Source organism: Bos indicus, chromosome 24, assembly GCF_029378745.1.
Source record: "Bos indicus isolate NIAB-ARS_2022 breed Sahiwal x Tharparkar chromosome 24, NIAB-ARS_B.indTharparkar_mat_pri_1.0, whole genome shotgun sequence".
Classification (NCBI taxonomy): Eukaryota; Metazoa; Chordata; class Mammalia; order Artiodactyla; family Bovidae; genus Bos; species Bos indicus.
Window position 1 is genome coordinate 12,440,865 of NC_091783.1, and position 72,089 is coordinate 12,512,953.

At 39.5% G+C, this 72,089-nt stretch overlaps 1 long non-coding RNA gene across 1 annotated transcript; it reads right to left on the bottom strand.

Annotated features, from left to right (window-relative positions):
• Window positions 1–6,543: 6,543 nt before the first annotated feature.
• On the bottom strand, window positions 6,544–54,354 carry LOC139179338 (uncharacterized). Its single transcript, XR_011563714.1, has 3 exons — window positions 54,163–54,354; window positions 8,504–8,566; window positions 6,544–6,704 (listed from the first exon to the last, which is right to left on the bottom strand). It is a non-coding gene; the product is annotated as an uncharacterized lncRNA (long non-coding RNA).
• Between the last annotated feature and the right edge of the window lie 17,735 nt (window positions 54,355–72,089).

Here is a 72,089-nt window from a genome sequence, read left to right on the forward strand (position 1 = left end):
GAAATATTGCTATTTGAACACAAAAACAATCTGGAAAAAGATGCCTTTCTGCTACGATATATAATAAACCATGGGAACTTTTGTTGACAATATATGACATAAAGGAACTTTCACTACCCCGAATGGAATCTTGCAGCACCTACAGATTCATATGAATATGGGTCCTTTCCCTTAAATTTCAGTTGCAGACAGTTCTGTGGATGTAGTCACAGTCTTCCAGACATCTATTGAGATATATGACATATATTTCATTTCTCTCAAGAAGTGAGACTTGTTCTATTCAAGCTTATTTCCATAATACATTGTGGCTTTCTCCTAATGTTTAAGATATTATGCATCCCACTTATACAGAATTCTGTGGTACCTAAATGTTTGCAGACTTTTGAAATTATCTTTTGCTTTCAGTCATTTCTGTTTTGATTTAGATTAAGTCCTAATTTTGATGCCATATTTTTATGTGAGCTCATTTTGAAAAAAGATCTTCCAGCTAAAGTAGGCGAATTAAAGCAGATAAAAGAAAGGTTTCATTACCGGAAGGTCCCAAGATATGAAACACAGACCATTCTTTTTAATAATCTTTCTGTTTTTTAAAGAAAATTTTCATGGTGTCTGTTGTCTCAGTGCTGACCAGTCAGTCTTGTGTGAAGTGAGGGAAGATAGGTTTTTGGTCCAGAATATCACCAATGGAAAAAAAAAATGCATGCACACTCAATCATGTCTGACTCTTTGTGACCCCATGGACTATAGCCCACCAGGTTTCTGTGTCCCTGAGGTTTCCCAGGCAAGGATACTGGAGTGGGTTTCCATTTCCTTCTCCATCTTCCCAAGCCAGGGACTGAACCTGTGTCTCTTGATGTCTCCTGCATCCTGTGTCTCAGTGGTAGATCCTTTACTACTGAGCCACGTGGGAAACTCTCACCAACGAAAGGACTATTCAAAGATGCACTTAGCACTGAGTCACACTAGTTTCCTTTGCCTGTGCTGAAATATTGTCTGACTTGCTCTCAGGACAGCAAGTGAAATGCTAGCTTCTCAGTGTGGCTAGGTGTAAGGATATAGCACTGACTGAGCCATACCACTGGCACTCTATCTATCAGATCTAGGCCTTTAAATCTATTTCTCACTTCCACTGTATAATCATAAGGGATTGCAGCCATGAAATTAAAAGACGTTTACTCCTTGGAAGAAAAGTTATGACCAACCTAGAGAGCATATTCAAAAGCAGAGATATTACTTTGCCAACAAAGCTTCGTCTAGTCAAGGCTATGGTTTTTCCAGTGGTCATGTATGGATGTGAGAGTTGGACTGTGAAGAAAGCTGAGCTCAAAGAATTGATGCTTTTGAACTGTAGTGTTGGAGAAGACTCTTGAGAGTTCCTCGGACTGCAAGGAGATCCAACCAGTCCATTCTGAAGGAGATCAGTCCTGGGTGTTCTTTGGAAGGAATGATGCTGAAGCTGAAACTCCAGTACTTTGGCCACCTCATGCGAAGAGTTGACTCATTGGAAAAGACTCTGATGCTGGGAGGGATTGGGGGCAGGAGGAGAAGGGGACGACAGAGGATGAGATGGCTGGATGGCATCACTGACTCGATGGACGTGAGTCTGGGTGAACTCTGGGAGTAGGTGATGGACAGGGAAGCCTGGCGTGCTGCGATTCATGGGGTTGCAAAAGGACACGACTGAGTGACTGAACTGAACTGAACTGAACCATACCATAGGACTCTGAGTCATCTTGACCTCCTAACAGTGACAGACAGCTAATCTCAGAAACCTTACTTCTTCCATCTCATCTGTAATAGGCCTCTTCATTTATAGTCTATTATAAAATATCTTGTAGTATATTTCTGAAAGTTAGGGATGTGTGTGTGTGTGTTTGTACATATGGCCATACACATGTAACAAATATCAGAACTATTTAATTACTCAGAAATTCCCTCAGCAGTTTGACCTTTATAGTTCAAATTCAGCAGTATGTGAATTTCCAAGAAACATTAATCCCAGTTTCTTGAGATGTGATCATTTCAACAAGGTCTAACAGACACTTTGTATGTGCTACCTTACAGTTTGATAATGCTCATTTCCATTCATTATCTGGGATTCTCACACTTAATCCAGTGCTACAGATTGAATGTCATGAGCCCCACAAAAATTCACAGATTCAAACCTAATCCCCAATGTGACGATATTGGGAAGGAGGCATTGGGATGGTGAGGAGATTGTAAAGATGGATTAGGGCTTCACAATCTGGATTAGGGCCCTTATAATAGAGACCTTGAAGAACTCCCTGTCACCTTCTGCTCACGGAGGTTGTAGCAAGAAGACCACCGTCTATAAGGAAGGAGAGTCTCATCAAACACTGGAACGGTCAGCACCTGGATCTTGGACTTCACGCCAACGGGAATAAATTTCTGTTGTTTACAAGCAGCTCAGTCTATGATATTCTGTTGTAGCAACCGGAAGAGACTACAGCACCCAGTGAGAGAGCTGTTCTTGTTGTCAGTAGCCCAGGCTGAGAAACAGGCAAAGATGAAGGCCGTGCACAAGTCAAGGCCACTTTTGCAGAGCAGGAAAAGTCACACAGAATGAAGAAGCAGATGCAAGCTGTCTTTGTTTCCTTCTTTTCACCCTCTTCCCCTTGGCTTCTTCACAGAGCACTACTCAGTGATTTCTCCTGCTTTAAAAAGTCCTGGACAAAAAAAAAGATGTACATGTGAGGGACACAGTAGAGTCAGATTTTTAAAACCCATTCACAGAAACATCTTCAATAAGAAATATTTTGTAATTTTGCCATGTCTTTGTGGGAGGTCTATAAAAGCCGTGTGGCATTGGCGCATTTACAATTCTCTTTAGGCAATGAGCCAGAGTGCAAATGTTTTCTGGAGTCTATGTTTAGGTAACATTTAATTATCTAAATGATGAAATTTCAGCTAAGGATTCACCTCTTCATCCATTTGGCTCATATATCACTATTATCATTAGGTGAGAGCTTCTCTTTATTGTACTAAATTCTACTTGATTTATTGCTTCTATCAGTGTCTGAAAGTAAGAGATAATCTGCCTGCACTTCACAAATATCTGTCAGTTCTGTTCCACTCTTACTTTTCCCAATCAGGTCTAAGCCTCACTCAATAAATTTTATAAAATTGACACTTCTCATCCTGGCAAAGCATCTTATTAGAGCTAATAAACAATTATACATCACAGTAAAACTAAGGAACAGAAGCTTAATTGGTACATATGCTATTGACTGTTCTCTGTTTATGAAGTTGAAACTTGATGTAGAATCATAGTCATCCAATAGGGAAATCATTTGCATACTTTGCTAAGGAACCGTGCTATGAATTTCATTAGTATTTATAAAATCTTTTGAAGGCCTCCCTGGAAGAGCTGTTTTGAGGATTAATTGTTGATTCTAAAGCATATATGGTAACACAAAAATGCTAACTAGTAACTCAAAACGGTAGCATAGCAGTAAAAATAATGATGCGTTGACATTCTTTAGCTCCATGGTATAAGGGCAGAAGATTGTGTAACTTCAGACTTCAAACACAATAAATGATAGACATGAAATGATACCAAGAAATTAGAAGACTTTATAATAGAAAACAAGAAAGTTTATCCATCTAAGTGAATGAATTGAAAATGTATCAAAAAAGAATGTTAGAACAGGAAGGGATCTTGCCATGGAAAATTTCCAAACTTTCTTTCTCAACCACTTTTTCAAAAAATTTGAAATGAGTTATTTATTGATTTAGTCATTTATCTAGCATTTGTTGGAGTTACTGTTGTTGTTGTCACAAAGAGTCAGACACAACTGAACACAAACACTAACACACACACAGTTTTTGTTTAGTTATTAATACTAAGTCACGTCTGACTCTGTTGACGCCCCATGGACTATAGCCCTGCAGGCTCCTCTGTCCATGGAACTTTCCAGGCAAGAATACTGGAGGGGTTGTCATTTCCTTCTCCAGGGGATTTTCCTGACACAGGGATCGAAACTGCGTCTCCTGCATCGCAGGTAGATTCTTTACCACTGAGCCACTTGGGAAGCCATCGGAGTTCCTAGTCACAGTTTTAAGATTAGCTGGTCCACCACATATGTGAAGATGGGACTCTTTTTCATCAGCATCTCTGACTTTTATTGCTTTATTTCCCCCAGTGAATTATTTTTATGATAGGGTCATGATGTCTTTGGTTACCAGTTAGGGCAATCATCGGAGAAGGCAATGGCACCCCACTCCAGTACTCTCGCCTGGAAAATCCCATGGACAGAGGAGCCTGGTAGGCTGCAGTTCATGGGGTCGCTAGGAGTCGGACACAACTGAGAGACTTCATTTTCACTTTTCACTTTCCTGCATTGGAGAAGGAAATGGCAACCCACTCCAGTGTTCTTGCCTGGAGAATCCCAGGGGCGGGGGAGCCTGGTGAGCTGCTGTCTGTGGGGTCGCACAGAGTTGGACACAACTGAAGTGACTTAGTAGTAGTAGTAGGGCAATCATATAAACTGGAAGTATTTGGAAAATTTTGGATCTCAGCAAAACCAGATTTTTTTCTTAGAACAACAAAAATGCAATAGCAGAGACTCTCTTTGGTATCGTATCACTTCAGGCTCCTTGAGTTGGTTATATTTACTTCATCTCTTTGACATCAAAGTAGTCTAGAAGTATCCATGATAAATCTGAAAGCCCTCTCCAGGTCATGAGATTTATGGAACCAATGTGGAAACTCATGTTAAATGCCAGACTTTTAGAATCTTAATCAATCCTTGCTGCAAATAGGCTGCAGTCCCTGAGTGCTGGCTCTAGCAACATGGCAGGGGGGAGAAGAAAAACTCTACATTCTGCTTTCTCCGTCTTACATTTTTGTTTAAAGCTAATTGAAACTACCCTTTGATATTGCCTTTCATGGAATTTAAATGTGAAATTAAAGCATGAGTACATGAAGAGAGAGAAAGAAAGAGAAAACAGGACATTTCCTTGTTTTATTTTATCCTTAGATTGAAATGTCACTTAATTTATTCATTTTGGGATCCATTCAACAAAGAGTAAGTGCCAGTTTTCACCAGGTACCACCTCGGGTACAGCCATGAACCAGCGAGCCTGATCTCATAGAATTTACATTCTCCTGAGGGGGAAGAAATAATGAACCCATGGAAAAACAGTTTAAAAAAAAAAAGTTTTTTAAAGCAGGGCAAGGTCATTGAGTGTCACGAGACTCCTTTGGAATGGGTGGTCTTAAGATTTCTCAGAGGAGGAGACATTTAAACCTGGCTAATAGAAAGGATCTCACCAAGTAAATATGCAAAAGGCATTTCAGCAATGGAAAGAACTAGGGCAAATTCCATGAAGGAGGAATGAGATTGATGTGTGTGAAGGACATTAAGAAGGCAAGTATATCTGGAAAGTAATAAAAAGGATGCCTGATACAAGATGAAGTCCAAGAGAGAGTCTAGGCTGGGATCCAGTAAAGCCTTGTAAGCCACGGAGAGGATTTGAATTAAATTCAAGGTGATGGGAAGCTGTGGAAGAATGTCAAGCAGGGGACTACCTTTTCATCATATCTTTTTCATTATTCCTGCAGAACCAAGGGCACTGAAGATGTTTGGTCTGTAAATTGCCCCAAAAGTATCAACCCATCTTTAGTTTTTCTACCACAGATAGTTTGACTCTCAAGGTAGAATTTGTAAACTACATGATGTTATACTGTGATCTGGGGTAAAGGAAATATCTCAGTGTATCAATTTCAAGTGCCTGGATATGAGAAGAAAACCTAATGTACTCTAGCTGGAAAGATTACAGTGCCTTTTGTAAATAGTTTTCCAGTGTATAATTCCCTACGTGGATGAGATTTTACCTTGAATCAAACCTCAGTCCATTATAATGAAAGGAAGATGGAACACAGATTAAAAATTCCCTTAAAAATAAAGGAAAAATGCTATTCTTCAATAAATGCAGAAATCTGTGCTCTATCATTCTTCCTTCATCCAGAGATCATTGTGGAATGACATCTTTGCTAACAGGGCATTTCTTGGTAAGACCATGGTCTGCTGAAATAGAGCTGTTAGGAAAACAGGTGATTCTCTTTAGCATCTTGGCATGAAGGAAGGTTTTATGCAGCTATATTATGCCATGGCCTCCACTGATATATAGGGACTCTTTCAAAGTGTTTTAAAGACAAACTGGTGGCAGAAGTTGTCATTCACTTACACTATTAGAGATCAACTGGAATCATCAACTATCATCTACCTCATACTCTCATTTTTCAAGCATCAGTAATTGATATTTTGATGCATCTCTATTCATTGAATCATTTATCTCATTAAGTTTGTTTTATCACTTCAAGGCAATGGCAACCCACTCCAATACTCTTGCCTGGAGCGTCCCATGGATGGAGGAGCCTGGAGGGCTGCAGTCCATGGGGTCGCAAAGAGTTGGACACAACTGAGTGACTTCCCTTTCAATTTTCACTTTCCTGCATTGGAGAAGGAAATGGCAACCCACTCCAGTGTTCTTGCCTGGATAATCCCAGGGACGGTGGAGCTTGGTGGGCTGCCATCTATGGTGTCGCACAGAGTCGGACACAACTGAAGCAACTTAGCAGCAGCAGCAGCAGCAGCAGCAGCATCTCATATAACTGTGATTCCGAGACTTTTATGTTTTAGATCACCGTTACTTAGTAGACAAATGAGGTCCAGCATACACTGTAATAAAGGAAAAAATAATCTCTCAGGCACTACTAAGATTTACTCTAAAATCATCACATTAGAATGACTATTTTTAGATGAAAGATATATTCAGAATGATCTGCCTTCATGACTGGGAAATTTTAGAGAGAAGGAGAGCAATTAGTTACAATAGAGGCTAGGATTTATGAAATGGACCAGAAATAATCGGGTGAACTGAAGCACACAGATTACTGTGACCAGCATACATTCTCTTTATTCACACCTTCAATCAAGGCCACATTCCAGGAGTGTGGACAGGAGTAAGGACAGATCAAGATGTTCATAGCATTTAATCCAAGTATGGTTGGTCTACACCTGCAAAGCTCCTCATAGGATATTAGTAAACGTTACATGGATGTGGCAGCTGTTTATATTGGAAAACTATTAAAAAAATCAAGCAAACCAAAGCCAGATTTTCTAATTCAGAAATTCTCATGATGGAGTTCAGGAGTATATCCTTCAGAACACTCTCCAGGTGATTTTAAATCCATCTTTTTCCAGTCATATCTCCTTTAAAAACAAACTAAGAACCTACAGTATGGGTATAAGGAACTCTGCCCAGTACTCTGCAGTGACCTATGTGGGGAAGAATCTAAAAAAAGAAACGATATACATGTATGTATAATTGATTCACTTTGCTCCATACTTGAAACACAATACTGTAAACCTTGGTTTACAGCAATAAAAATTAAGAAACAAAGAAACAAAATGCACCCTCAATGCATGCTTGTCAAACAGATTTTTATTCTTTTTCTGATATTTTGTTGTCATCAATGCTTTGTTCTTTGTATAAAATACTCTATTTTAGATTTCCTAAAATCCAAGTCTTTTTGGTATTCCTATATTCTCAAGATTAATCTTTCTTGCAGTGGCAATTTCCTAGTGATGATTTTCCTCAGTCCCTTAGAGATAAAGCAAATTGAAAAATAAGGAAAATAATGGGAAACAAAAGCATATAGACTGTCAGCTATGAAATGTGCCCAGCCTTTTGCTTGCTGCTGTTCTGTCTTTCTTATTTACATTTTGTACCCAGAAGACTAAAATATATTTCTTAATCTAGGCCCTAAAATTTAGCTGTAATGAATGCAGACATTTTCTTCTTCTCCAAGCATCTCAAAACATAATAGCGTATGCGTCACTCAGCCTCTAAATTGCTGTCTTCTTTTTTTGGAGGTTTTGAAATGGTCCTCTAGGCTAACTCACTGCTGAACAGGGTTGTAGCGATCTCACCACAAGCTTGTGGCAAGCCTTCACCCTTCTGCATGCTGGTGACCCAGAAACTTTCCAACTGGGTTCATTCAAACACAGCAACACAACCAACCACACAAACCCATTTCCACTTGACAGCCAGAAATACATACAATTTTGCACAGTTAATTTTAGAATGTAATTCATGGGGTTCTTTCCCAGACCCCTCAGCGCAGCATCTGTTCGGAGTCGGTCCATATGACACAGTCTGACAGCTTTTATTGCTTTCCCCAAGAGGATCGCTTAATGATACCAACTCCTCAGTTCTTTCTTGAACAGATAAGTGTTGTCTCTGATGTGAAACCTTGGACCTGCTGGATCTGTATCACAAATATCTATCACCAATTATATGTTGTAAGACATCCATTCAACAAATGTTTACGTAGGGTCTAGCACTTACCTGGCACTGTGTTCATGACTAGGAATCAAGAAATGGAAAAAAAAAAAAAGCGGTCTCTATCCCCAAGGAACATCATAGGAGTTGGAATCAGAATCGAAAAAATGGAGGACGGGACCCTGAAGCTCACCATCTCCATCTTTGGCTTCACACAAGGAGGAGGCCCTCAGGTCCAAAGAGGTCTGGTGCTCTCCTAAAGGCAAACAATAATCCAGGGACAGAAAGGAGATTAGAACCCACGCATCTCCATTTTCACAGTGCTGCACTTTCTGCTCTGCCACCAACAGTAAAATGTATTCAGCTACCATTTAAAGTTTTTTTATACTTTCATCCTTTATTTCAGACATCTTTCAACACCCAGAGACATGATACTTGCAAATAAAAAAAAAAAAGGGCATTTAAAAGGAGATATGTACTTTTTTATGAGCCAGAAAGCTTAGCTACATAGAAGGAAATTGCAATCGCACCTGTCCTCCGAGGAGCTCACCATATTTTACAGTGTTCAATTATTTCTGGCAATATTCCTATGATACATCGTTATGAGATTACTTGTATTATGTACAGCACCTTTCCTCCTCGGACCTTGAAGGTGCCTTTTACAGAATCTGACATAAAAGAAGGTAATTCTCAAAGTGCTCCAGGGAGATGGAAAAAAATATATTAAAAACCATGGAAAGACCAAATTACTATTGGTGGCTAGGGAAATAAGAGTCACTGAGAGTAAAGGGGCTACACAAAAACTTTGGGGAGAGAAAATTCTTTGTTCTTGATTTTTAAAGCAACAGTTCCTCCTACCACATATATATGCACACCTGTATGCAGGGAACACAACAGAACATTCAAGGGAAGAAGTAGTTGTGAAAAGAGAAACCCGTATTGATCTTCAAGTGTCAGGTCAAATAGAGGAAGTGGGAATACTCTGTTGCTCTCACCTGTTCATTTATTAGTTCAGTCACCTTGTGAATACTTTCGGTGTATCCAGCTAGAAAAAGAGGACGTCAGCAGTGAGAACGACGGTTCTGGAAGGCCTTCATATCTGCAAGTCCATGTTCTTCAGTAACAATGAAAGCCAAGACAGAGCATGGGAGATCCTTAAAGGCAGTGATGTTTATAGCCGTAGCCTCCATGCCAGACACATTGGAGGCAACTCAAGAAATATTTTTGAATATGTAAGTGAATTCCCTGAAAATGTTTCAAAGGATAGAAAGGTGAATGTAGGCTGTTAAAAGCTGTGTTGGCCTTCCCCAGTTTGACCAAGAGTTCAATTATTAGCAGTTTTCAGTTTGGAGAAGCTGTAATCTGATTGAAAGACACAACACTCACACACATACCTCTCCACACACACACACCTCTCCACACACACGCACACACACACACACACACACCATTTCGTGAACAGAAGAGCTGATTTTAAAATACTTTGCCCAAATTAACATTGGAAGCAGGGGACTTACTGCAACCATGTGTTGACATCCCCCATGCTCTAGAGATTTCTATACTAAGAGGTGACTACAAGTTCAATGTTCTTTTGTCCCATTTGTACTTCTGCCCCTCCCAGAATGGTCAATAAAGCCACGTTTCTTAGTTATCAGAGACCACAGAAGGGTGTTGCTGCAGCTACTGATGCGTGTAGCCCTGCTCTCCCGCAGGTACCCTTGCATCCTCCCAGCCTGCAGAGACAGAATGAGCCATCACATTCCTCTTCCACTGAGCCAGCCTGATTAGTGTCTGAGGGATCGTGGTGATATGTTATGCACTTAAACACTAAGAATTTTCATTTTTTTTCCTGTATGCCATCTCTTTCTTTTTAGTGTACATTTGCTAGAAACCATCTTTTCTTATGTTTTCAGGCATTTTCATAATACGTACTTCTCTGATACCACCATTGGGATTTTTGCAACACATCTCTTCCTCCTGAAACTGCTTTTACTTCTGCGAAGATCAATATTAACCTTCCCATTTCTGACGAAACACAGTGTGACCCTCATATCTGAATTTCAAGATATGTAATATCTGAAGATATTGCCAATCCTAAATATAAGGGAAAATATCCCTGATCACAGGAGCATTAACAGTTGTCTGAGGATCTGTCAAAACCATTGTTCAAAGAGTGCTTACAGTTTAAGGAAATGTCTACGATGTATGTTTTGTATAACAAGCTCTGTTAATTTGCTTTAATTTTTGAGATGTGGGAATAATCTGTGAGGGGGAGAAAAGCAAGCAGATCATACAACCAGTCAAAAGTGATGTATCACCAGGTTCAACTGAAGGCTAAGACAGCAGATATCCACATTGGACAACCTTTCTGTGTATCTGTGGGAGTTTTTCCAGAAGAGCCAAGCATTGTGATTTGTCTATTTGTTTTGGCAGTTGTCGGTTTTTGACATTCTGTTATTGTATGGATAAGGATTTCGAGTTATTATTTTTTTAAGGAAATCATTATTAAATGATTTTCTCTAACCATTGTAAAATCCTTTGCTCTGAATTGACTTTATCTGTAATTTAAAGTAGCCACTCAGCTTCCTTATTTTAGTGTATGTTTTGTTTCTCTGTTTAGTAGTTTAGTAGTTTCTCTGTTTCTATCCTTTTAAACTATTTGTGCCTTTATTAAAAAAAAAAAAATACTTTCTTTACAGTAGCATGTAGCTAGAAGTTGCTTGTTGCTTATGTGATCTGAGAAATTCTGCAAGGTGTGGGAGTATTTAAACAATTTACATTTAATATAATTGTGTATATGGTTGAATTTACATGTACCATCCCTAATATCTTGCTTTTTGTTTTTCACTTGTCCTAATGATTCCTTATTCTCTTTTCATTCAGCCCTTCTTTGATTTAATGATATACTTTTTAACTATTTCTCCTTATAGTTAAACTATCAGTATAATTATTTTTATGTTAATGGTTACTTTCGGGTTTACAATATACATTTTTAACTTATCACAGCCCACCTTCAAGTGATACTATACTAGAATTGTCCCCTAGTATCCACAGGGGATTGGTTCCAGGACCCTCCACAAATACTAAAGTCCAAGAATGCTCAAGTTTGTTATAAAATATGGCATAGAATTTGTGTCTAATGTGCACATATCCTCCCATATACTTTCAACCATTGCTGGATTAATTATAATACCTAATGCAATACAAATGCTAAATGAGTAGTTGTAAATACAATGAAAATGCTATTAAAGAGTTGTAGGCATCTGGTAAATTCAAGTTTCCTTTTTGGAACTTCCCAGAATTATTTTTCCAAAATATTTTTGAATTATGGTGATTGAATCCTCAGATATATAACTCCTGATTACACTTTGTGTATAGTGTAAAGTATAAAAAAGTAATCCCATTTCTTCCCTCCTGGCCCTTGTGTTTTGGGGGTCATACATTTTCCTTTTACATATGATAGCTAGACATAGTTTTAAAAGCTATAAGAAAACATTTTAAAATTTATCCATTTAGTTACAATTTCATTAACCTCCATTCCTTCATGTGTATCTAGATTTCTGTCTTGTTATCAGTTTACTTTTGTTTGAAGAACGTTTTCTAAAAATTCAGAGTGAGATTAATTATTTCAACCGTTGGGTGTCTGAAAAAAAAATTATTTCACCTTCATTTTTAAAAAAGATTTTCACTGAATAGTCAGTTCTGGATTAACAGGATTTTTTGTTTCACTTTCGTTACCTAAAAGTGTTGGTACATTGTCTCCTCACAGGCATTGTTTCCAATGAGAAAACTACTATCAGCCGTGTCTTTGTTTCCCTGGTATTGACTGTTCTCCCTGCCCTCCAGCTGCTTTTAAAATGTTCTCTTTTTGATATTTGGCAAAACTAATACAATTATGTAAAGTTTAAAAATAAAATAAAATTAAAAAAAAATAAAATGTTCTCTTTTTCTCTGGTTTTAACCAAGTTGATTATAATTGGGCATGGATTAGTGGGTTTTAATTTTACTCAGATTTGGAAAATTTCAGATGCTGTTTACTTAATTTTCCTTTCCCTCCTAATTTGGAAAGTCCAATTGCACATATATTGGTCTCTTAAATCTCAATCTGTTCATTGACTCATTAATTATTTTAGTCTGCTTCTCTATGTATTTTCACTCTAGATGGTGTCTGTTATCTCTTAAAAGCTCACTTCTCTTTTGGCCCCTATTCTGATATATCCACCATTAATGCTGTCTGTGTGTTTTTTATCTTTGACATTTCAGTTTTCATCTCTAGAAAAATCTATTTGGGTCTTTTAAAAATTATCCACATCTCTTGTTAAGACGTTCAGTCTTTCCTCTAGCTTCTTGAACATATGAAATACATTCGTAATTACCGTTTACATGCTTTTGTTCTATCATGGGTCATCTCTGGGCCAGTTTTGATTGATGGCTTTTCTCTTTATTAGAGTTAGTGTTTTTCTGCCTCCTTGCATCTGAGTAATTTGCAAGACTTTGTAAATTTTACCAGGTTGGGAGCTTAAATATTTTTGTATTTCTGAAAGAGTTTCTGTACTTTCTTTGTGACATGAGTAAGTTACTTGGAAATAATTTGATCTTTTCAGGTCTTGCCCTTAAGATTTGGTAGGTGGGAATCGAAGCAGCATTTGCTCTAAGGTTTAAATTACCCATTACTGAGACAAGACACTTTTCAGTAGTTTACATAATATCCCTCCCATTTTGAGGTCTTTGGTCTGGCCACTGAGGTAGGCACTGGGTGGGTGCCCCCTCCCCACCCTGCAGTCTAGAAACATCCTGGGCAGTACGCTGGATCAATCAGAGGACTCACTTCATCTGTTTCTCTCAAGGATCACTGTCATTTTTTGCCTGATATGGAATTTTTTTAAAGCCATCAATTCATATATTTTTACCTTGTTTATTGTTTTGAGTAGTAAAATAAATCTGTTCTCTCTTACTCTACCTTGACCAGAACCAGAAACCTGAGACCCAAACTTTTTAATTTTATTTCATTTCACTGATTTTTTTTCCAAGAAAATTATTTATTATTTTTGGCATTTTTGCTTCTATTTGTAAGATGTCCTTCATCATGAACCATGCCACACCATTGTGTTGTGATGCCATGTGCCAAGGGAACATAAAGCATGTAATGAACTGATTATACCCTTCTGGGAGAAGGCACTTGGAGAGGTCAGGAGTGTCTCAATGCAAATAAAGTTTCCTACATTAGCATTCTAAGACTGAAGATGCAGTTCTGAAAGAATGAGCTATAATTTGTTGGAGGACTAAGAATCTTAAAGGGGAAGGATGGACACTCCATCACCTAAGGAAGGTTTTGAGGAGGAGCAGAAACAGGATGAGATGGTTGGACAGCATCACCAACTTGATGGACATGAGTTTGAGCAAGCTCCGGGAGTTGGTGATGGACAGGGAGGCCTGGCGTGCTGCAGTCCATGGGGTTGCAAATAGTTAGACTGAGTGACTGAACTGACTGAGAAACTAAAACGAGCCATGTCTCTGACAATTTCAAAAAGTTTCCATACCAACCCTCAGTTGCCTCTTCCAAGAATTCATTTATGAAATGACAGTTATTTTACTGTTATTTTCATTTTTCTTTTCGGGCAATTGAACCTATTCATGAATGATTCAGAGTACAATGTGAGAAAATGTCAAGGGTCAAAATGCTGAAAAAGTACACACTATATGTGTATCTGTGTATGTGTGTGTTAGTTGCTCAGTCCTGTCTGACTCTTTGCAACCCATAGACTGTAGTCTGCCAGGCTCCTCTGTCCATGGAATTCTCCAGGCAAGAATATTGGAGTGGGTGGCCATTACCTTCTTCCCGACTCAGGATCTTCCCGACCCAGGAACTGAACCTGGGTCTCCCATGCTGCAGGAAGGTTCTTTACCATCTGAGCTACTTGGGAAGCTTACACTGTATGCTGCTGCTAAGTCGCTTCAGTCGTGTCCGACTCTGTGCGACCCCACAGGTGGCAGCCCACCAGGCTCCCCCGTCCCTGGGATTCTCCAGGCAAGAACACTGGAGTGGGTTGCCATTTCCTTCTCCAGTGCATGAAAGTAGAAAAGTGAAAGTGAAGTCACTCAGTCGCGTCTGACTCTTAGCAACCCCATGGACTGCAGCCTACCAGGCTCCTCCGTTTGTGGGATTTTCCAGGCAAGAGTAATGGAGTGGGGTGATACCAAAACCCAATTGAGAGTGTCAGAGCAAAGCCAGGGTATAGCCAGGTTTCCACACGATAGTGAAGAGATTCCAAAGTCTGGGCAGGTCCAGGATCTGAGTTTCTGTTCCTGGAACAGTCTGGAATCAAAGGTACAGTGGAGAGGACCATGAAAATAGGGCAGGAAGCATCTCTGTGACCTGGCCATTCAGGACAAGTGTTCACGAATATTAGTAACAGCTCTGCACCCTCTCTGTAGATGTACAGTTCTGCCTTTATGGCACACTTTAATGTGCTTTATAAATCTTGATTTTCCGAACCCAAAATCTGAAACTCTCATTTTACATAAAATGGAAAAGTAATAAAAGATAACTCCCTTAAAACCACAGTATTCATAGTGGATAAACAGATGAAAAAGGGAAATGGAAAGTTATATGAGGTAAAGTAAATCCGTGTCTATATTTCTAGACTGTAAATAAATGAAAGTGCAAGTATACTGACGTGTGTGTGTGTGTGTGTGTGATAGTCAAAGTGCTGTCAGAGGCATTAAGGAATGGTCAGAAGGGTCAGAAAATAGAAATGGGAAATGAGCAAAACCTCCATGGGAATTGATGCTTTCAAACTCTGTTGCTGGAGAAGACTCTTGAGAGTCCTTTGGACAGCAAGATAATCAAACCAGTCTGTCCTAAAGGGGATCAGTCCTGAATGTTCTTTGAAAGAAATGATGCTTAAGCTGAAGCTCTAACACTTTGGCCACCTGGAGAGCCAACTCATTGGAAAAGACCCTGATGCTGGGAAAAATTGAGAGCATGGGAAGCAGGTGACACAGGATGTGGTGGTTAGATGGCATTATCGACTCAATGGACGTGAATTAGGACAAACTCAGGGAGATAATGAAGGACAGGGAGGCCTAGTGTGCTGCAGTAAATGGGGTCGCAAAGAATCGGACACGACCGAGCGACTGAACAACAACAAGGCCAAGCCCAGGCAGTAACAAGGTAGCTCATTAGCTAATTTGAAGCAGAGGAGTAGAAAGTAGATGTGGAAGGGAGTGAAGGTGATCAGTCAAGGAGGATGGTGAACTGAAAGCATCATCTCAGAAAGGTGGTAATGGGAGTAAAGATACGATGGAAGGAATGGCCTCTTTTAGTGTACCATTTAGACGGTCTTTTTCAAGGTATAGCATCCTTTTATTTCAAGGTCATCCTTACTGTCCAGTAGCTGGAGGAAGCAGCACTGAGCGTTTACCTGCCCTTCCTGTGTGCCTTGCCGGAGGAGTGGGCACCAGAGGACCCGAGATGGTGCCTTCATCCTCAGAAGGTGGGGCTCTGAGGGAGGAGCCAAGATGGCGGAGGAGTAGGACGGGGAGAACACGTTCTCCCCCACAAATTCATCAAAAGAGCATTTAAACGTCGAGTAAATTCCACAAAACAACTTCTGAATGCCGGCAGAGGACATCAGGCACCCAGAAAAACAACCCAACTCTTCGAAAGGAGGTAGGAAAAAATATAAAAGACAAAAAAAGAGACAAAAGAAGGAGGGACGGAGTTCCATCCCGGGAAGGGAGTCTTAAAAAGAGAGAAGTTTCCAAACACCAGGAAACCTTCTCACTGCTGAATCTGTGCCGAGCTTTGGAAGCACAGAGGGCAACATAACAGGGAGAAAAAAAAAAAAAAAACAATTAAAACTCGCAGATTGCGAGCCCTACGGTAACTCCCCCAGCGGAGAAGCAGCGCAGAGGCCTGCACACGCCATTAGCAAGCGGGGGCTGGGCAGGGAGGCGCAGCGCGGGCTGCATCGCTTAGAGTAAGAATCTGGCCTGAATACCCTGAGTGCTATCTGAGCGAAATAATTTGGGCTAGCAAACCAGACTATGGGATATCTACCACGCGAAAAGCCAGCCCCAACCTAAGACACCGCCAGGCCCGCGCACGGAACAAAGAACTGAACAGAGATGGCCGGCTGCAGACCTTCCCCCTCCGGTGACAGGCAGCCAGAGCCGGAAGGGGGCAATCGCAGCCCCAGAGAGACATTATCTATAAAACTGTAAGCAGGCTTCTTTGCTAACTAAAACTGCTTGGGGGTCTGGACGGTCAACATCTGCCTGAGAAGGTGCACCGGTTTTACACCCAGATAACCGAGTGGCGGGGAGGCGATAAGTTGCAGCATTGGTGCTCACCAAACACCTCATCACCTGAGCTGCTCGGACCTGGGAAGAGCACAAAACGCAGGCCCAACTGAGTCTGCGCCTCTGAGGACTACCCGAGTGCCTGAACCTGAGTGGCTTGGACCTGGGAGGTACATGCAGCCCAGGGCCAGCCTTGGATTGTTCCCGGCGGAACAACCTAGAGCCCGAGCAGTGTGGGCAGGGAGGCTACACGCGCCGTGAGCGGGGGCAGACCCAGTGTGGTTGAGGCACTGTGAGCGCACGCCAGTGTTATTTGTTTGCAGCATCCCTCCCTCCCTCCCCACAGTGCGACTGAACAAGTGAGCCTAAAAAAAAAAAAAAAAAGTTTCCTCCACCGTCCCCTTTGTGTCAGGGCGGAAACCAGACACTGAAGAGACCAGCAAACAGAAGAAGTTATAACAGAGGGAAACACCTTGGAAGCTACAGGCAATAGATTAAACCCTGTGGTTACTACAGACTACATAGGAAGGGGCCTATAGATCTTGAGAAATATAAGTCAGACCAAGGAACTAGCCAAAAATGAACTGAACCCACAATACTCACAACAAAACCAGAGAAAGTCCTAAATATATTTTTACGATCATTTTTTCTTTCTTTTTTTTTAATTAAAAAAATTTTTAAGTCCTCTATTGTTCCTTTAATTTTCACTTTTATAACCTATTACTTTGCAAAAAAAAAAAGACCCTATTTTTTTCTTCTTCAGCAAACTTCATATATATATATTTTATAATTTTTTGACCTTGTTTTTTTTTTTTTTCCTTCTTTTCTTTAACATTGTATTTTTGAAATTCCAAACTCTAGTTTTTTAATTTTAGCTTTTTGGTATATGTTATCAATTTTGTACCTACAGTTTTTTTTATAATTTCTGTGACTTTTTTTTTTTTCTGTTTCTTTCTCTTCTTCTTTTATATAACATTGTATATCTGAAATTCCAAACTCTACTCTAGATTTTTAATTTATGCTTTTTGGTATTTGATATCAATTTTGTACCTGTATTTTCTTTATAATTTTTGCAACACTGTTTGTTTTTGTTTGTTTGTCTGTTTTCTCTCTTTATGTTTCTTCTTCCTTTTTTTTAACATTGTATTTTTGAAATTCCAAACTCTATTCTAGATTTTTAATTTTTGCTTTTTGGTATTAGTTATCAATTTTGTACCTGTATTTTCTTTATAATTTTCGTTACCTTGTTTGTTTTTCTTTGTTCGTTTTTTCTCTCTTTCTTTTCCTTCTTCTTTTCTTTAACATCGTATTTTTGAAATTCCAAACTCTACTCTAGATTTTTAAGTTTTGCTTTTATGTATTTATTACCAATTTTGTACCTTTAAGAACCCAATCTTCAGGACCCATTTTACACTAGGGAGCGAGATTACTGGCGTGACTGCTCTCTCTCCCTTTGGACTCTCCTTTTTCTCCACCAGGTCGCCTGTGTCTCCTCCCTAACCCCTCTCTACTCTACCCAACTCTGTGAGTTTATGTGTGTTCCAGATGGTGGAGAACATTTAGGGAACTGATTACTGGATGGATCTGTCTCCCTCCTTGTCATTCCCCCCTTTTATCCCTCTGGCCACCTCTGTCTCCTTCCTCCTTCTTCTCTTCTCTGTATAACTCCATGAACATCTCTGAGTGGTCCAGTTGTGGAGTGCACATAAGGAAGTGACTACTGGCTACCCCACTCTCTCCACTATTGATTCCACCTCATCTCATTCGGGTCACCTCTAACGCCCTCCTCCCTCTTCTCTTCTCCATGTAACGCTGTGAACCTCTCTGACTGACCCTCACAGTAGAGAAACTTTTCATCTTTAACGTAGATGTTTTATCAATGGTGCTGTATAGAAGGAGAAGTTCTGAAACTACTGTAAAAATAAGACCGATAACTGGAAGCAGGAGGCTTAAGTCCAAACCCTGACTCCAGGGAACTCCTGACTCCAAGGAACATTAATTGACAGGAACTCATCAAACGCCTCCATACCGACACTGAAACCAAGCACCACACAAGGGCCGACAAGTTCCAGGGCAAGACATACCCAGCAAATTCTCCAGCAACAAAGGAACACAGCCCTGAGTCTCAAGATACAAGCTGCCCAAAGTCACCCCAAAACCATAGACATCTCATAACTCATTACTGGACATTTCATTGCACTTCAGAGAGAAGAAATACAGCTCCACCCATCAGAACACCGACACAAGCTTCCCTAACCAGGAAACCTTGACAAGCCACCTGTACAAACCCACACACAGCGAGGAAAAGCCACAATAAAGAGAATGCCACAAACTGCCAGAATACAGAAAGGACACCCCAAACTCAGCAATTTAAACAAGATGAAGAGACAGAGGAATACCCAGCAGATAAAGGAACAGGATAAATGCCCACCAATCCAAACAAAAGAGGAAGAGATAGAGAATCTACCTGATAAAGAATTCCGAATAATGATAGTGAAATTGATCCAAAATCTTGAAAATAAAATGGAATAACAGATAAATAGCCTGGAGACAAGGATTGAGAAGATGCAAGAAAGGTTTAACAAGGACCTAGAAGAAATAAAAAAGAGTCAATATATAATGAATAATGCAATAAACGAAATTAAAAACACTCTGGAGGCAACAAATAGTAGAATAACAGAGGCAGAAGATAGGATTAGTGAATTAGAAGATAGAATGGTAGAAATAAATGAATCAGAGAGGATAAAAGAAAAATGAATTAAAAGAAATGAGGACAATCTCAGAGACCTCCAGGACAATATTAAACGCTACAACATTCAAATCATAGGGGTTCCAGAAGAAGAAGACAAAAAGAAAGACCATGAGAAAATACTTGAGGAGATAATCATTGAAAACTTCCCTAAAATGGGGAAGGAAATAATCACCCAAGTCCAAGAAACCCAGAGAGTCCCAAACAGGATAAACCCAAGGTGAAACACCCCAAGACACATATTAATCAAATTAACAAAGATCAAACACAAAGAACAAATATTAAGAGCCACAAGGGAAAAACAACAAATAACACACAAGGGAATTCCCATAAGGATAACAGCTGATCTTTCAATAGAAACTCTTCAAGCCAGGAGGGAATGGCAAGACATACTTAAAATGATGAAAGAAAATAATCTACAGCCCAGATTATTGTACCCAGCAAGGATTTCATTCAAGTATGAAGGAGAAATCAAAAGCTTTTCAGACAAGCAAAAGCTGACAGAATTCTGCACCACCTAACCAGCTCTCCAACAAATACTAAAGGATATTTTCTAGACAGGAAATACAAAAACGGTGTATAAGTTCGAACCCAAAACAATAAAGTAAATGGCAACAGGATCATACTTATCAGTAATTACCTTAAACGTAAATGGGTTGAATGCCCCAACCAAAAGACAAAGACTGGCTGAATGGATACAAAAACAAGACCCCTACATATGTTGTCTACAGGAGACCCACCTCAAAACAGGGGACACATACAGACTGAAAGTGAAGGGCTGGAAAAAGATTTTCCATGCAAATAGGGACCAAAAGAAAGCAGGAGTAGTAATACTCATATCAGATAAAATAGACTTTAAAACAAAGGCTGTGAAAAGAGACAAAGAAGGTCACTACATAAAGATCAAAGGATCAATCCAAGAAGAAGATATAACAATTATAAATATATATGCACCCAACATGGGAGCACTGCAGTATGTAAGACAAATGCTAACAAGTATGAAAGGAGAAATTAACAATAACACAATAATAGTGGGAGACTTTAATACCCCACTCATACCTACGGATAGATCAACTAAACAGAAAATTAACAAGGAAACACAAACTTTAAATGATACAATAGACCAGTTAGACCTAATTGATATCTATAAGACATTTCATCCCAAAACAATGAATTTCACCTTTTTCTCAGGCGCACATGGAACCTTCTCCAGGATAGATCACATCCTGGGCCATAAAGCTAGCCTTGGTAAATTCAAAAAAACAGAAATCATTCCAAGCATCTTTTCTGACCACAATTCAGTAAGATTAGATCTCAATTACAGGAGAAAAACTATTAAAAATTCCAACATATGGAGGCTGAACAACACCCTGCTGAATAACCAACAAATCACAGAAGAAATCAAAAAAGAAATCAAAATTTGCATAGAAACGAATGAAAATGAAAACACAACCACCCAAAACCTCTGGGATACAGTAAAAGCAGTCCTAAGGGGAAAGTTCATAGCGATACAGGCACACCTCAAGAAACAAGAAAAAAGTCAAATAAATAACCTAACTCTACACCTAAAGCAACTAGGAAAGGAAGAAATGAAGAACCCCAGGGTTAGTAGAAGGAAAGAAATCTTAAAAATTAGAGCAGAAATAAATGCAAAAGAAACAAAAGAGACCATAGCAAAAATCAACAAAACCAAAAGCTGGTTCTTTGAAAGGATAAATAAAATTGACAAACCATTAGCCAGACTCATCAAGAAACAAAGGGAGAAAAATCAAATCAATAAAATTAGAAATGAAAATGGAGAGATCACAACAGACAACACAGAAATACAAAGGATCATAAGAGACTACTATCAACAATTATATGCCAATAAAATGGACAACGTGGAAGAAATGGACAGATTCTTAGAAAAGTACAACTTTCCAAAACTCGAAGAAATAGAAAATCTTAACAGACCCATCACAAGCATGGAAATTGAAACTGTAATCAAAAATCTTCCAGCAAACAAAAGCCCAAGTCCAGACGGCTTCACAACTGAATTCTACCAAAAATTTAGAGAAGAGCTAACACCTATCCTGCTCAAACTCTTCCAGAAAATTGCAGAGGAAGGTAAACTTCCAAACTCATTCTATGAGGCCACCATCACCCTAATACCAAAACCTGACAAAGATCCCACAAAAAAAGAAAACTACAGGCCAATATCACTGATGAACATAGATGCAAAAATCCTTAACAAAATTCTAGCAATCAGAATCCAACAACACATTAAAAAGATCATACACCATGACCAAGTGGGCTTTATCCCAGGGATGCAAGGATTCTTCAATATCTGCAAGTCAATCAATGTAATACACCACATTAACAAATTGAAAAATAAAAACCATATGATTATCTCAATAGATGCAGAGAAAGCCTTTGACAAAATTCAACACCCATTTATGACAAAAACTCTCCAGAAAGCAGGAATAGAAGGAACATACCTCAACATAATAAAGGCTATATATGACAAGCCCACAGCAAACATTATCCTCAATGGTGAAAAATTGAAAGCATTTCCTCTAAAGTCAGGAACAAGACAAGGGTACCCACTTTCACCATTATTATTCAACATAGTTTTGGAAGTTTTGGCCACAGCAATCAGAGCAGAAAAAGAAATAAAAGGAATCCAAATTGGAAAAGAAGAAGTAAAACTCACTATTTGCAGATGACATGATCCTCTACATAGAAAACCCTAAAGACTCCACCAGAAAATTACTAGAACTAATCAATGACTATAGTAAAGTTGCAGGATATAAAATCAACACACAGAAATCCCTTGCATTCCTATACACTAATAATGAGAAAATAGAAAGAGAAATTAAGGAAACAATTCTATTCACCATTGCAATGGAAAGAATAAAATACTTAGGAATATATCTATGTAAAGAAACTAAAGACCTATATATAGAAAACTATAAAACACTGGTGAAAGAAATCAAAGAGGACACTAATAGATGGAGAAATATACCATGTTCATGGATTGGAAGAATCAATATAGTGAAAATGAGTATACTACCCAAAGCAATTTATAGATTCAGTGCAATCCCTATCAAGCTACCAACAGTATTCTTCACAGAGCTAGAACAAATAATTTCACAATTTGTATGGAAATACAAAAAACCTCGAATAGCCAAAGCGATCTTGTGAAAGAAGAATGGAACTGGAGGAATCAACCTACCTGACTTCAGGCTCTACTACAAAGCCACAGTTATCAAGACAGTATGGTACTGGCACAAAGACAGAAATATAGATCAATGGAACAAAATAGAAAGCCCAGAGATAAATCCACGCACATATGGACACCTTATCTTTGACAAAGGAGGCAAGAATATACAATGGATTAAAGACAATCTCTTTAACAAGTGGTGCTGGGAAATCTGGTCAACCACTTGTAAAAGAATGAAACTAGAACACTTTCTAACACCATACACAAAAATAAACTCAAAATGGTTTAAAGATCTAAACGTAAGAGCAGAAACTATAAAACTCCTAGAGGAGAACATAGGCAAAACACTCTCCGACATACATCACAGCAGGATCCTCTATGACCCACCTCCCAGAATATTGGAAATAAAAGCAAAAATAAACAAATGGGACCTAATTAAACTTAAAAGCTTCTGCACATCAAAGGAAACTATCAGCAAGGTGAAAAGATAGCCTTCAGAATGGGAGAAAATAATAGCAAATGAAGCAACTGACAAACAACTAATCTCAAAAATATACAAGCAACTCCTACAGCTCAACTCCAGAAAAATAAATGACACAATCAAAAAATGGGCCAAAGAACTAAATAGACATTTCTCCAAAGAAGACATACAGATGGCTAACAAACACATGAAAAGATGCTCAACATCACTCATTATCAGAGAAAGGCAAATCAAAACCACTATGAGGTACCATTTCACACCAGTCAGAATGGCTGCGATCCAAAAGTCTACAAGTAATAAATGCTGGAGAGGGTGTGGAGAAAAGGGAACCCTCTTACACTGTTGGTGGGAATGCGAACCAGTACAGCCACTATGGAGAACAGTGTGGAGATTCTTTAAAAAACTGGAAATAGAACTGCCTTATGATCCAGCAATCCCACTGCTGGGCATACACACTGAGGAAACCAGAAGGGAAAGAGACATGTGTACCCCAATGTTCATCGCAGCACTGTTTATAATAGCCAGGACATGGAAGCAACCTAGATGTCCATCAGCAGATTAATGGATAAGAAAGCGGTGGTACATACACACAATGGAGTATTACTCAGCCATTAAAAAGAATACATTTGAATCAGTCCTAATGAGGTGGATGAAACTGGAGCCTATTATACAGAGTGAAGTAAGCCAGAAGGAAAAACACCAATACAGTATACTAATGCATATATATGGAATTTAGAAAGATGGTAACAATAACCCGGTGTACGAGACAGCAAAAGAGACACTGATGTATAGAACAGTCTTATGGACTCTGTGGGAGAGGGAGAGGGTGGGAAGATTTGGGAGAATGGCATTGAAACATGTAACATATCATGTATGAAATAAGATGCCAGTCCAGGTTCGATGCATGATACTGGATGCTTGGGGCTAGTGCACTGGGACGACCCAGAGGGATGGTATGGGGAGGGAGGAGGGAGGAGGGTTCAGGATGGGGAACACATGTATACCTGTGGCGGATTCATTTTGATATTTGGCAAAACTAATATAATTATGTAAACTTTGAAAGTAAAATAAAATTAAAAAAAAAAAAAAGAAGGTGGGGCTCTGTTTCCTCCAGGGCTCAGATACACCATAAATATGCCTTGTGGTTTTTGTTTGCTTTTCCATTATAACCCCTTGAAAACTGATTCAAGGGAAGTAAGTGGCAGGGGCATATTATTTTTTTAATATAAAAGAAGATACACATTTTTTATGGTTTTGTTTTTCTGGAGTTCTTCAACATCATATCCTTTAATTCTATACCCTTAGAACTTTTAATAGGTAAGGAAACAGCAGAGGCAAAGCTAATGGGGGTGAGACAGGAAACAAGCAAAATATACTGACCACGGAGATCATGCTCCATTTTGCATATTTTCTGAAGCTAATTAAACATCTTAAGCCTGAAAAAGTGGCAACTAAATATGCTGGAGGGAGAAGAGAATGAGAGAGACGTTTGGAGTGAGAGTGAGAGCAAGTGAAAGAGCAGAGAAAGTGCATAGCTTACTGTACAAGGAAAGCACTCAGCAAATTCAACTTTATCAAATTAAAAGGCAAAGGAGAAGGCTGGTCAAGCATTCATTCAGTGGACTTTGATACATTCATGACACAGCTAGACTTTCAGACGATCGAGAAGGTAAATAAGACAAAAGAAGTCACAGAATGTAAATGTAATTTAAAATGTGAGCTTCAAATTATTGGTAAAATGGAAAAGAATTTATAGAGTTTTAATCTGAAAAAGTGGAACATTTAATTGATATAATTTTTCAGGGACTTATGATAATACAACTGATAATTATAATGTATATATTATATGAATTATTGCCTCTGCTGACTCATATAAATAGAATATTCAGAAAGTGTAGAAGTAGAACTGAGAAATATAAGCCCTATATTTAAAAAGCCTTTAAACTTTTCTGGGTCTATAGAAGTTAAGCAAAGAAAGAAATTCCCATAATAACCCACAGTTAAAACTTCTTCAGTAGATAAAAATTATTGCCCTGAGCCATGAAAGCTAGGTTTTATATAATAGAAGAGATTAGCTTTGGAAGTATAGGAGAATACCATATTTTTTCCCTGTGGTGAATTCTACTTTTCACTGACATGATAGAAGAGAAACAAGATTCAAGAAACCAAAAGCCATATGATTACTGTAAATTATTAGCCAGGTGCTAGTCTCATATGTTAATTAAAACATTTACATTTACTTTACTATAAGAATTCACTTTTGCTCCTAAAAGTGCAAATGATGTCTTTTTTTAAAACTATATGAATAAAAGAGCTTAGAATTACATTTAAAAGATTCTATCTTCATAAAACGTATCACTGTGTAGACTAAAGGTGAATTGGAGAAAATTTTGCCTAACATAAAACCACTTTGGCTAATGTTCTTGTTCTATATCTCTTAATAAAACCAGGGACAATATTCTATGGTCCTTCTATACAAGCCTCCTCCTGTGGAATGCTGGTTAAAGCATTAGTTAGTTAATTTACTCGCTAAGTCATGTCAGACTCTTGTGACCCCATGGACTCCTCTGTCCATGGGATTTCCCAGGCTGGAATGCTGGAGTGGATTGCCATTTCCTTCTCAGGTTAAAGCATTAAGTTATTTTAATTCATTTCAAATGATTAAAAGTGTGTTTGAATTACTACCTTCTACGTCCTTAAAATAGTAAATAACAACCAGGCATTGAAAGGGAGGAAAAGTCATGCTTGCCAATGTTCCCATATTAAAGTATCATTATTAGAAGTCTATGAAACAAAACCTGGGTAAGAAAAAAGGTGCTACATCATGTTCTTTCTTTTCCTTGATGAAGGTAAGAATTTTATGAGCTCTGTTCTCCCCCTTTCACCCCGGAGCTCATATGATTTGGAGTTCTCTGTGACATTAGCAAGATCAGTGTTGTGTTCTGCTGAAAGCAAGAGGATTTCATAGCTGGATAAGAGCCCAGAAATTAAAATGTGAGTGAAAAAGGCACCTGAAAATAACTTAAGGGAGCATCTCACTAAAAGAGCCAGGTGAAGAGAAAGTATCTACAAGAAATGATTGAGCAACAGACCATGCTGTAAATATTCTGACCAGATCTGACCCTGCAAGACCTGGTGTCTTCTTCTTGATGTTCCACTTCCAACATAGCTTCACTGGGAACAGAGAAAGTGAAAGTATTCTTTGCTCAGTTGTGTTGGATTCTCTGTAACCCCATGGACTGTGGCCCACTAGGCTCCTCTGCCCAATACATTCTCCAGCCAAGAATTCTGGAGTGGCTAACTACTCCCTTCTCCAGAGAATCTTCCCGACCCAGAATCAAACTCCAGTCTCCTGCTTTGCAGGTAGATTCTTTACCATTTAAGCCAGCATGAACAGTCTCCTTCCTTAACTTGTCTCCTTCCTTAACTTGACTCCTTCCCAACCTTCCACTTTCTGTGTAAGAAGGAAGTTAGAGGGAGGCTCCTTGCTCTACCTCCTTGCATAAGACACCTGAATATCCAAATAGCACCCTCTTTATCCTCCATGCTGAGTATTAATACGTGCATGCGGAGGGTTACATGATCTTCAGTACCGTACTCTTGGGACAAAACTGACATGAGTCAGAAGTGATAAGCCCAAAATCCTAGCGTCCTCTTCAGAGTCATCAACCTCTCAAACACCCACAGGGTCTCCATAAATCTCCCCAGTGTGCTCTGCTTACTGCTATACATGAAGTTGGACGCCAGCCTCACCTTTATTCTCTTTAAAGTCCACACACATATGTTTGTATTTGGTCAATGGAAGTCACCTAAGTTTTCAAAAGCACATACTTAGATTGTCTTAAATTTTCATATGTGTGGTTGTTACTTTGTCTGCCTAAGTCGTCATATTTGCAAATATATCGCATCAGATGCAAACACTGAAGTTGACCTGAATTGTGTAACAGTCTAGTAGACCAGGGTTCAGTCCCTGGGTTAGGAAGAACCCCCTGGAAGAAGGAATGGCAACCCACTCTAGTATTCTTGCTTGGAGAACCCCTGTAGGTAGAGGAGCCTGGTGGGCTACAGTCCACAGTGTCTCAAAGAGTTGCTGCAAAGAGTTGGACATGACTGAAGCAACTTAGTATACACACAGGCAATGATCTTGATACAGTAGCTTTACAGAAGCTGTACTGAGGCTTTATAAAAATATTTTCAAGAATTAAAGAAAGTGTTTATTTTGTAATTGATATAGCCTCTTCCCCTCTTTTCTATGTTTTTTATATAAATAGAATCCAATAATAAAGCAAAGCTACTATACTGATTTACGCAAACAACCAACCACATGTATTAAAATTTTCAGTATATTTAAGCATTAGTTTGAAGCTATATATCTTTCTGATTTATTTAACCTAATCATATGGATTTTATGCACATTTATTGCAAGATTAAATTCACAAGTTGAACATTTTTGTTTAGTTATAAGAAGACATTATTAGAACTTAACCATTTACCATTTTCAACAATAGATGTCAATCCCAAAGCCATCTAAATTAACTCATTGTCTTAACCTAGAGCTCTGATGTGTACTTTTACATATAAATCATAATATATGATGGAAGACATGTTTAAAGGTCCCTAAATTCAAGGAATTTGAAGTAGTGTATATTTTGAAAAAGGTTAGTGTTATGCAAATGAAAGACATGACTATGACCTTCTAAGTGGCTGCTGGGTAGTTATCTCACATTTTCTGTTCTCTCCCTCAGATCTAGCTCTGTAGATATTCACTATCTTATTGAGAAGCACTTTAATCTCCCTGACCTGTTCATTCTTTGTTTGAGGACAACTAAGGGGTGGAAATTGTTTTGATTTTTTTTCTCAAAAAGAAATCTCTGTCCCTGAAGACCTTGATACATCAAATCACATCATTTCTAGACCCAGGTCACATTTGAAGGGCTGTGTGGGCACAGTACAGCGTCAACAGAAATAAGCTGAAGTCCCCCTAAATCCTAGTCACTGTAACTCTGGGTGACAGATTCACGCTGCTACTAATCAATTTCACACCAGGGAGAGGCACATGGTGGAAACATGCAGACTGAGAACAGCAGAGAAGTCGCTTGGAAAATGTCTGAAAACCAGAGCTTTCCAGCCTCACTTCTGTGTGCCAAAATGCAAAAACATATGCTTGCCCCTTATTTTTTGCTTTTTTTTTAAAGTAGAGAAATTAGCTCCTGTCAGACTGTGGCCTGCTCTGAAAGCTACATCACTAGTAATGGTAAAAAGCTTTGCCATTTCTAAGGAAAATTAGAGGGGGGAGAAAATCAGTCTATTTGCCTATTACCAAAAAGCAAATTAGAAACTCAGTTTCCTTTCCTTCTATATTTTTTTTTTAATACAGTTTTTAGGGTCAAAATCAGCTTTTTGAATTACTGCTATTACTGGCATAATCTCATGTTGCTATTTTCAGTTCCTGATAAAGAGATTCAGGAAAGAGGTAAAATCTTATATCTCACCCAATTAGGAAATCTGGAGCTTCGGAATCAGTTTGTGTAAGGGAAGAATTGAGTTTCTTTGTTACCTTCATTTACATTGGGCAAACACTAAGATCTTTGAAACCTATTTGTCAGAAATTAAAGATAGTATTTGATATGAGCTTAAATTTTTTTTTATTATACATGTCATCCAGGACCAGAATATGAAAATGTAAAACTTTCAATAAATGTATCATTATCATAATCAAAAAAATAAAAAATATATACATAAAAAAATAAAGGCAAAAAGGAGGGAGAAAAAATAAAAATAAAAAGTGTTCTTTAATTTAAAAAATTTTTGTTAATTGATCTAATGAGAAGTCTAAGGACATGTGAATCAGTATTTTTCAAGTGACTTCAGTGGTATGGATGAGTGTAGTTGATCAGATTTACTTTTGTGCATAAGGCTGTCTGAAGCTTCATTTTTCAGGATAAGAGAAAGTGAAAAATGAAATTAACTGAATAAACTTCTGGAAAACAAAGAGAAAAAATTGAAATAGCCGCAGCCCAATATTTGTATCCAGATGCAACAATAGAACAGGAAATGTGTACTCAAGTATAAGTTATAATCAAAATCATCTGGCTAAGTTGTCTCACTTTGAAATGTTATGAAATCATAGGCAAAACTCAACTATTGGATTTGATTTTCTTGGACTGTCTCCATCAAATAAATCATCAAAAGTTTAATTATCCAACCTGGGAGAGCATAACAAATATGTACAGACTGCTGACAGTGGTCTGATTAAGAAATATCTTCATGTATGTGTTAAGGAACTACTAGGGACTTAACCGCATAAACTAACAAAGGAGAGATCAATTTCTCCCTCCCTCCATCACACACTATGCATGAGAATGTACACGTGACCTGATACTAAACTAACAGACAGGCTTTGATATAAGGTGGTAGGAATATGTGGGAACATAACCATCTTTCTTCTTCCCATGTATCTTGGCTTGAGGTTACAGTCAACATTTATGTTATGAAGATTTTATTGGCTGTTTTGTGAATCACATCAATTAAGTGAGAGATACATCCTTTTCCCTAGCACTCCCTGAGCCACCATCAGAACACATGAGATCATGTTCCTCTATCACCTGCCTCTGCCTCTCTTTTTGAGGCCCATGCGGTGCTCTAGCTATACAAATCCCTGATTTTTTCATGATATTTTAAAGTCATTCACCCTTCATTGCAGTGCCTTATCTCATTCATCTGATCAGTGGAGTCTCCAAGTACGTCTCTCACAGCTATCAGGCTGAGTTCTTTGTGCTGAAGACCAGAGAGTGTTGGAAATTTAGGAAATGCTGTATTTCCTGACATCAGGAGAATACTCTTTAGATTTTACAGGAGCATCTGGGGTTGGATACTACAAGATAAAGGGCTTCCCCCGTGGTAAAGGATCTACCTGCAATGCGGAAGATGCAGGTTCGATCCCTGGGTAGGGAAGATCCCCTGGAGGAGGGAATGGTTGCACTGACAACCCAGTGCAGTATTCTTGCCTGGGAAATCCCATGGACAGAGGGGCCTGGTGGGGTACAGTCCAAGGGGCCACAAAGAGTTGAACACAACTGAAGTGACTTAGCACACACACACACTGAAATAAATACTCTTTCTGTAACAGTATAAATCACTGGTTTTAAAAATTCTTGGCATTGAATTTAAGGTAGAAGTCAAGTTTGGTTTTGATTTGTATCAATTTAAAATAATGAATCCTTGAGATCAAAAATGGTCTTGGCACACAGACTATGAAACAATTTACTTTAGTAGAAAAAGTAGTATATCTTAAATTCTATTTAAAAAATTTTTTGAAACATTTAATTCAGAAAGCAATATCACCAAAATTGAACATCACCAAATTGAACATTGTATTTCTTACTTAATACAAAAGCAGTTGCATTTCACTTTAATAATTTTGTAAATGCACAAGATGGGACTGCTAGTGTATGCAAAAGACACATACAGACGAATAAGATTTGAGGGCTGCTGCTGACTCACAGTGTATCTGCAAAGACATGAATGACCCAATAAAGGAGTTCCTTTTATTCAGTTAATGTTGTTTTTTAAAAATATTTATTTATTTGGCTCCACAGAATCTTGGCTGCAGCATGCAGGCTTCTCTCTAGTTGTGCTCCACGGGCTCAGTGAATGTGTTTTTTTTAAATTAAAAAAAAACAATTTATTGAACTATAGTTGATTCACAATGTTGTATTACTTTCAAGCATTCAAGAAAGTGATTTAGTTATATATATATATGTGTGTGTGTGTGTGTGTGTGTGTGTGTGTGTGTGTGTGTGTGTATGCATATATATACACACAAATAAACCTGTGTGCGTGTGTGTGTATATATATATATATGCACACATATACCTGTGTCTGTGTATATGTATTATTTTTTAGATTTCTTTCCATTATGGTTGTTATAAGATATTGAGTATAGTTCCCTGTACATTGCTGAAAGACAGAATTTTAAAATAAGGTCCTAGTTCTGGCTTACTTTCGCTTTATTCAAAAAAGTTGTAGGTAACATGGAGGAGCCGACTGTCCTGCTCTCCTTCTGAATTCTTCTGACTGCCAATTACACAGAATGAGGCATTTTGGAGAAAAATCAAATTTATTATGTACACATGGGGAATCCCCATAACCATGAAGAATCCCTCAGACAGCAAGGCAAGGTGTTGTTTTAATTCGTTTAGTTGCTAAGTCGTGTCTGACCCCATTGAGACCCCATGGACTGTACCCTGCCAGGCTCCTCTGTCTGTGGGATTTCCCAGGCAAGAATACTTGAGTGGGTTGCTTTTCTTTCTCCAGAGGATCTTCCTGACTCAGGGGTCAAACTCTAGCCTCCTTCATTGCAGGCATATTCTTTACCACTGAATCACGAAGAAAGCTCCAAGGCAAGGTGCAGTATATATTATTCTGCACTAAGGAGAAGGTGGTAGGGGCCTGGGACTTCAAACAGAAGTAAGGGAATCCACAGAAAGATAAACAGAGCTAATGTTTGGTGAACAAATGATTTCTGGGGCATCCAAAGACAATGGGACACAGAGAGGACTTTGATCAAACTGAGCCTTGCTAGATTCTTCCCTGTCTACCTACCATGCCTAGCTGGTACTTTATCTGGTCATCTGTGGTGATGGAGCCCTAGCTAAGCCTCCTAAGTTAAATTCTTTTAGATGGAAGCACAAAGGTTCTTCCTGGGTCTTGGGAGCCTTGCTTACTTTCAAACTAATCCATGTGCCTCAGGTGTTTTTGATAAAGAACAGGCCTGCCAATGCAGGAGATGTAAGAGACATACGTTCGATCTCTGGGTCAGGAAGATCCCCTGGAGGAGGGCATGGCAACCCACTCCAGTATTCTTGTCTGGAGAGTCCCCATGAACAGAGGAGCCTGGTGGGCCATAGTCCATAGGGTCACAAAGAGTCAGACACATCTGAAGCGATTTAGCATGCACAGCACACATGCCCTGAATCCCACTAGCTGGAAGAAAGATTAGACTGATGGATGAAGTGACTAAAAATTGTTCCTGTGTACACTTTCAGTTCAGTTCAGTTCAGTAGCTCAGTCGTGTCCGACTCCTTGCAACCCCATGAATTGCAGCACACCAGGCCTCTCTGTCCATTACCAACTCCCGGAGTTCACTCAAACACATGTCCATCAAGTTTGTGATGCCTTCCAGCCATCTCATCCTCTGTCGTCCCCTTCTCCTGCCCCCAATCCCTCCCAGCATCAGAGTCTTTTCCAATGTCAACTCTTTGCATGAGGTGACCAAAGTACTGGAGTTTCAGCTTTAGCATCATTCCTTCCAATGAACACGCAGGACTGATCTCCTTTAGAATGGACTGGTTGGATCTCCTTGCAGTCCAAGGGACTCTCAAGAGTCTTCTCCAACACCACAGTTCAAAAGCATCAATTCTTCAGCGCTCAGCTTTCTTCACAGTCCAACTCTCACATCCATACATGACCACAGGAAAAACCATAGCCTTGACTAGACGGACTTTTGTTGGCAAAGTAATGTCTCTGCTTTTTAATATGCTATCTAGGTTGGTCATAACTTTTCTTCCAAGGAGTAAGCGTTTTTTTTTAATTCATGGCTGCAATCACCATCTGCAGTGATTTTGGAGCCCCAAAAAATAAAGTCTGACACTGTTTCCACTGTTTCCCCATCTATTTCCCATAAAGTGATGGGACCAGATGCCATGATCTTAGTGTACAATTTACTTCTCCAAATTACCTGTGAATTCTGCAGGCATTGACTAGTAAGTAAAGAAACTGCATACTGGCCTCTTGAAAGATCTGTATTTTAATTGATTTTGTTTCATTTTATTACTTTGTTCTACTTTATTTCTTTAGGTGTGTCACACTGTCATCTCCAGTTACTCACTGGGAGTTTCTAATAATAAATTATCTGAACATTTATTTATCTAATTTTCACTCCAAATTGTGTGACAGGCAGTTTGATTAAGAAAAACATTGTGGCTATAAAGTGTTAAAACACACAACAAACTTTTGACTTGGGAATGGTATGTTTACGGACATTGATCTTAAGTACTATTAATGGAAGTGCTATCTAAATCTCATTCATGTAATGAAAAGTTCTCCAGCTGTTAAACCACTGAATCTTCTGTCACTTTGATATAGAGGGTAGACAACAAAATGGATTGCCTTGTCTGTCAAAATGCTAGAAAAGAATATCCTAGTCACATTTAGGAGAGGAATGACACTGAAATATGGGGTAAAGGTCATAAGGAATTTGAGAAATTCAGGAAAATACTGATCACTTGTGAAGGAGAGAGAAAAAGGGATATTTGATACTAATGGTGCTGTTAGAAATTTTAAGAGAAAAGTAATGCAATGCCAAGTTTCAGCATACTCACTCCAACATGATTTGTTGAATAAAAGATAGTAACTATAAATTCTTTGGGGTTTCTTTTATTCAATATGCATTTAGAAACAATCAAAGAGTCTAAATTCAGAAACAGATCTGCCTATTTTCCATCATGGATGCCTGTGGGCTTTATTTGAGGTCCTGTTTTATTATCATTTTGGATTTCAACTTCATCATCTAATTCTTGCCAGAGTTTTGTCCTCATGACTGCAAAAAATTGAAAGCAAAAATTTGAAGGACAGTCTTCCTTATAAATGGGCTTCCCAGGGGGATCAGTGGAAAGAATCCACCAGCAATGCAGAATAAGAAAGATCCCCTGGAGAAGGAAATGGCAACCCACTCCAGTATTCTTGCCTGGAAAATCCCATGGACAGAGGAGCCTGGTGGGCTACAGTCCCTGGGGTGGCAAAAGAGCCCGGCAGGACTTAGCAACTAAACAACAGGGTCCTTATAAACACGCAGCTCAGTGTTCCAGGAAACCGAAGGCAGCACTGGGGAAGATCTATTTGTTTATTCCTAATTTTTTGAGAAATATAAAATGCCAATTTTATCAACATGCTGGAGGCTAAACTCATATGTGGATAGCACTGGTGTGATGCATTTAGGAGCCATAGAATACTAAAATAATTCATGAGATCTAGTTCAACTGCTTTTTCTTTTTTTAGTTTAGACAATGTAGTTCCAGAATAAAGTAGGAAATTACCAAACTTACTTAAATAGTAGCACCTATTTAAAGTATGCAAAAAGTAAGCAAAAGCTCCCCATTTTGTGTCATCAGAAAAATACAAATTGAAACAACACAGTATCATTACACACCTATCAGAATGACCAATATCCAAAACCCCGACAACATCAAACGCTGGCGACTCTGTGGAGAAGCAGGACCTCTCATAATTGCCAGTGGAAATGCAAAATGGTACCTCCACTTTGGAAGATAGTTTAGCCATTTCTAACAAAACTAAACATACTCTTATCATATGATCTAGCAATTACAGTCTTTGATATTCACTCTAAATAGCTGAAAACCTGTATTCACACAAAAACCTTCACATGGAAGCTTATAGCAGCTTTATTCATAATTACCAAGGCTTAGAGGCAGCCAAGATGCCCTTCAGGTGAATGCAGAACTAAACTTTGATACATCTAGACAGTGGAATGTTATTCAGTGTTACAGAGAAATGAGGTATCAAACCACAAAAAGACATGTAGGAATCCTAAATGCACATTACTAAGTGAAAGAAGCCAATACCTGCATGCACATCAGATAGCTTCAATCATATCTGACTCTTTTGACCCTGTGGACTATAGCCTGCTGGCTCCTCTGTCCATGGGATTCTCCAGGCAAGAATACTGGAGTGGGCTGCCAGGCCCTCCAGGGGATCTTCCCAACCCAGGGATCAAACCCATATCTGTTATGTCTCCAGCATTGGCAGGTGGGTTCTTTACCACTGGCACACCCTGGGAAACCTGCTTGGTGTCCTTTCCTTACCCAGAATATTAATTATTATGATCATAATGTTTAGGCTCTACTCATCCAGGTCCACTAGATGAGGATTTACAATTCTCATATCCCAGGTGGTTCTGTGTCAGGGTCTTTGCGGCAAACATGGAGATGCCAAGTCAGATCCCCTTTTGAAAAAGGGCTCGTTCCCAGCCCCAGGGTACAGCCCACTGGCAGCCTGCAGCGCTGGGCCCTCCAGGACCCTCCAGGGCCAGCACCCTCCAGACCTGCTGAAATCCACCTTGCCCAGAGTGCACACCTTCTCACGACTGCCCACTAGCGGTAAAAGCAGAAGTGAACCGGTCAGGCCATTTCAAATGGTACAAACGGGTCATATTGGTCCAGAACCCTTGCTGGGTTGGTGAAGACTGTCAGGCTGGCATGACGTGCACCTTCTTCTCTCCAATCCTTCCTTCTTTTTTTGTTACACACTCATCCCCAATAAATATCTCACATTCCAACTCCATCTCCATCTCTGACTTTAGAGCCTCCAACCTGTGTCAGTATGCATTCTTTCATCTCAGCAAAGGACATCTTATGTACATTGGGCCAACTCTTCTTTAGAATTGTACATAGAAATGATCATTGTCTGGGGACTCCTCAACTCTCAAAGAACTGCATTTTTATCTTCCCTGTGGAAACCTACCAGGTGTGTCTAAGAGAAGAAATTCAAGTGACTCTCCCCTGAACATGGTGTGTGTGTCCCAAATGACCTGGTGTTCAGCTATGAAGAGAGTAGCTGTCGTATTTCATTTAATTCTATGTCATCAGATACATCACTAAAAATAAAATGAGTTCAGTCAATGTTGATGGGCAGTCATATAAAAAAAAAAAAATATATATATATATATAGCTTAAAATATACTGCCAAAGAAGTAGATATTCTAACCTAGTCCTCAAAACAAGTGCAGATAAAAATAACCAATTTTTAAAATTTTTTATTTTTTAATTATTTATGTATTATTTGTGGCTGTGTTGGGTCTTTGTTGCTTTGCATGGGCTTCCTCTAGTTTTGCGAGCAGGGGCTACTCGCTACTTGTGGTGCTTGGACTTTTCATTTCTGGACTCAGTAGTTGTGGCTCATAGATTTAGTTGTCCTGAAGCGTGTGGGATCTTCCTGTACCAGGGATCAAACCCACGACCCCTGCATTGACAGGAGGATTCTTAACCACTGGACCACGAGGGAAGTCTGTAATCCTTAAAAATAATTAATTCTTAATGAGTGCTTACTGTATGACATGTTGTTGTTTTCCGGTCACTCAGTTGTGTCCAACTCTTCGCAACCCCATGGACTATAGCATGCAAGTCTTCGCTGTCCTTTGCTATCTCCCAGAGTTTGCTCAGATAACATGTCCTTTGAGTCAATGATGCTATCTCACCATCTCAGTCTCTGCTGTCCCCTTCTCCTCTTGCGTTCAATCTTGCCCAGCATCAGGGTCTTTTCCAATGACTCAGTTCGTCACACCAGGTGGCCAAAGTAATGGAGCTCTAGCATCAGTCCTTCCAGTAAATATTCAGGGTTGATTTCCTTTAGGATTTCCTAGTTTGATCTCCTGCTGTCCAAAGGACTCTCAAAAGTCTTCTCCAGCACCACAGTTCCAAAGTATCAATTCTTCAGTACTCAGCCTTTACCTGCATTGTGACCTCTATTTCTAAAGCAAGGACACAGAAGTGAAGAGACCACTGATTCAGCTAATAAATAGCCCAGCTGGACTTAGTACCTTGGTCTGGCTGAATCCAAAGTTGAATCCCTTAGCCACTTCTCTCTCAGGTTCCTGAAATTTTTACCAGTTTCCTTTTTCTTCTGCTCATCCCTCCCCTCTCCCTTGGGATCTTTAAAATCAATGACATAACAGCAAGAAGGAAATAAAGGAAAACAAAAAGAGCCCAGACATAAGGAAAACCAGCACACTGCAAAAGTATTGTGTTTGGGTAACTAACAGAAATATTTATATTCTTTAAACACAAACACACCTTCTGTCTTAGAGTAAAGCTCACTAACCAGACAGTCCCCTTTTTATATTCTTCTTTTGTCTTGCTTGGAATTTTTTTCCTAAAATGTTATACTGAACCATGAAAGGACCCCTTTACCATGTTGTCAATCCAGTGTACTTCAGAAAAAGACTTTCTCAAAGACAAGCTGTTTGGCTTAAATTAAAGGGTGTCACAGTGGCCAGATGGAGAGCTCAATTTACATTTAATTTTGTTTTCACTGATTTATCAACTATTCCATTGACAAAGAGAGGTGTGACTTCATGGAGTGAGAAAATGCTATTTTCTGCTCATGATTACATTAAAAAATCGAACTGCAGCATGTTCAAAGTTAGCGTTTGACAAAGCTTTTTAATCATAGTTGCCTATCTTCTGAGCACCCCCCAACCTCCAAACTCAGTTCCAGCATTTCACAGAAGTTGAACTCTGCTTGTAATTCATTATGTGACAATCTGCATGAGGAGGGGGAAAAAAAAAAACTCACTCTAGATTTGCTCAGGACAGTGGAAAGACACAGTTCTAAAGTGTGCTTAAATCTATTTAATTGCTTTTCAAATTCTGCATTACTTTGTCTTCCTTCCCCATATTTTCCTAAATTAAGTAGGTTGGAGCAAATCAAAACATATACCATGGGGAGAAAAGGGGGAAATAACTCTAGATAATAAAAAGCAAATAATTCTTTAGGAAAAAGCGTATAATTTGTTACATATCTGAATTGGGTATCTGTACATTTCATGCAATTGAGTACACAAATAAATAAGAAGAGTCCTTAAAAGTTTTTCTCTTTAAAGAGTGTTGGAGATTCTCTGAGCTGTAGAAGGAAGCTAAAACGTATTCAAAATGTGCTGTAGACTAAGAGACAGGCATAGGTGTGTACATTTCACAAATAAGGAAATCTGAACTTAATTTAAAGACATAAACGGAGGACATGCAAGAATTGCTGCAAACAATCCACAAAAGCTTTTACTGGGTGAAGCAGAAACATATGTACTGAGGTAATACGGTATAATGGAAAGAGTGTGGATTTTGAAATCAAAGAAGCTGAAGTTCATATCCTTATGAACCCTACAATTAAATGTGACCCCATGGACTGTAGCCTGCGAGGCTCCTCTGTCCATGGAACTCTCCAGGCAAGAATACTGGAGTGGAATAGCTGTTTCCACTCCTGGGATCAAACCCAGTTCTTTTGCATCATAGGTGGATTCTTTACTGTCTGAGCTACCAGGGAAGACCCCCAAGTAACCCTTACTTTACATAATAATTGCCATCAAGGGCAAGAGTAATGATTCTGGCAATCTGGATATGACAAAGAAAAGCCATAAAGTGCTTCATTTAAGTGAGACGTTGGAAGTTCTTGGACTTAAGAAGGAAAGAGAAAAATCATAAAATGAAGATGCTAAGAACAAATTTTCTTTCAATGAAAACTGAAGAAGGAAAAAGACATTTGTGCCAGTTTTTATGTTGCATATCAAGCTGCAAAAGTTTACGACAAGTGTTTGGTTACAATGCAAAGGTCATCCTATTTGTAGAATCAGACATTTTGAAAGAGAAAGAGACCACAGTCACTAACCTTTTGTTACAGTATATTGTTATAATTGTTCTATTTTCTTATTAATCTCTTAATGTGGTTACTTTTGGAGAGAGGGAAAATGGTGTCTGAAGCAAGTGGCAAGGTTCTATTTTTTGACCTGGATTGGTGGTTACAAAATTGTTCTTGTACAGTTTCACTCAGCTATGAATTTGTTATTGTGCTTTTCTGTAACTGTGTTTTATGTTAACAAAAAGATTTATAAAAGTAACAAAAAATGAAGGTTTTAGAGTAAAATAAATCTGAGTTCAAATCCTGACCTACTATTTATCATCTGTGAGACTGCCAAGTTCATATCTGAGCCTTAGCTTCCTCGTCAATAAAATATGAATAAAAGTAAGTACACCTACCCTTTAGGGCTGTCTAAGAATGAGAGGCAATGATTTATACTGACTGTCTGGCCCAGAGTGGGCAGTTCTGCTGGTATGATCCTTTCCTTCTTTTCCTCTCTACTTCCTATTTCCTTTTGACATTGTTTTCTCTACCAAGGAGTTTCCCAGATGGCTCAGTGGTAAAGAATCTGCCTGCCAATGCAGGAGCCGCAGGAGACGTGGGTTTCATCCTTGGGTAGAGAAGATCCCCTGGAGAAGGAAATGGCAACCCACTCTAGTATGCTTGCCTGAAAAATCTGATGAACAAAGGAGCCTGGTGGGGTACAGTCACAAAGATTCAGACATGACTGAGCAACTGAGCCACTGACTCACTTTCTCTCCCAAATATTGCTGATACTTTTGTTTAATTGGATAATAATTTCAGATATTGGAATATATGGCATGCTTTGAAGGCCTGTTCTAAGTACCAGACTATGTCCTTCCAAACTGCAGGTGAATCCTAGCAGCAATGACTCATGCCCTTGCCAAAGGGGTGATTTTTACTCACACCTCTAAGTCCCAAAGCAAGTCGTTCCACAACAGCACCTCTTATTTCTGTTCAAAAATAATAATGATAACTAATATTTTTCAGGGCAATAGGTAATAATTAAGTTTTTAATGATGGCATGTCATTTATCATAAAACACATGTTCTTTTCATGGAATAGGTACTCAATGCATTTTTTAAATGATTGATTAGGCAGGGTTCACTTTAAGCCTCTTGTACTTGCATGCATACTCAGTCACTTTAGGCATGTCCAACTCTTTGCAACCCTGTGGACTGTACCCCATCTCTCCATGGGATTTTCTAGGCAAGAATATTTGAGTGGGTTGCCATTTCCTCCTCCAAGGATCTTCCCCATCCAGGAATCGAACACATATCTCCTGGGTCACAGGCAGATTCTTTACTGCTGAGTCATCAGAGAAGCAGTCACCTCTCAGGAATGGTGAAAACAAGCTTATGTAGAAAGTGAGGTCAGTAAACTGGAGGAAGTTTTCTGACACAGCTGATTTCAAGTGGGAATGTATAAGAGGATGGTACAGCTCTTTGGTGGGAGCCCCAGTCTGCATTCAGGAAGCCCAGTCAGAGCCTGAGATTTATTTCCAGTAACAGCTGTTGTGGGCTAAGTGTTTCCCATGTACTGAACTGAGTGCTTTCCATGTACTAACTTATTTAATTCTCACAGTGACACTCTGGTTGGCTGTTTCCATTTTATAGATGGAGAAACTGTCTCAGATGTCCAGTACCTACAGGGGAGCTGAGCATTCATTTCCAATTTGACCTGGCTATAAAACACTTACATTTAACTAGGTGATCTCTATTATCCCTCACAGTGCTTCTGTGATTTATGAAATTGCTTCTATGATTTATAAATTTATATAATTGAATATAATTTCAATTAAATGTATAAATTAATATAATTTTATAAATGTACATAACATATACAATATACAGCCTTGACGTACTCCTTTTCCTATTTGGAATCAGTCTTTTGTTCCATGTCTAGTTCTAACTGTTGCTTCCTGACCTGCATACAGGTTTCTCAAGAGGCAGGTCAGGTGGTCTGGTATTCCCATCTCTTTCAGAATTTTCCACAGTTTATTGTGATCCACACAGTCAAAGGCTTTTGCATAGTCAATAAAGCAGAAATAGATGTTTTTCTGGAACTCTTTTGCTTTTTCCATGATCCAGCGGATGTTGGCAATTTTATCTCTGGTTCCTCTGCTTTTCTAAAACCAGCTTGAACACATGGAAGTTCACGGTTCACATATTGCTGAAACCTGGCTTGGAGAATTTTGAGCATTACTTTACTAGCATGTGAGATGAGTGCAATTGTGCAGTAGTTTGAGCATTCTTTGGCATTGCCTTTCTTTGGGATTGGAATGAAAACTGACCTTTTCCAGTCCTGTGGCCACTGCTGAGTTTTCCAAATTTGCTGGCATATTGAGTGCAGCACTTTCACAGCATCATCTTTCAGGATTTGAAATAGCTCCACTGGAATTCCATCACCTCCACTAGCTTTGTTCGTAGTGATGCTTTCTAAGGTCCACTTGACTTCACATTCCAGGATGTCTGGCTCTAGGTGAGTGATCACACCATCGTGATTATCTGGGTCGTGAAGATCTTTTTTGTACAGTTCTTCTATGTATTCTTGCACTTATATGCAGAGTACATCATGAGAAACAATGGGCTGGAAGAAGCACAAGTTGGAATCAAGGTTGCCAGGAGAAATATCAATAACCTCAGACATGCAGATGACACCACCATTATGGCAGAAAGTGAAGAGGAACTAAAAGCCTCTCAATGAAAGTGAAAGAGGAGAGTGAAAAAGTTGGCTTAAAGCTCAACATTCAGAAAACTAAGATCATGGCATCTGCTCCCATCACTTCATGGGAAATACATGGGGAAACAGTGGAAACAGTGTCAGACTTCGTTTTTGGGGGCTCCAAAATCACTGCAGATTGTGATTGCAGCCATGAAATTAAAAGACGCTTTGTCCTTGGAAGGAAAGTTATGACCAACCTAGATAACATATTGAAAAGCAGAGACATTACTTTGCCAACAAAAGTCCATCTAGTCAAGGCTATGGTTTTTCCAGTGGTCATGTATGGATGTGAGTTGGACTGTGAAGAAAGCTGAACAACGAAGAATTGATGCTTTTGAACTGTGGTGTTGGAGAAGGCTCTTAAGAGTCCCTTGGACTTCAAGGAGATCCAACCAGTCCATTCTGAAGGAGATCAGCCCTGGGTGTTCTTTGGAAGGAATGATGCTAAAGCTGCAACTCCAGTACTTTGGCCACCTGATGTGAAGAACTGATTCATTGGAAAAGACTCTGATGCTGGGAGGGATTGGGGGCAGGAGGAGAAGGGGACAACAGAGGATGAGATGGCTGGATGGCATCACTGACTCGATGGACATGAGTTTGAGTGAACTCCGGGAGTTGGTGATGGACAGGGAGGCCTGGCGTGCTGCGATTCATGGGGTTGCAAAGAGTCAGACACGACTGAGCTACTGAACTGAACTGAACTGAATATATACAATAATTTCTGTAACTTTTATATAATGTTCATAAATCCATGTACTTATAAACCTATAAATCTTCTGTGGTTTATGAAATTTCTTCTCCAAATAAATTTCTGGTGATCTGTTAACCCAGCCGTCCCTTTCAGGGACACATATCTTCTTGGTTTGCTTTTTGTCCTTCAGTGATGTAAGGACGAGAAAGCCTCGCTCAGTCTCAGGACAGACCAGGCACAAGGTCTCACCCATGACAGCATGACACATTCATGGGGTATGGGAATTTGAGGATCGCATTGGGCTTCCAGCTAGGGCTCTTTCTTAAGCTCTTTTTGATTTCTAAGAATCAGATTCCTAATATTGAACTTGACTGTAATTCTTTATACTGTTTGCTTTAAGGAAATGAAACACAAACTATGTCTGAGGAAGACAGGACAACAATTACATTTTAAATTAGTCATAGGCTTATCAGCTCCTGCAACTTCTTATAATGGAAAGAAATAACCCAGAGGACACTGTCATGTAATATTAGGATAACAGGCTTTGAGAGGAGTGACATGTTTACGTGGCATGACAGAACTGTTTGATTGCCTTCATTATTTTCTGCTTGGTATTTTTGAACTTACCTAGAATTATTCTCCCTGGTTTACCAGAAGGTCTCGAGTTTCTGCCTTCTTCTAGCTAATAAAAATTCCTTACTTCCCAGGGTCAGGTCCTTATGACCACTTGCCTGACCTTTTAAAATTTCCTAGCTAAAAACCTCCTTCCTGTCTATTTTCTCCCTGAGTCATCCAGCTCATTAGCTGTTAAATTTATCTTCCTGAGGAATGACTCCAATTAAGTCACCTGCCTATGTAAAACATATAGAGTATCTTCTAATTATTAATAAAAATCACCATTATTAGTAGGACCTTCAGATATATCTTTTCTAGCTTCAGACTCTTTTCAACCTGGTTTTCAACTGATCATTTAAAAACAGTTTTTTTTTTTAATTTTATTGGAGTATAGCCAATTAACAAGGTTGTGATAGTTTCAGGTGGACAGGGAAGGGACACTGCCATACACACGTCCCCATTCTCCCCCAAACTCGTCTCTCATCCAGGCTGCCACATAACACTGGGCAGAGTTTCCTATGCTATACAGTAGGCATAGCACTACTATACATAAGGTCCTCATCGGTTATCCATTTAAAATATAGCAGTGTGTGCATGTCCATCCCAAACTCCTTAACCATCCCTTCCCCTCATCTTAACACAATATTGGCCCAGTTGACCCTCTATTTTAAAATACAATGCAGACAGCTGCTATGCTATACAGACCTTTGCACTGGTATTGGTTTTCAAAAGCCAAAACAATATTCATCTTTTGGCTGTTCAGTGGTTCCCAAAGAGCTATGTGTAAGAGACCCTTGAAGATCTTGTTTGACACTGGGCCCAGCAATAAGGGCAGGTAAGAATCATGAGATCAGAAATACATGAAACAGTAGCCAATAAGCAATTTATGCATCACTCGGTTTGTTGCATATAGTCAGCACACAATGCAGATTAGTCGAGGTAGGGAAAAGCAAGCGAGGTCTACTCCAAGAAGTCTGGAAAGGAGGCATCTGGGCACAAAGGCTCCAGTCCAGCAATGGGTCTGACAACAAGTGTGAGAGAAAGTCACCTTCTGCTCCAACAGGGCCTCTGGCAGCATCTTTCTGCTGCATGGATGCAGGTCCTCCAGCAAAGAGACTTTAAGTCACTCAGCTTCATGGTCTTTTTTTAAGGAAGCAGCAGTCACCCCAAGGGAGGGAGTTTTGACTTCATCAGTTGCTCCTTCTGTTCCAGTGATTCACATTAGGCATCAAACCACTCGTGTCAAGTAATATTCTGAGTTTGTCACTCTAAGGCACTCACAGTCCCACAACAGCCCTTCTGAAACAGCTAATATGGAAGTTATTGATTGGCCACTGTGACTTCATTTTAAAGGACTCAACATGACTTAACATAGCTTATAAGTTTCACACAAGATAAGTGGGAATCATAGCACAAAAGAAATCATACCATAATGAATCTTCACCAAAAAAAAGTATTGGTGCCTTAACCCACCACCACATATGGTAAGGTCCTAAACCTGTCATATTTAGAAACACTCTGACTTTGGTAAATTGGTGCCAGACTTCATCCTGGAAGACCTGGGAGTAGTCATGGGCCACAGGAAGCAGGCACAGAGTTAATTAGGCCACGAACCTAAAGAGGGCTGACTGCCGGTTCACAGCATAGGAGATCGTAGTTCCCGGACCAGGGACTGAACCCATGCCCCCTGCAGTGGAAGCCTCGAGTCTTAACTCCTGGACCGCCAGGGAAATCCCTGCCAACTTACTCTTGATTGTAACTAGGAAAGCCCACTGACTTCCCTCATAACTCAGTCAGTAAGGAATCTGTCTGCAATGTAGGAGACCTGGGTTCTATTCCTGGGTCAGGAAGATCCTCTGGAGAAGGAAATGGCAACTCACTCCACTATTCTTGCTGGAGAATCCCATGGACAGAGGAGCCTGGCAGGTTTCAGTCCCCGGTGTTGCAAGAGTTGGACGCAACTTAGTGACTAAAACCCCAGGAGAGTCCACATACAGCAGACAAACTCAATGGAAATTATTCTGTTGACCAACCCTCTTGCCTTAGCCTAGAAAGAAACAAAAAATGACTGAAAACATGAGAATAACAGACCTTTTGTGGAGCATAAACAAGAAAATAAAAAAGAGAATGTGGCTCCTTAAAGCCAGTCAGCAAGTGACTTACAGAATAATAGTAACATTTGAATATTTTTAGATCCAGGGCCTTTGTGTAAATGATCCTTCTAAACTCAGTTTTGAGAAAAACAACTCTCCTTTTTTCATGTCCTACAGTTCATTTTTAAAAATAATTTTCCCTAAGCATCACTGAACACTTGAGAAAACTTGGTGAAAGAAGCATATCCACCAACAAAGCTTTAAGTAGCCGTGGTTGCTTCCTGAGTAAGTTGTGAAGAACAATACAGAAGAGAGCTTGTGTGTGCATCCTTAGAACTCTCTGAGTATTGTTTGGAGCTGGATGGGAAAGAATACTAGTCAGAAGCCCCAAGCATTTTGCATCTTGAACCTAACATAGCTTTAATAATGTATTACAAAAACATGGTATCAGCCCAGGACGAGCTGCAGGGGTGTTTTATTAAATAAGAAAAGAAGATTTATAGATAAGTCACTAAAAAAGAGTTATGGCAAATCATGCGTTTGCTAACAAAAGGTGTCGAGAACAATACTTTTTTTCTCTGCTTTGTCAACATCTAATGCCCATATTTCTCTGTTACAGGATTTATACATAGTCACATCACTCTATAAATTCATCACCATGGATTGTAAAGCATAAGACAAGGTCATGAAGTACACAAATGCATCAGTAATCTGTCCCATGGGGGTTGAGAAATGTTAATGGTGGTGACCTGGTACACAGGGACCCAGCCTCCATTACAAAAAGGACTGACCATCAGTCATCAGCTTTCCCAGGTGGCGCAGTGGTAAAGAATCTGCCTGCCACTGCAGGAGATGCAAGAGACATGGGTCCCATCCCTGGGTTGGGAGGATCCCCTGGAGAAGGAAATGGCAACCCACTATAGTATTCTTGCTTGGAAAATTCCATGGACAGAGGAGCCAGGCAGGCTATAGTCCATGGGATTGCAAACAGGTGGACAGGATTGAGCAACTGAACATGCACGCATTCTGGTGATCATCTCAGTGGGTCATTCTGAGAAATGCCATAAGCCTGGGATTGCTAGAAAAAAACAATGCACAGATCAAGGCTGCCAGGCTACAACACAGATGCATCTGAAACTCTTTGGCTGGAGTGCGTGAGTTCCTATAAGAATCCTTAGACATATTCCCAAGAGAACAGAGACACCAGGGGCATCAAATCAGGAGCCTGCCTGTCCTGTGTACCATGACAGCACCTAAGAGTAAGGAGCACTTGTTTTTGTTTTCTGTAATTGGTATTACAACCTTGAGACATGGTTCCATGCTTATATGTGTTGTCAAAAAGCATTGTATAACCATCTTCCTTTTCAAGATGTTCTGCAAATTCAGCAAAAACCGTTTCAGCACAGGACTCACTTTTAGCTTCCATTTCCAAATACAGTACCTTCAAAACCCATCCCACATTTAGTTCTAAAAACGTATCTTTTCTCTAATTTTTCTTTGGATTTAGGTGTTAGGGATAGTGTATATTTTATAATCTGCTCATCACTTGTCAATGTTCAACTTCAGGCTTTACCTCCATCATATCTGAGTATATAGCACAAGCTCCTCTTTTTCTCTCAGATCTCACATTGCTCCAAATCCTGATCTTGGCCCTCCTGTCCTCATTCTAGACAGAGATAATATGGGGCTTGCTCTGATTTTTAATTTTTATATATATATTTTAAAAAGCTTTATTGAAGACTGAAACTGAAGAGGTAATGAAGAGGAAGAACTTAGTAACAAAGGAGACTGCACTCAGCATAAGGATTGGGTGTTAGCCATCACTGTCCCCAAAGTTCCTCATTTCTCTAGTGTCTCAGAAAGTCCCTTTGCCATCACCTTTCCTCCAGGCCTTGTAGTATAGCTCCTCTTCATAACATGTAAAAATTTGTTTCCAAGGCAAACCATTCAATATCACAGTAATGCCTGACCAGTAATGCTGAAGAAGCTGAAGTTGAACAGTTCCATGAAGAACTACAAGACCTTCTAGAACTAACAAACACCCCAAAAAGATGTTCTTTTCATTGTAGGGGACTGGAATTCAAAAGTAGGAAGTCAAGAGATATGTGGAGTAACAGGCAAATTTGGCCTTGGAGTACAAAATGAAGCAGGTCAAAGGCTAACAGAGTTTTGCCAAGAGAACACACTGGTCATAGTAAACACCCTCTTCCAACAACACAAGAGAAGACTCTACACATGGATGTCACCAGATGGTCAATACTGAAATCAGATTGATTATATATTTTGCAGCCAAAGATGGAGCAGCACTATAGAGTCAGCAAAAACAAGACCAGGAGCTGACTGTGGCTCAGATCATGAACTCCTTATTGCCAAATTCAGACTTAAATTGAAGAAAGTAGGGAAAACCTCTAAACCATTCAGGTATGACCTAAATCAAATCCCTTATGACTATACAGTGAAAGAGACAAATACATTCAAGGGATTAGATCTGATAGACAGATTGCCTGAAGAACTATGGATGGAGGTTTGTGACATTGTACAAAAGGCAGTGAACAAGACCATCCCCAAGAAGTAGAAATGCAAAAAGGCAAAATGGTTGTCTGAGGAGGCCTTGCAAATAGCTGTGAAAAGAAGAGATCCTAAAGGCAAAGGAGAAAAGGAAAGATATACCCATTTGAATGCAGAGTTGCAAAGAATAGCAAGGAGAGAAAAGAAAACCTTCTTCAGTGATCAATGCAAAGAAATAGAGGAAAATAATAGAATGGGAAAGATTAGAGATATCTTCAAAAAAATTAGAGATACCATGGGAACATTTCATGCAAAGATGGGCACAATAAAGGACAAAAATGATATGGACCTAACAGAAGAAGAAGATATTAAGAAGAGGTGGAAAGTATATACAGAAGAACTATACAAAAAAAGATCTTAATGACCCAGATAACTAGGATGGTGTGATCACTCACCTAGAGCCAGACATCCTGGAATGTGAAGTCAAGTGGGTCTTAGGAAGCATCACTATGAACAAAGCGACTGGAGGTGATGGAATTCCAGTTGAGCTATTTCAAATCGTAAAAGATGATGCTGTGAAAGTGCTGCACTCAGTATGCCAGCAGATTTGGAAAACTCAACAGTGGCCACAGGACTAGAAAGGTCAGTTTTCATTCCAATTGCAAAGAAAGGCAATGACAAAGAATGTTCAGACTACCCCACAATTGCACTTATCTCACACACTAGCAAAGTAATGCTCAAAATTCTCCAAGCCAGGCTTCAACATTAAATGAACTGTGAACTTCCAGATGTTCAAGCTGGTTTTAGGAAAGGCAGAGGAACCAGAGATCAAATTGCCAACATCTGTTGGATTATCAAAAAAGCAAGAAAGTTCCAGAAAAATATCTACATCTGCTTTATTGACAATGCCAAAGCCTTTGACTGTGTGGATCACAACAAACTGTGGAAAATTCTTCAAGGGATGGGAATACCAGACCGCCTGACTTGGCTCCTGAGAAATCTATATGCAGGTCCAGAAGCAACAGCTAGAACTGGACATGGAACAACAGACTAGTTCCAAATTGGGAAAGCAGTACGTCAAGGCTGTATATTGTCACACTTCTTATTTAACTTCTATGCAGAGTACATCATGAGAAACGCTGGGCTGGAAGAAGCACAAGCTGGAATCAAGATTGTGGGGAGAAATATTGATAACCTCAGGTATGCAGATGACATCACCGTTATGGCAGAAACTAGAGAAGAATCAAAGAGCCTTTTGATGAAAGTGAAATAGGAGAGTGAAAAAGTTGGTTTAAAACTCTGCATTCAGAAAACTAAGATCATGGCATCTGGTCCTATCAGTTCATGGCAAATAATGGGAAACAATGGAAACAGTGTGAGACTTTATTTTTGGGGGGACTCCAAAATCACTGTGTAAGTTGACTGCACCCATGAAATGAAGACTCCTTTGAAGAAAAGCTATGAGCAACGTAGACAGCATATTGAAAAGCAGAGACATTACTTTGCCAACAAAGGTCCATCTAGTCAAAGTTATGGTTTTTCCAGTGGTCATGTATGGATGTGAGAGTTGGACTATAAAGAAAGCTGAGTGCTGATGAATTGATGCTTTTGAACTGTGGTGTTGGAGAAGACTCTTGAGAGTCCCTTGGACTGCAAGGAGATCCAACCAGTCCATCCTAAAGGAAATCAGTCCTGAATATTCATTGGAAGGACTGATGCTGAAGCTGAAACTCCAATACTTTGGCCACCTGATGTGAAGAACTGACTCATTGGAAAAGACCTTGATGCTGGGAAAGATTGAAGGTGGGAGGAGAAAGGGACAACAGAGGATGAGATGGTTGAATGGCATCACTGACTTGATGGACATGAGTTTGAGTAAGCTCTGGGTTTGATGATGGACAGGGAAGTCTGGCATGCTGTTATCCATGAGATTGCAAAGAGTCGAACAAAACTGAAGGACTAAACTGATTATATTTTATATTTAATTTCTCTGAACAAAATTTTATGCATTTTCTCCAAATCAAATTTCCAAATATCCACAGACATTAAAACTTAAAAAAAAAAAAAAAGTTTTGAGAGAAGACAGAGGGAAAAGCACCTTACCTACAGAGTAATAAGGTAAGGATTACATCCGACCTCACAGAACCCATGCAAGCAAAAAGAAAGTGAAGTGAAATATTTAGTGTTGAGAGAATAGTCATCAACCCAGAACTCTATATGCTGCAAAATTATCCTTCAAAGGTGAAGGAGAGGGGCTTCCCTAGTGGCTCCGTTGTAAAGAATCCACCTGCCAATGCAGGAGACATAGGTTCAATCCCTCATCTGGGAACATCCCACATGCTGCAGGGTAACTAAGCCCATATGCCGCAACTACTGATTCTGTTCTCTGGAGACCAGGAGCCACAACTACTGAAGCCCTTGCACCCGAGAGCCCGTGCTCTGCAACAAGAGAAACCACCACGATGAGAAGCTCATGCACTGGGATTACAGAGAGCCCCTGCTGGGTGCAACTAGAGAGAAGATTCACACAGCAACCAAGACCCAGCACAGCCAAAATTATTATTTTTTTAAGGTGAAAGAGAAATAAAACTTTCTCAGACAAATATAACTGAGAGAATTGTTGCTAGTAGGCCTGCCTTGCAAGAAATGATAAAAAACAGATTTAGAGAGAAGGAAAAGTGATACAGGAGAGAAACTCAGATCTACATGTAAAGAAGAGTTCAGAGAAGGGATAAGTGAAGATAAAACATTCAGTTTTCTTATTTTTTCTTTTATTTTTTATTGAAGGATAATTTCTTCACAGAATTTTGTTATTTTCTGTCAAACCTCAACATGAATCAGCCATAGGTATACACATATCCCCTCCCTTTTTGACCTCCCTCCCACCTCCCTTCCCATCCCACCCCTCTAGGTTGATACAGAGCCCCTGTTTGAGTTTCCTGAGCCATACAGCAAATTCTCCTTGGCTACCTATTTACATAAGTTAATGTAAGCTTTCCATACATCTCACCCTCTCCTCCCCTCTCCCCATGTCCATAAGCAAATTCTCCATGGCTACCTATTTTACATAAAGTAATGTAAGCTTTCCATACATCTCACCCTTTCCTCCCCTCTCCCTATGCCCATAAGTCTATTCTCTGTGTCTGTTTCTCCGTTGGTGCCCTGCAAAGAAGTTCTTCAGTACTGTTTGTCTAGATTCTGTATATATGTGTTAGAATACAATATATCTTTCTCTTTCTGACACTTCACTCTGTATAATAAGTTCTAGGTTCATCTACCTCATCAGAAATGACTCAAATGTGTTCCTTTTTATGGCTGAGCAATATTTCATTGTGTATATGTACCACAACTTCTTTATCCATTCATCTGTTGATGGTCATCTAGGTTGCTTCCATGTTTTAGCTATTGTAAAGGGTGCTGCAATGCACAGTGAGATACATGTGTCTTTCTCAATTTTGGTTTCCTCAGAGTATATGCCTAGGAGTAAGATTGCTGAGTGATATGGTGGTTTTATTCCTAGCTTTTTAAGGACTCTCCATACCATCTTCCATGCTCCTGCTAAGTCGCTTCAGTCGTATCCAACTCTGTGCGGCTCCATAGATGGCAGCCCGCTAGGCTCCTCTGTCCCTGGAATTCTCCAGGCAAGAATACTGGAGTGGGTTGCCATTTCCTCCTTCAATGCATGAAAGTGAAAAGTGAAAGAGAAGTCGCTCAGTCATGTCCCACTCTTAGCGACCCCATGGACTGCAGCCTACCAGGCTCCTCCATCCATGGGTTTTTCCAGGCAAGAGTACTGGAGTGGGTTGCCATTGCCTTCTCTGATAGTGGCTGTATCAATTTACATTCCCACCAGCAGTGCAAGAGTATTCCCTTTTCTCCACATCCTCTCCAGCATTTATTGTTTGTAGACTTTTTGATGAGGGCCATTCTGACTGGTGTTAGGTGATATCTCATTGTAGTTTTGATTTGCATGTCTCTAATAATGAGCAATGTTGAGCATCTTTTCATGTGTTTGTTAGCCATCTATATATCTTCTTTGGAGAAATGTCTGTTTATGTCTTTTTCCCACTTTTTGATTGGGTTGTTTGTTTTGCTGGCATTGAGTTGTATGAGCTTCTTGTATATTTTGGAAATTAATCCTTTGTCAGTTGTTTCATTTGATATTATTTTCTCCCATCCTGAAGGTTGTCTTTTCACCTTGCTTATAGTTTCCTTTGCTGTGCAAAAGCTTTTTAGTTTAATCAGGTCCCACTCATTTACTTTGGTTTCTATTTCTGTTATTCTAGGAGGTGGGTCATACAGTTTTTTTATTCTTAATTGATCCAAGAAATAATGGCTTTCCCAATTTAACAGCAGCAGTGTATTAAATTATGCATGCTTGTGTGCATATCTTATGTACATATATGCTTATGTGTGCTTATATAGAGGTGGAATGAATGACAGCAGTGAAACAGGGACAGGAAGGGAGAATTAGGGCTATTTTGTAATTATAAGGTACTCACAGTATATATAAAGTGGTATAGTGTTATCTGAAAGTGGACTTGGATTAGCTGTAAATGAATATATTGCAAACTCTAGGGTAACCACTTAAAAGAAAATTAAAAAAGGGGAACTAATATGATAAGAAAGTAGAGAAAATAGAATCATTTAAAGTGTTTACTTGGAACTACAAAAAGCAGAGAAAGAATATTTTAAAAAGAACAAAGAACAAGGCAACAATTATAAAACATTTACAAATATGTTGGATATTAATCCAACTATATCAATCATCACTTTGAATTCCAGTGGTCTAAATGTAACAATTAAAGACAGTAATTGTCAGAGTAGATCAAAATGTGAGAGTCAACTATATGTTGTCTAAAAGAAACCCACTCTAAGTATAAAGATAGATATATTAAAAGTAAACAAATGGAGGAAAATAAGCCATGTTAATATTCATCAAAAGAAAGTGAAAATGCTCATCAGTCATGTCTGGTCTCTTTGCGACCCCATGGACTGTAGCCCACCAGTCTCCCCTGTCCATGGTTCTCCAGGGGATCTTCCTGACCCAGGGATTGAACATGCGTCTCCTGCATTTTATGCAGATCCTTCACTGTCTGAGCCATCAGGGAAGCCCAATTTCAGACAGAGTGGACTTTCAAAGCAAGGATAGTTATCAGGGATAAATTGGACATTATTTAATGATAAAGGTGTCAATCCTTCAAGAAGACATAACAATCCTTAATGCATGTGTGCCCAACAACACATCAAAATATTTGGGGTAAAACCTGATAGAAGTACAAAGAGAAACAGATAAATTCACTGTGATAGTTGGACACTTCCACAGTCATCAAATGGACAAATTTAGCAGGAAATAAAATCAATCAGAACAAGGCTGAACTCAACAGCACCATCAATCAACTGAACATAATTGACATCTATAGAAAAATGTATCCAACAACAGCAAATTACATATTTTTCTTTAAGTTCTCCTGGGGCATTCACGAAGACTGACCACATTATGCCTACAAAATACACCTTAACAAATTTAATCGAATAGGAAACATATAATCTATACTCTCACCACATGGAATTAAGCTAGAACTCAGTAACAGAAGGGTAGCTGGAAAATCCCCAAATACTTGGATATCAAACAACTCAGTTCAAAATAACACATGAAACAAAGATGAAATCTCAGAATAAATTAAAACCTTTTTTGAACCAAATAGAAATAAAAATTCAACTTATCAAAAGCTGTGTGATACAGTAAAGCAATGCTTAGAAGTGAAATTTTGTAGCGTTGCATTTATATATTAGAAAAAAAGAAGAAAGATATAAAATCAGTAATCTAACCATCCACTTTGGAAAGCTAGAGAGAAGAAAAATTAAATCTAAAGTAAGAAGAAGAAAGGCAATAATAAAAATTAGAGTATAAATCAATAAAAATGAAAATAGGAAATCAATAGAAAAAAAAGCTGGTTATTTGAAAGTTTATCAATAAGATAACTAGGGAAAAAAAGAGGATGCAAATTACTAATGTTAGAAATGGAAATGGGGACTGTATCATAGACATTAAAGGGAGAATAAAGGAATGCTGTGAACAACTGTATGCACACAACTTTGATAACCTAGATTAAATGGATCAATTTCTTGAAAGACACCATTTTCCAAACTCTCAAAGAAGTAATAGATTACATAATAGGACTGTATTTATTACAGAAATTGAATCAATAATCAATAATCTTCCAAACCGGAAGGTACCAGTCCCAGGCATGTTCACTAGTGAATTCTGCCAAACATTTAAGGAAGAATTTATACTAATATTCTACAATCACTTTCAGGTGAAAGAAGTAGATGTAATACTTCTTATCTCAGGTCATAAGACTAGCATTACCCTAACATGAAAGCCAACAAACTAGAACAGGAAAAGAAAGCTACAGACAAATATCTTTCATGAATATAGATGCAGAAATCCTCAATCAAATATTAGCAAATCGAATCCAACAAGATATAAAAAGAATTATACACCATGACCAAGTGGAATTTATTCAAGGTAGGCAAGGCTGCTTCAAACATTCAAAAATCAAATAATGTAATCTATCATATGAACAGACTAAAAAAGGAAACTCATATGAAAAGAAAAATCACATACTAGGAGAATATATTTGCAAAAGACCTATCTGATTAAAAAAAAAAAAAACTGTTATCCAAAATATATAAGGAACTTATAAAACTCAACAATAAAAAAACTAACAACCCAATTAAAAGTGTGCCAAATGCCTTATTACCCAATACCTCACCAAAGAAGGTATGCATATGGCAAATGAGCATGTGAAAAAGGATGTTCCACATATGTCATCAGAAAAATGCAAATTTAAACAATAATGAGGTACCATTACACACTTAGAATGACCAAAATCCAGAACATTGAGAACACCAATTGTCAGTTACAATGTGGAACAACAGACATCCTAACTTATTGCTAGTAGGAATGAAAAATAGTATATCCACTTTGCAAGACAATATGGTGGTTTCTTATAAAATTAAACATACTCTTACCATACGATCCAGCAGTCAAGTTCCCTGGTATTTACCAAGGGGAGCTGAAAACATATGTCCAACAAAAACCTGCACATGGATGTTTATAGCAGCTTTATTCGTGATCCAAAACTCAGTAGCATCCAAGATGTCCTGTTTTTTTTCTTTTTAGATGAATGAATAAATAAACTATAGTACATGCAGAAAGTTAGATATTATTCAGTGCTAAAAAGCTGAACTATCAAGCCATGAAATGACAGGGAGGAAACATATGCATATTACTAAGTAAAAAAAGGCAATTGAAAAGGCAGCATACTGTATGGTTCTAACTATAGGACATTCTGGAAAAGGCAAATCTATGAAGAGACTGAAAAGATCAGCAGTTGCCAAGGCGACAGAGGAATGAATAGGTAAAGCACAGAGGTTATTTAGGGCAGTGAAACTGCTCTGTGTGATACTATTATAGTTCGGCATATCATTATGAATTTGTCTGAACCTGTAGAATACATAACCTCCAGAATGAACCTAAAGTAGACTGTAGACGTAGGGTGATCGTATGGGAGTGTTGGTTTATCAGTTGTAACAAATGTACCTCTTTGGTGTGGTATGGTATGTTGATAATGGGAGAACCTGTGCATGCCCAGGGAGCTGGGGTTATATGTGAAATCTCTGAACCTCCCACTCAATTTTGATATGAACTTAAAACTACTTTAAAAAATAGTCTATTGAAGAGAAAAATTCTTCTAGAATAACTCTTAATACCAAAATCAGTTCTCGTCAGGATTTTTGAGACAAACAGAACAAATATCATATAGATACATACATTTAGGTAGGTAGATAGATAATTTATTTTAGGAAATTGGCTCACATGATATTGGATGTTGAGAACTCCCACAATCTGCCATCTGCAAACTGGAGACCCAGGTAAGCTGGTGTTGTAGTTCCTCTCCCAATCCAAAGGCCTGAGGATCTGAAGAACCAGATGTGTCACTGGTAGGTCACATTGAAGGCTGAAGAGTCACTGTCAGTCCAAAGGCAGGAGAAGACCAGTGTTCCTCCAACTCGGTCCAGCAGAAAGAATGAATTCTCCCTTCCCCCACTTTTTTGTTCTATTCAAGCCCTCAAGGGATTGCAGAATGCCCACCACATTAGGGAAGGGAATCTGCTTACACAGTTTGTTGTTGTTGTTGAGGTGCTAAGTCATGTCCAACTCTTCTGCCACCCCAGGGACTGTAGCCCACCAGGCTCCTCTGTCCATGGGATTTTTCACGCAAGGATACTAGAGTGGGTTGCCATTTCTTTCTCCAGGGGATCTTCCTGATCCAGGGATTGAAAATGCGTCCCCTCCACATGTCTCCTGTATTGCAGGTGGATTCTTTACCACCTAGCCACCAGGGAAGCCCAATGTACCAATTCAAATGCTAAACTCTTCCAGAAACAACCTTATGGACACACTAAGGATAATGATTAATGGAAATAACTGGATATCCTATGACTATACATCTTGAGCATCCTTAAGAGTTGACTTATCAATACAAATTGAAAGAAAGTAGTGAAAGAAAAATACCACCATCTGAGAATTCCATATCCACAAAAATGAGAGGAGAAAATAAGATACACACAGATAATTAAAAAGCTGACAGAATGAGTCACTAGCAGACCTGGCCTACATAGTAGCTCAGTCGTGTCTGACTCTTAGCAACCCCATGGACTACAGCCCACCAGGCTCCTCCATTCATGGGATTTTCCAGGCAAGAGTACTGGAGTGGGGTGCCATTGCCTTCTCTGATAGAGTACTAAAGAGAGTACTTAAGCTGAAATAAAAGAAAACCAGAGAGTAAAATAAATTCACACACAATAAATAATAAACGAAAATACATAAGTAAACATAAAAGAATAAACGTACCTTTACTTGTAAAGGTTTTTACAAGTAACATTTTTTTTCCTCCTATTTGTTTTCAAAAACAATAATAAAGACAGTATGGTAGTGAAACAGACAAGGACCCTATGGGGCTCCTGGGCAGGGACGCCCCGCCTCCGTTTCTTGTAGGCAAGACTCCAGCGTCTGGGATCTTCCCCGAGTTCCAAAGAGGCAGATTTGAACACTTGCTAATCGAGGGAGGAGCAGCCAGGAAGCTGAGGCAACATTAAAGGGGCCAAGGGAGCTCATGGAGACTAGGAGACTGACTTACTGAGACCCTGCATCCCGATCCAGTCAGCAACCCACCCTTGAACTGTTTCTGTAAACTCCTCGTTAAATCCTTCTGGATTGCGACACAGTTCCTCGAGGCATTAGCCCACTGTGACCGCCTTTCCTGGTAAAGCAATAAAGCTCGTCTCTTCTACTTCATTCAAAATTCTGTCTCTGAGATGAGGTGCACCAGTACACCGAGAAGCTGAGTTTTCAACATCGGTATAGGCATAAGGTTAGACGTGGAACATAATTTAGAATCTAGAAATAAAATTTTACATTGAGGGTCAACGGATTTCCAACAGGGATGCTAAGACATTTCAGTGTCGGCAAAAAACTGTCTTTGCAACAAATGATGCTTCTAGGACAACCAGAAACCCATATGCGAAAAAAAAAAAAAAGAAGTTGAACTCTTACATTATATACAACAATTACCTCAAAATGGATCAAAATCCTAATATAAGAGCTAAACTATAAACTCTTAGAATAAAATAGAGTTATAAATCTTTGTGACTTTGGATAAGGCAACAGATTCTTAGATATAACACTGAAAACATGAATAACAAAAGAAAAAAAGATGAAATGTACTTCAAAATTAATAGCTTTCATCCTTCAAAGAACACTATCAAGAAAATGAAAAAAAAAAAACCCACAGAATGGTAGAAAATATTTGTGAATTATTCTTTTGCTAAGGGTCTAGTATTCAGAATGCATGAAGAATTCTTAGAACTCAACAATAAAAAAAAAAAAAAAAAACAGAAGAAATGGACAAAAACCTTGATGAAAAACGTCTTTATAGAAGATATACAAACATCTAACATGCTCATGAAAATTTTCTCAATACCATTAATCATTAGGAAAATGAAAATCAAAACCACAGTGAAGTACCACTTCACATCCACTGCAATATAATTTTTAAAAATAACAAGTGTTTGTGAGAATGTATGGAGAAGGAAATGGCAACCCACTCCAGTTTTCTTGCCTGGAGAATCCCAGGGACAGAGGAACCTAGTGGGCTGCCGTCTATGGGGTCGCACAGAGCTGGACACGACTGAAGCGACTTAACAGCAGCAGCAGCAGCAGTGAGAATGTAAGTAAATTGAAACTCTCATTATGTTACAGAGGGGAATATTAAATGGTATAGACACCATGGAAAATAGCTTGTCAGTTCCTCAAGAAGTTAAATGCAGAATTACCACATGACCCAGCAATCCCACTCTTGAGTACTGACTATGTATTTTCAAACAAAAATGTGCACAAAAAGATGTTCATAGCAACAGTATTCATAATAGCCAAAAAGTGAAAGCAATGTAAATGTTCATTAGTTGATGAATGGATAAAAAATGTGTTATATTCATACAACAGCCTACTGTAAGCTATCCTATCTGACAATTTAAAAATGAAGTACTGGGCTTCCCTGGTGACTCAGTGTGAAAGAATCTGCCTGCCCATGCAGGAGACACAGGTTTGATCCCTGATCTGGGAAGATCCCATATGCTGCAAATACTGAAGCCCATGCACCGTTAGCCCATGCTCCACAGCAAGAGAAGCCACCGCACTGAGAAGCCTGCGCACCGCAGCTAGAGAGCAGACACTGCTCGCCACAGCTAGAGCAAAGCCCATGCAGCATCAGAGTCAGCACAGCCGAAAATACATAAATAAAATTATTAAAAATAATAAAAATGAGGTACTGATACATGCTTCAACATGCATAAACCTTGACAACAACTGTAATAAATTTTTAAAAACTCTTATAAAACACTATATATTGTGTCATTCCATTGATATAAAATGTTGAGAATCAGAAAAATCTCTAGAGGTGAAATGAAAAATAATCATTTCAGCTAGAAGAAGAAGCGGATGGAAAGTACCTGCTAATGAATATAAAGTTTCTTTGCGGGATGGTGAAAAAGTCCTTTCCTAAATAACATTGGTAATTGCACAACTCCATGAATATACGAATAATGAACTATACATTAATGTAATTTATTTATTATGGCTGACCTGGGTCTTTGTTAGGGCTTCCCTGATCGTTCAGTTGGCAAAGAATAGCCCTGCAATGAAGGAGACCCCACTTAGATTCCTGGGTCAGGAAGATCCACTGGAGAAGAGATAGGCTACCCACCCCAGTCTTCTTAGGCTTTCCTTATGGCTCAGCCGGTAAAGAATCCGCCTGTAATGCAGGAGACCTGGGTTCGATCCCTGGGTTGGGAAGATCCCCTGGAGAAGGGAAAGGCTACCCATTCCAGCATTCTGGCCTGGAGAATTCCACGGACTGTATAGTCCACGAGGTCGCAAAGAGTCGGACACGACCGAGCGACTTTCACTTTGTGGGTGTTTGTTGCTGTGTTTGCTGTTTCTCTAGTTCCACTCTCTAGTTGTGGTGTGCTGGCTTCTCACTGTAGTGACTTCTCTCGTTGCAGAGCATGGGCTCTAGGGCGTCTGGGCTTCAATAGTTGCAGCTCACGGGCTTAGTTGCCCTGAGATGTTTGGGATCCTCTCGGATCAGGGATAAAACCTGTTGTCTCCTGCATTGCAAGTCAGATTCTTAACCACTGGACCACCAGGGAAGCCTTGAATTGTACATTTTAAAAGGGTTAATATTATGATATAAGAATTATATCTCAATAAATCTGTTAGCTTGTAAAATATCAGCAAGTGAGTGAGGGAAAGTCGCTCAGTCATGTCTGACTCTTTGCAACCCCATAGACTATGAAATCCTGGCCAGTGGAATTCTCCAGGCCAGAATACTGGAGTAGGTAGCCTTTCCCTCCTCCAGGGGTTCTTCCCAACCCAGGGATTGAACCCATGTCTCCCGCATTGCAGGTGGATTCTTTACCAGCTGAGCCATAAGGAAAGCCCCAAAGTATCAGCAATGTAAAGCAAAAACCCACAAATGTGAATTAAATAGATTTCTAATTCCCTCAACTGGAAAAAAAAAAAGAACACAATAGGAAAAATTATCCCATCCTGTGTAAGAAAAACTAAGGTCCTTTAACATTGTACCTCTTGCATTTCATCCATCGAGACAAAAGAAGACATGGAATGTTTGATGATATGAACAATGTTTAAAAATGAAAATGTTTTGTTTAATAAATATAAAAAGGAAAGCATGTAATAGTTTCCAGTATCAAATGGACCATCTACAATGTTTTCAACTTTGAACTGCTGGAAATCTGGCAGGGATCTATCAGCCATTTCAGAAAAATATTGGTCATCTGTGAGAGTCCCTTGGACTGCAAGGAGATCCAATCAGTCCATTCTGAAGGAGATCAGCCCTGGGATTTCTTTGGAAGGAATGATGCTAAAGCTGAAACTCCAGTACTTTGGCCACCTCATGTGAAGAGTTGACTCATTGGAAAAGACTCTGATGCTGGGAGGGATTGGGGGCAGGAGGAGAAGGGGACGACAGAGGATGAGATGGCTGGATGGCATCACCAACTCAATGGACGTGAGTCTGAGTGAACTCCGGGAGTTGGTGATGGACAGGGAGGCCTGGCGTGCTGCGATTCATGGGGTCGCAAAGAGTCAGACACGACTGAGTGACTGATCTGATCTGATCTGATCTGTGGCAGAATATAGCTGGGCCTGACTCCCCTTAACAAATATCATAATCCGCACTTGTTTAGCAGGTGGAGCACCATCTGTACAGTCCTCATGTATCATTAACTATCACACCAGAATAAATTATATACAATTAAATAGTTTTGCCCAATGTAGTTTTCATAAAAATAAACTCCACCCATGATGCCTAAATACACTGCAGGATGGATTTTGCCAGTGGTCCTCAATGTTGATGATTCCAAATCATAAAACCACCCCAATCTCCACACCATGGGCTGGCTGGGGTGAGAGAACAAGAATAAGGATCAGGTCATCTCTGCTGACCTAAGAAGACTCTCTCTACACAAGTGTACAAAATGACAGCTTTCCTTTTTTCATGTATCAACTCAACTTAAAGCATTTCGACCTATATTCCAATGTTGGCAGGATAAAAACAACAGCATCCACTTAAACTTGCCTGCCCATTCATCTCACTTTGCCATGACTCGATTTAAATTTGGTCAAGTGTGGATTTCAACCCAGTTGTATCAACATCCCTGCCTGCTGTCCACTGTGCTAATGTCTAAACTGGTTGGTTAGAGGGCTTACTTACTATCAGGGCATTGAGTGAGGGTTTTCTGGACTGAATGCCCATCCCTGAGTCCTCACTGGTCTCCAAGGAGATGTAACTTTTCCTATCTAGTCCTGAGCATCTAGGAATCTTTGCCTCAATCTCTGATTTCTCAGGTTGCCCATCTCATGGCCTGTTCTCTTAGCAGAAGCAATTTGTTGTGGTTGCTCTTGGGAGTCTAATAGTCCCTCTGTCTACCTCCCCTTCTGACCAGCACCAGCACTCACCACTCAGTCTGTCATGGCTTTCCCTGGTAGATCCTCTGAGAATCAGCTGTGTGCTACAATTTGTCCCACATGTGGGCTGCCCAACCCATGACTTCCCTCATGGGGCCCCCTGCTCCTTCCCCACACTCAGTGACAGCCTGCAGAAGCACATCAGCATCAAAATTTGCATCTATATTTTCCATTTCTTTTATTGCTTGTGTATCTGCAGTGGAGTGTGAGAGTAAGGATCCAGATACTATAGGAAATTTTTGTGTATCTCCCTCCTCTGCTAGTTAAGAAACTCATGACAGTGAGCGGTACTATCCCAAGCCCTCTCTGTCTAATGTGGTATATGCCATCTTTCCTGTTCAACTACAGTTGACACAGGTTGGCAGAGGGAATTTCAACAAATGGTGTCATCCCAGAGATGACCATTGAAATTACTAAATTGACTTAATTTTATAATAGGTTATTTCTGTCTTATCTGAAAGAATAGAACATATAGGGGCTCTCCTTGATGCCAGTCGGTTCACTGGGCTTCACTGGTAGCTCTGCAGTAAAGAATCCACCAGTATGCAGGAGACACGGGTTTGATTGCTGGATAGGGAAGATCCCCTGGAGAAGGAAAAGCAACCCACTCCAATATTCTTGCCTGGGAAATCTCATGGACAGGGATTTGGGACATAGACAGGAATGTGGTGGGCTACGGTCCATGCGATTGCAGAAGAGTGGACATGATTAGCAGCTCAACAACAACAAGTGATGCGAAATCATGGGAGAAGTGTGATAGGTGTGAACATAAAAATCTCATGCTGCTGCTCCTAAGTCACTTCAGCCGTGGCTGACTCTCTGAAACCTTATGGACTGTAGTCCACCAGGCTCCTCTGTCCATGGAATTCTCCAGGCAAGAATACTGGAGGTGGTAGCCATTCCCATCTCCAGGGGATCTTCCTGACCCAGGGATTGAACCTGCATCTCTTATGCCTCCTGCATTGGCAGCAGGTGCTTTACCACTGGTGCCACCAGGGAAGCCTTTAAATATCTCATAGTTTGACCCAAAACTATGATATATTCTAAATATTACCTATCATTCCTGCTGTTTTCATCATCATCATCATCCTTATTACTTTCACCTACCTCCTTCCCAGCACAGAAGTTGTCAGGATAATCTGTGGAAACTCTCTGAGGATGCCATCAGCTCTCAGTATCATATTGTGTGGAAGGACTGGGCCCACTGTCTACCCATCACTCTGTGAGAACTCAGATAAGGAGAGCCAGGTCTTTAAATTTCACACAGAAAAAGAGAAAACAACAACAACAACATTTAGATGAGTAAGTTAAAATAATAACATTTGACTTACCTAAAGGTCAAATTTTGAACCTAGATAAAATAGAAAAAAAAATCTACATGTAGGGGAAAAACAAACAAACTATTGCAGAGATTACAGATTTTGCTCACAAGAAAAATGGAAGCCTCCAGACAAGGAGATTTAAGTTGCTCATAATATACCTTTTCATTTTTTTCAAGGTTACAGAGGACAATAACATTATATATTTATATACATACATAAGTGTGTGTGTGTGTGTGTGTATATATATATATATATCAGAGAAGGCAATGGCAACACACTCCAGTACTTTTGCCTGGAAAATCCCATGGATGGAGGAGCCTGGTAGGCTGCAGTCCATGAAGTCGCTAAGAGTCAGACACGATTGTGAGACTTCACTTTCACGCATTGGAGAAGGAAATGGCAACCCACTCCAGTGTTCTTGCCTGGAGAATCCCAGGGATGGGGGAGCCTGGTGGGCTGCCGTCTATGGGGTTGCACAGAGTCGGACACGACTGAAGCGACTTAGCAGCAGCAGCATATATATATATGTGTGTGTGTGTGTGTGTGTGTGTGTGTGTGTATGAAATATATATGTGTGTATTATATATATGTGAAAGTGTTAGTCGCTTGGTTATGTCTGACTCTTTGTAACCCCTTGGACTACAGTCAACCAGGCTCCTCTGTCCATGGAATTCTCCAGGCAAGAATATTAGATTGGGTTGCCACTTTCTTCTCCAGGAGGTCTTCCTGACCCAGAAAATGAACCCAGGCCTCCTGCATTGTAGGCAGATTCTTTACCATCTGAACCACCAGGGAAGTCCATATGTAATCCTGAAGCCTCCAACATGGCAAACTGGAATATACTATTTATTAAATGTCTGCTGTTTGATTTCAATTAAAATGTATTGAAATTTAATTGACAGAAACTGGCAAATTACAAATAAACTTAGAAAAAGGATAGAAGAAGCAGGAAGCTCATTAACAGGAGGCATTCAGTCCAGAGCTCTTTACTGATGGAGGAAATAGATATTCATGGACAATACCTACTATATTATAGGACTGTACAATAGCTCATCCATAGTCATAATTTTGAATCAAGAATAGGCACAATTATGACTAAAACCCAAGACTGCATGATAGAGTTTTTAAAAGTACTTTTGTTGTCATTTTTAAAAAATATATAACAATTGAGAAAAAAAGTTCAGTTTGTAAAAGGCATGCTTTAGCTCTTTGGGAGTTTTGTTTGTGTGTGACAATTTATTCTCTGAATACACTAGATAATGAAATCCTATTGTGTTTATCTAGAGGACAATGCTAATAGAGGTGGGGAATATCATTTATTAAAAAACTCTTTAATAAGTACCTTGTTGACAATAGGTCCCACAGCATATATAAATCAGACACTTTAAGCAGCATTTCATCATCTGTTCCTAGTGAACCACAATTCTGGTACTTGAGTGTATAGGGAAAAAGTGTTTCTTCATTGTGCCCACATTTAGCAAATAAAGCTCGAGCTGTCTGGTGCAATGAGGAGCATAAATTAAGGCTAAGTTGTGTTTTATTAAACTAGAATCTATGAATGGTAAGTTCCAATGCAAAATAGCAAAGATAAATAGCACATAGTCTATCCAAAAATGTTTTAAAATTGTTTATTGATACATTGATCAGAAGAACTAGAAACCAGCTAGAATTTGTGAAATATACATGAACTGATTAAAAAAAAAAAACAACAGGGTGCTTTTCCTAAGATCTTTTTCAATTTAGCTTTATTTGCATATTAATTATTTTAATAAATGTTCATTTGGCATTATCCTGTAACAGGCACTGTGTGTGGTGCTGCATATTAAACAGTCAACAAGACACACATGGTCCCTGAGAGCAGGAAGATGTGGCGTGTCTAGCTGCTTCAAGGACATCATTTTTACAAGTGCCCTGGAGTCTGAAGTACAGTGGATACCCCAAGAGAGGATGCTGAAGCTTCTTAATAAGCCTCTTAATGACTTGAACTGTTGTCTAAATGAAGGAAAATGATCTATCCTGCAAATCAATCCCTAGTCACCTTTTCAGGCTCCCTCATTTTTTTAATAATATTTTGTCTTCCTGCACAGCTCTGTCCCTAGTTTTCTGCTTGGCAAAGCCAACTAATCCTTCAAGGCTCAAATCAATTGTCACTTTTTCTCTTAAGCCCTCTCTGAAATTCCCTTAACCAGAATTAATCACATCATAACATATGCCTCCTTATGACATCTCAAACCTGCCTTTGTTAAAGCCCTTAACAGGCCACGATTATTGGTTATCAGTTGTGTTCCCTCTGAGTTTGAAAGTATCTTAATTATTTCTGCATCACCATTCTCCAGAACTCTTTCAGTTTACAAAATATTTTCAATAATATTGAATCAAGTTATGAGAATGCATTCTAGACCAGGGGAGCGAAACCAAGGCAATTCACGTTTCTTTCCTGAGGGTGCTAAGTAGCATTGTGTTCACATCAGAAGAATGAACAGAGCCCTGATGACAGGGATTTAATAGGCATTCAAAGGCTAAAATGAGGCTATCTCACCACTGACAGGGCTTTCCTGGTGGCTCAGATGGCAAAGAATCCACCCGCACTATGGGAGACTGGGGTTCGATCCCTGGGGGTTGACAAAATCCCCTGGAGGAGGGCAAGGCAACCCACTCCAGTATTCTTGCCTGGAGAATCTCATGGACAGAGCAGCATGGTGGGCTACGGTCCATGGGGTTTCAAAGATTTGGACAAGACTGAGCGACTAAGCATACCACTGGTATGTGCTTCCCAGATGGTGCTAGTGGTAAATAACCCACCTGCGAATGCAGAGACATAAGAGACATGGGTTTGATCCCTGGGTCAGGAAGATCCCCTGGAGGAGGGCATGAAAACCCACACCAGTATTCTTGCCTGGAGAATCCTGTGGATAGGGAAGCCTGGGAGGCTAACAGTCCTTAGGGTCACAAAGAGTCAGACACGACTGAAGTGACTGTGCACACAGGCACACACCACTGATGTGCCCATAAAAGCAAGAACCATAGAAAACCTCGTATATGACATATATGTTTATGAAGACAGGGAAGAGCTATTCAACCCTGACTCTCTGGGCTGAGTAGAGAGAAGCCCTATGCCTTTGGAAGGAAGAAGTAGCCTGGAAGGAAGGAAGGAAGGAAGGAAGAAAGACCCACCGGGATGGGAGTCTGTGGTTGAAAAGAGGATCTTTGTCCCCAAATCCCAAGGCACTATATTTGAGTGAGTAGGACAGTAAACAGCAAAATTGTAGGAAAAAAACACACATCCACTCTCACACTCCTATATCAGATCCTCCTTTGGTCATTTATTTTGTAAATGGTTTGGGATAGATTACTTCTCAAAGATTCATTTGTCTCAGACATGTGCTTGGTGTTCTTTACGTGAGGATTAAGATAATGAAGGTGCATGAATGTTCTTGGTGCACACACATAGTTATAATGCAGTAAATGGTGGTTAGATCTGATTAAGTTGGCAAGAAGGAGAATTTTAAAGAGTATTATTGTCTGCAGACCTTGTTGAATGGAAGAAACAGAAACCTAAATATGGGTTAAATGCATACGGAGACCTTGAAACAAGTTCCTCCCATTGATACACCAAGAATGGTCATGTCTTCCAAAATCAGGTTAGAAAGTAAGCCTGGGGACTTCCCTGGTGGTCCAAGGGTTAAGAATCTGCCTTCCAATGCAGAGACATGGGTTCGATCCTTGGTTGGGGAGCTAAATCCCACATGCCACAGGACAACTAGAGAGTTCACAAGCCACAACTAAAGAGTCTGCACACCCTGGAACCTGTGCTCTGCAACACGAGCAGCCCCTGCAGCCTGCAAGGAAGACCCAGCTAAGCCAAAATCGAGAAAAGGGAAAAAGAAAGCAAGTGTGAACTGAGAGCAATCTTGAAGATGATCTGGCCCCAATTAACTGATGCTAACCAATCTTTTATTTGAAACATAATATTGTTAAAGAAACACTTACTGAGAGCTTTGCAGTTCTTTACAATGAATGGTGCTTACCACTTTATGAAAATGCAACTACCCACCCATGTCTTTTTTTCCTTCCTCTCTCGCTGCTGGAAATTTTCCTAAAACACATTAGCCCCCTTTTCTGCCTTAGCAGATGCTGTCCAGCCAATATAATTGAATCTTTCTAAGATGAGTGAGCATTCGGGCACTGCCTTTGGGGAGATCTTTGACGGCTCGAGAATCACAGTACAGTGGTGTAGATGTAAATAGAACGAATAAAGAAGACTGGTCTGTGTCTGTTTGACCTCGAGACATAGCTTGAAAGTCAGTCTTTTAGAAAAAAAATCCTTTCTTACAGCTTATTTTCTTGTGAACTTCCTCTTTGCTAACATTAAGCACAGGAGAAACAAAATGCTAGTTAACTGAAGCCTGAGTAGATTCCCATCGGTGGGCTGTGAGGAAGAGGAAATCAATGTGTTAGTTACTCATTCCTATCTGACTCTTTGTGACCCCGTGGACTGTAGCCTGCCAGGCTCCTCTGTCCATGGAATTCTCCAGGTAAGAATACTGGAATGGGTAGTCATTCCCTTCTCCAGGGTATCTTCCTGACTCAGGGATCGAACCCAGGTCCCCCGCACTGCAGGTGGATTCTTTACTGTCTTGAGCTGTCAAAGAAACCCCATTGATGGGCTGTGTGCTGCTACCTTATTTTGGAATAAGAGCTTTGGAATGGGACTGAGAGTGATCTTGCGAATATACCCCCGGATTTTTGAGTTTATCACAGGGAGAAATTTCAAATAAACATTTTCTATTAACTGTTTAAAGCTTGGAAACACACAGGGAGTTGTTAGACAGTTTTGCTGAGCGTCTTTCTCAAATGTATTGACAAACACCAGTGTCTTGTATAAGAGGCAGGCATCATCCCCTTGTTCTGAAAATCTTTGATTCAGAATATGAGACTGAGAAGCCACGCTTCATTTCTCTCAGCCTATTGTCTACGAAGTGTGACTTGATAATTGGAAAGCCCTTGATCTTTAATCATTACTCTAATGCCTTCATGGGCTCTACACAGCCCCTCTGAGCCACCCGGCAGTCCAGAAGCATTAAATACAAGCAGCAGGGCTATTTTAATAGAAGTGCTTTGCTACAATGGTTCCGTAATGCGAACACATTTTTACTTTAAAAACGAGGCAGTTCAAAATGATTGTGTTTGCCTCAAAATGAATTCAGCATGTGCAGTATCTCCACAGTAGGGAATGACCGGGTGTAGACACTGCAATTAGTAAATAAAAGTCTAGAACCTCTACCATAGAGTCAAGTAACCAACAATTTGACTGACTGATTGATTTGATTGATTGGTTGATTGATTTGATTTGCTACATAGAAAGAATCTAGATGAACAGGTTTAGAAACTATATTAACTTTAAGCCCTGCTCCCAGCTTCACACTCCTCAGGAATCATTTAGTTAACTGATGGTTATGCACTTGATTAAATTATACACATGATTCAGTGATATTCTCTAGGTCTGAAGTTTTAACGCAGAATTGCCTAACTTGCTGGAAAGAACTTTAGCCAAACAGGAATAAGGCTCTGGTCTCTGCCATCACGCCACTTTTAAACAGTGTGGTAGGTACTAGTTCTGTATCTTCCACTGGCAATAAAGAGTGCCCCTACACTTAAACCTCTACTGCGCATGGATCCACTTTCTACCCTCACTTCACTCCAGCCTCATAAGGGGAATGCATTTCACTCACCTACATGGAATAAGGGCTATTTTTTTTGGAATCTTGATTTCCCCCAAGGTAGGCCTGGCCTAAATTGCTTCCCCGGGAAACTCAGGAGCTTACACAAAAGGCTGATAACGTCCACACTTACACACACGCCTTCACAGGCAGTCCATACAAGGATGACATCCCAATAGGAGAGGTGGGAATCTGACCCACTTTTCAGTCCCTTCTTTGTGACTCAATGCGGCAGCATACCCAAGTGAGCTCGAGAGATATGTTGTATCATACGTGGGCCCCAAACCTCCTTCCTTGCCTCTCTTCATCCTTGCAAGAGGGATGTCATGGTGGGTGACTTCCCACATTCCCAGCTCAATCAAAAGTAATTAGTAGCTCTTTTGTGCTTTGAAATATTAGATTTTCTTACTGTTCCCCATCACATCAAATAGGCACTGTGGGGGAAAATGGCATTCTTTATAGAGTTTTTAGGCCACTCTCTTTTAAGAGTTTAGGATAGTCGACTTTTGTATGAAAAATTGCCTCCTATCACAGTATCAAGTATCTCTCGTGAAGGACTTGCATTCAGAATCAAAGCTGAGGTCATCAGCACAGGAAAGGTGGTCAGATTTCACTCGGTGTTCCAGATCCTGAACTGACAAAGTGCTCTGTGAGCTTTTGGAGTGGAATTTTGAACATTCACAGGGAAATTTAAAGAGAATTAATTGCCAAGTGTAAAGATTGCAATGCAAATTTGGCCATCAAGGTGGAGGTGGTTTTCTGAATGAAGCCCTCCATCCGCCATATTAGCATCATCTGAAAACTGACTGCAGACCCTGGACCTATTGATTTTAAATGCTGGAAGGAGGCCTGACTATCTGTTTAACAAGTCTTCCAGGCAATGATGATTATAGACTAGCTCAGATCACAGAACCACAGCCTTTGTGAATCTACTGTGCATTGTTCTCCATAAATCTGCTCCCTTAGCTCTAGGGAACACCATCAGGATGCTTAGTTCCCTCGAGCGTACCAATGAGAAAATTCAGAGAGGTATCCTCTAACAGTCCCTTGAGAGTCCCTTGGACTCCAAGGAGATCAAACCAGTCAATCCTGAAGGAAATCAGCCCTGAATATTCCTTAGAAGGACTGATGCTGAGGCTGAAATTCCAATACTTAGGCCACCTGATGTGAAGAACTGACTCATTGGAAAAGACCCTGATGCTTAGAAAGATTAAAGGCAGGAGGAGAAGGGGATGACAGAGGATGAGATGGCTGGATGGCATCACCGACTCAATGGACATGAGTTTGAGCAAGCTCCAGGAGTTGGGGATGGACAAGGAAGCCTGGCGTGCTGAGGTCCATGGGGTAGCAAAGAGTCAGACATTACTGAGCGACTGAACTGAACTGATCCTCTAACAGATGAGCTATTGCCTTACCTGGGATGGGGTGGGTTTAGGAAGTTAAGTTCAATGTTTACAAGTAGGAGTAAATTTTAGAGAGAACCTTTTCTATAAGGAGAATGGAAAAAAAGATACCAAGGAAGGAAAAGTGGGGGTGGATGAATGGGAGATTAGGATCGACAATGTATATGCTACTGATTTGTTGCTGTTCAGTAGCTAAGTCACGTCTAACTCTTTGGACTCCACGGACTGCATTATGCCTGGTCTCCCTGTTGCTCTCTATATCCTAGAGTTTATTCAGGTTCATGTCCATCCATTGAGTCGGTGATGCTATACAACTATCTCATCCTCTGCCACCCTCTTCTTTTGCCTTCAATCTTTCCCAACATCAGGGTTGGGATGACAGGCCTGTCAATGCTATTGATCTTATGTATAAAATAGATAACTAATAAGAACTTACTGTATAGCTCAGGGAACCTGACTCAGTGCTCTGCAGTGACCTAAATGAGAAGGAAATCCAGAAATGAGGGGATGTGTGTATGCATATGACTGATTCACTTTGCTGTACATCAAAAACTAACACAATATTATAAAGCAACTATACTTCAATAAAAATTAATTAAAAATAAAGATAGGTGAAGACACTACATATTTGGAATTAAATTGAATACACCCATGTACATTAGCATTCACCACGATTATATACTGTGTATTCCAGTAGAGAAAGTTGGAGAAACAGTGAACCAGGTGAGAAAATAAATGTTTTCCTTTGAAATGTCCTTACTAAGAATTTCACCCTGTAGAAGGATCCAGAAATGACTCAGTGTATGAAAAGTTTAATCCACCCCAGGAGTCTCTTCAGTCTTGTAATAGAGCCAGGAGAATGTGCTGGCTTTAATCAAGGCCCATGGAGTGAAATTTGTAAGAGGTGACTTTATATCTTAGAACTTTCAATTCTTCTTTGAACTCATTTCATTTGCTGAAAAGCACTTTCTGTAGTTCTCATAAAATGTTCCTTAGTAATAATCATAACATATCTAAATACAGTGAAAGTTTGCAGAAAGCAAGGAACAGTTACTGTTAAATCTAAAATTTGCCTTACATTTTAATTTAATTCCTAGGGATTAGATTTTATATAAAATGTTGAGAACCTTTTCATATTGGAGGAAAAAATTTACACAGCCTGAGTGTTCTAATTATTGATGCATCATTAAAGAACTATTTATTGACAGTTGACTTTGGGAAGCTGTTCTGGTCCTGAAAACACATCAGTGAACAAAATTAACTCCCTGATCTCCTGGAAGTTAATTCTAGTGAAGAGGACAGACACAAATGAACAAATACGTAATACTATGACATCAAGGAGTGATGAATGCAGTGAAGAAATAGGAGTCGGTAAAGAAGAGACTAGCACTGTACTTCTCTTGTAAGAGTGTCAACTGAAAAAAAGAAATGTAGCCTAAAAATGTTGACTTTTTAAAAATAAATTTATTTTTAATTGGAGGATAACTGTTTTACAATATTGTGTTGGTTTCTGCCATACAACACGAACCAGCCATAGATATACACACATATGTCCCCTCCCTCTTGAACCTCCCTCCCATCTCCCACCCCATCCTGCCCCTGAGAGTGGAAATTTTTAGAACTTCAAGCCTGGAAAACAGCATCTCAAATAATCCTGAGTTAAGTGCTTGGAGGAGGCAAGCGGGGAGGAGTAGGGGAGGACCCAGGTTATATAGAAGTTTTGCAACAAAAGGCAGGTAGTCAGAACATCAGAACGTTTTTTGTAAATTAAAGAAAAGCAGATATCCCAAGTTAAGGAATTTAGTGCTTTTCTATATATGGGAAGATGCAAGAGTCTGGATGTAAGACTGAAACAGCGTTATCAATTCACATCCCAGGCATGGAGTGAGGATGGCATCCCTAACCTCTGAATAGGTTGAATTCTTCTGTGCTGTGTCCTCATAGCTCCTTAACCTTCACTGCCATTTAACATTCACCACACCAGAATGATGGTTCTATGTCTATATTCCATACTCTGCTATAAACCTCATGCACTCAAGTACCTTGTTCTATCTTCCTAATCCCTATGCTTCCTGTTCTCAGGGTAATTCCTAGAATAAACATAGGATTTTTTTCCTATGCTCAACAAACATATGCTCAACATATGCTCAATAAACATATGTTGAAATGCAACAAAATAAATTGAATTAAATGTGAACTTTTAGAATTGTTATTTTTAGTAGATTATCTTAGTTCCTTTTTTCCCCTTATTCCTCTCAAAATGAACAATTGTCAGCATTAATAATCTGAATACACTAAGATGTTCAGGTAGATATGTATGAAGTGTAGCTGAATTAAAAAATTGCATGCTGCTCATTGCAAATTGTTGCTTCACCTTTATATTCCTATATATTATTTATTTCTTCTGCCTCCTTCATTTACCTGCATACATTTTAAAGGTACTTAACCTTTCCCAAAGAAAGGCAATGACAAAGAATGCTCAAACTACCACACAATTGCACTCATCTCACAAGCTAGTAAAGTAATGCTCAAAAATTCTCCAAGCCAGGCTTCAGCAATAAGTGAACCGTGAATTTCCAGATGTTCAAGCTTGTTTTAGAAAAGGCAGAGGAACCAGAGATCAAGTTGCCAACATCCTCTGGATCATCAAAAAAGCAAGAGAGTTCCAGAAAAAAAACATCTATTTCTGCTTTATTGAATATGTCAAAGCCGTTGACTGTGTGGATCACAATAAACTGTGGAAAATTCTGAAAGAGATGGGAATACCAGACCACCTGACCTGCCTCTTGAGAAACTAATATGCAGGTCAGGAAGCAACAGTTAGAACTGGACATGGAACAACAGACTGGTTCCAAATAGGAAAAGGAGTACATCAAGGCTGTATATTGTCACCGTCCTTATT